General features: G+C 39.9%; 1 pseudogene; it reads right to left on the reverse strand.

Moving 5' to 3' along the window:
- Positions 1–8,463: 8,463 nt before the first annotated feature.
- Positions 8,464–45,172, reverse strand: LOC150015576 (ETS translocation variant 3 pseudogene; annotated as a pseudogene).
- Positions 45,173–72,089: the final 26,917 nt, after the last annotated feature.

Here is a 72,089-nt window from a genome sequence, read left to right on the forward strand (position 1 = left end):
CAATGAAGCTCAGTGTATAGCACATATAGTAGGCACTCAGTGAATGGAAGCCTGGGTTATTGTTGTGGGATTCCTGCTTTGGGCTATGCAGTATACTAAGTACAAGAGGAGCCCAGTGTACCTGAGACCGAGGGGCAGTGCTCCAGGCTCACAAGTGCTTTCAGAAAGTTGCCACAGGCTTCACCTTAATGGGAGGCCCCTCCTTGAAGGAAGCTGGACATTTTTTATATTACAGACTGAAGGTTTCTAAACACATTTTAAATAATATATGTTTATATAAGAGAAAGAATATAGTAGGATAAGGAATACTATGTTAGATAGGGGGAAAGATCTGGGCTGTCATTAGAACTTTTCCACTAATTTATTGAGGGGCCCTTGTTTTCTTACAGATAGAAAAAAGGTGTTAGACCAGATGATCTTTAAGGTCCCTTGTCAGTTTATGTATTCCACATAGTGAATTTATCATGTTCTCACCTACTCATGTTGGTGTTAAAATTAATAAACTTATGAATCTTTTCTGTTCATTAACAAGAATTAAACTCCTAAGTTATTGTTATTTGATTTTTCCCATAACCATTGTTTCTTTAAAATGTAAAATTAATACACGTTCATTACCTAAGGATTGGAATTATAGAAAACTAAATAAAAAATAATATAACATTGATGTGAGTGGTTGAAGAGTAATGTCCCATTTGATATATGATAAATGTTGCCATCACAGTAGCTTTTAGCATAACTTGAAGCATTCTCAAGGGCACCACAACCACAAATTATACACACGCACACACACAAGAGAAAGGAAAGCATGGACCCAGGGCATCAGAGAAGAATCCGTGTGACAGACATTGTTGGCTACTGCAACACTTCATTTTATTTAATAATTAAATACTGTTATGACCTGAATTGTGTCCCCATAAAATTTATGCTGAAATCATGACCTTCAGTATCTCAGAATGTAACCATGTTTTGAGATAAACTCTTTGAAGTGGTGATTGAATTAAAAGGGTACACAAGAGTGGATTCTAATCCAATGTGCTTGGTGTTCTTACAAAGAGACAATTAGACAGAGAGACACTAGGGATGCTGGGCACAGAGAAAGGATCATGTGAAGAGGAAGTAAGAGAATGGCCATCTGCAGGCCAAGGAGAGAGGACCCAGAAGAAGTCAACCCTGTTGATATCTTGAACTTGGACTTCCAGCTTCTGGAACTGGGAGAAAATAAATTTCTGTTGTTTAATGCACCCAGTCAGTGGTGCTTTGCTACAGCCCTAGCAAACTGATACAAACACTCAATTGCTTAAGTTATGGTCTTTTGTTACTTTCGGCTAAAAGCATTCCTGATAACTTTCAGTTTTTTTAAAACATGTAGTGAGACTTTAAGGACTCAGGTCAGGTATTTTAAAATCTCTTATGTTTAAAGAAAGTATGACTAAATTTTTTCTCATTATTTAATAACAGTACCCCCCCCAGCAAATATCTTCAAAATTTCTTTTGCAGCAGTTTTCTCAATAATCTTTATAACACTCCTTCAAATTATTTTTGCAAAGGAAAATTATCCTAATTAAAGAAAAAGGAAATGACATTACAATCAAATAAGTTAAATTGTAGATTTAATTAAGAATGTAGCAGGAGTCTTTCACAATATGAAAATTAAGAAACTTGACAGTTGTTACCATGAATGTTCATATAATTACTTAACTGGCTTTCAGCGTCCTCAAATAGCCAACCTTTCATGTACCAATATGATGAAAGGACAAGAAGCTAATGACATTTAATTTTGTCAGCCTTGAGTAAAGGGCACTGAGAACAAAAGTTCACGTGCAACTGCCAGATGTTTAATAAGAGCATCATCAAGGGATCACTGAGTTTACAAATTAATAGTTGCCAACCTTTAAAAACACTGTTACATGTTTAAAATATGTATAATTGTAAATTCTAAAAAAAGGATTAATTTCAAAAGTAACGTTTAAATTGTTTATGATATTATAGTTGTGCCCAATTTTTCCCCTTTTGTCCACTTCTACCAAGTCCCCTCTCACTTCCCTCAAGCAAATCCCATACCATTGTCCAGTCCATGGGTCCTTCATATATGGTCTTTGGTTAATGCCTCCACTTTCTTTCATCCAGCCCCCCCCCCCCAGCTGTCAGTCTGTGCTTGTTTCTATTTTGTTCATAGTTTATTTTGTTCATTATATTCCACATATGAGATCATATGGTATTTGTCTTTCCTGATTGGCTTATTTCACTTAGCATAATGCTCTCCAGGTCCATCCGTGATAGCACAAAAGATGAGTTCCTTCTTTTTTACTGCTGCATAGCATTCCATTGTGTAAATGTGCCACAGCATATTATTTACTTATCTACTGATGGGCACTTAGGCTGTTTCCAGATCTTGGCTATTGTAAACAATGCTGCTCTGAATATAGGGGTGAATACACACACACACACACACACACACACACACACACACAAATTTGTACTGATGTTTTGGAATTCTTAGTATATATTTCCAAAAGTGTAATCACTGTGTTAAAAGGCAGTTCCATTTTAAAAAATTTGAGGTATCTCCAAATTGCTTTCTATAGTGGTTGCAACAATCTGCATTCAAACCAACAGTGCCAAAGGATTCCCTTTTCTTTATATCCTTGCCAGCACTTGTTGATTTATTGATGGTAGCCATTCTGACAGGTATGAGGTCATATCACATTGTGGTTTTCATGTGCATCTCTTTGATTATTAGTGATGTTGAGCTTATGTTTATGGACCATCTACATGTCCTCTTTGGAGAAGTGTCTGGTCTGGTCCTTTGCCCATTTTTTTAAATTGGATTATTTGTCATCCTGGTATTGATCTGTATTTTCTTTGTATATTTTAAAATTAAAACCTTACCAAATGTATCTTTGGCAAATATTTTCAACCATACAGTGGGTTCTCAGAGAAGGAAAACTCTGATTCCAAAAAACCTCCGCTGCCTTGCGGCATACCTCTTCAGGGGAAAGGCTAAGGGAGTAAACCCCGACAGAAAATCCGGAGCCGGAGTCCCTAAGGCGGTTTGACGTTGTAGTCAACACCGGCAACTCCTGCGGCGCACCTGAAGCCAAGCTGTATTGACTCCGTCTTTCCCTTGGATCCTTCAGCTGCGAAGAGAGGGGGGGTCTGCTGCATGGGCAACAGCAGATCCTCCATATCACCCTGCCCAGGCTCTGTAGCTTCAGCTTCACTGGAGAGGACACTCCAGCGTCATCGCAAGATGTCGATTCAACACGGGAGGAGACATATACCGTGTTACTCCCGAGTTGGACTGCACAGCCATTCTCGGCGGTGCAGATAGACTCTTAAGAAGCTACACCATCGTCTCTCGAGACGGACGGCTGCCGACGACAGTGGGTTCTCTTCTCATCTTGCTGATATTTTTTTTCAGCTGTGCAGAACTTTTGAAATTGAATTAATCTTATTTGTTTATTGTTTACCTCTGTTTCTTTTGCCCCAGCAGATACATTGGCAAAAATATTGCTATGTGACATATCTGAGATTTTACTGCCTATGTTTTTCTTCTAAGATTTTTATGGTTTTGCAGCTTACATTTAAGTTTTTTATTCATTTTGAGTTTATTCTGGTGCATGGTGTAAGGTGGTGGTATAGTTTAATTTTCCTTGTGTGTACCAGTACAGTATTCCAAGAACAATTTATTGAAGAGACTGTCTTTGCTCTGCTTTATGCTCTTGCCTCCTTTGTCAAATATTAATTGACCATAAAGGTGTGGTTTATTTCTGGGCTCTCTCTTCTGTTCCATTGATCTATATGTCTGTTTTTATGCCAGTACCAGGATGTTTTGATTACACTGGATAGTATAGTTTAATATCAGGTATTGTGATCCCTCCTACTTAGTTCTTCTTTCTCAAGATAGCAGAGGCTATGCAGGGTCTTTTTGATTCCAAATAAATTTTTGGAATACTTGTTCTAAATATGTAAAATATGCTACTGGTATTTTAATAGGAATTGTATAGAGTCTATAGACTACTCTGGGTAGTATGGACTGATTTTTCTTTTATTGTTTTTCAATTACAGTTGTCTCATTTTCCCCCCATTACTTCCTCCCACCCAGCCCACCTCTTCTCCCACAGTTATTCCCCACCCTGTTGTCCATGTCCATGTGTCATTTATACATGTATTTTGACTAGACCTTTCCTCTACTTATCCTTTTCTCTCCCTTCCCCTTCTCCCCTGATAACTGTTATTCTTTTCCTTGTTCAATTTTGTTCATTTGTTTGTTTTGTTCATTAGTCTCCTATATTAGGTGATATCATATGTTATTTTTCTTTCATTGCCTGGCTTATTTCACTAAGCATAATTCTCTCTAGTTCCATCCATGTTGTCGCAAATGGCAGGAATTCCTTCTTTCTTTGTGCTGCATAGTATTCCATTGTGTAAATGTACCAGTTTTTTGATCCACTCATCTACAGATGGGCATTTAGGCTGTTTCCAGTACTTGGCTATTGTCAACAGTGCTGCTAGGAACATCGGGGTGCATAAGTTATTTTGAATTGGGGTTTCAGTATTCTTCGGGTATAATCCTAGCACTGGAAACATTGGTTCAAAAGACAGTTCCATTTTTAGTTTTTTGAGGTAATTCCATACTGTTTTCCATAGTGGTTGCACCAGTCTGTATTCCCACCAACAGTGCAGTAGGGTTCCCATTTCTCCACATGGTCGCCAGCACTTGTTTGTTTATTTGTTGGTGATGACCATTCTGACAGGTGTAAAGGTGTATCGCATTGTGGTTTTTATTTGCATCTCTCTGATGGCTAGTGATGTTGAGCATTTTTTCATGTGTCTATGGACCTTCTGTGTATCCTCCTTGGAGAAGTGTTTTTTCAGGTCCTTTGCCTATTTTTTAATTGGGATGTCTGTCTTCTTGGTGTTGAGATGTGTAAATTCTTTATGTGTTTTGGATATCAATTTCTTGTCTGAGATATCATTGGCTAACATGTTTTCCCATAAGGTTGGTTTCCTTATCATCTTGCTGATGTTTTCTTTTGCTGAGCAGAAACTCTTTAGTTTGATGTAGTCACATTTATTATTCTTTCACTTCCCTTGCTTTAGAAGATGTATTTGTGAAAATATTGCTACGTGGGATATCTGAACTTTTCCTGCCTATGTTTTCTTCTAGGACTTTTACGGTGTCATGGCTTACATTTAAGTCTTTGATCCATCTTGAGTTTATTCTGGTGTGTGGTGTAAGTTGGTAGTTTAATTTCACTTTTTTGCACGTCCCTGTCCAGTTCTCCCAGCACAATTTGTTGAAAAGGTTCTTCTCACTCCATTTTATGTTCCCTCCTCCTTTGTCAAATATTAGTTGACCATATAGACCTGGGTTTATTTCTTGGCTCTCTATTTTGTTCCATTGATTGATATGTCTGTTCTTATGCCAGTACCAGGCTGTCTTGATCACAGTGGCTCTGTAGTATAGTTTGATGTCTGGTATTGTGATTTCCCCTGCTGTGTCCTTCTGTCTCAAGATTGCTTTATCTATTCAGGGTCTTTTTTGTTCCATATAAATTTTTGAAGTATTTGTTCAACATCTGTGAAATATGCCATGGGTATGTTAGTAGGGATTGCATTGAATCTGTAAATTGCTGTGGGAAGTATGGACATTTTAATGATGTTGATTCTTCCCATCCATGAACATGGTATTGGCTTCCAATTATTTTTATCTTCTTTAATTTCTTCCCTCAGTGTTATGTAGTATTCCTAGTACAGGTCTTTTATCTCTTTGGCTAAGTTTATTCCTAGGTACATTTTTTTTTCTTGTTGCTATAGCAAATGGATTTTTTAAAAAATTTCTATCTCTGATATTTTATTGTTGGTGTACAGTAATGCTTTCGATTTCTGTATATTGATTTTATACCCTGCTCTTTTGCCCAATTCATTTATTAGATAAAGTAGTTTTTGTGGAGTCTATAGGGTTTTATATGAACACTATAATGTCATCTGCAAACAACGAAAGTTTTACATCCTCCTTTCCAATTTGAATGCCTTTTATTTCTTTTTCTTGTCTGATTGCTGTGGCTAGTACTTCCAACATTATGTTGAACAAAGTGGAGAGAGTGGACATCCTTGTCTTATTCCTCATCTTAGGGGAAAGTTTTAGTTTTTCTCCATTGAGTATAATGTTAGTGTTAGGTTTCTTATATATGACCTTTATTATATTGAGGTATACTCTCTTTATTCCCAGTTTGCTGAGCATTTTTATCATAAATGAGTGCTGAAATTTATCATATGCTTTTTCAGCATCTATTGATATTATCATGTGATTTTTGTCTTTCATTTTGTTTAGGTGATGTATTATATTTATTGATTTGCGAATATTAAACCATCCTTGCATCCCTGGAATGAAGCCCACTTGATCATGGTGTATGATCTTTTTGATGTATTGCTGGATCCTGTTTGCCAATATTTTGTTGAGGATTTTAGCATCTATGTTCATCAGTGATATTGGCCTGTGGTTTCCTTTGCTGTGTCTTGACCTGGTTTTGGGATTAGGGTAATAGTGGCTTCATAGAAAGAGTTTGGGATTTTTCCCTCTTCTTGGATTTTTTGGAATAGTTTGAGGAGGGTAGGAGTTAGTTCTTCCCTAAATGTTTTGTAAAATTCGCCTGTGAAGCCATCCAGTCCAGGACTTTGTGAGCCGAGAGTTTTTTGATTACTGTTTCAATTTCATTCTTTGTTATCACTCTGTTCAGGCTTTCTACTTCTTCTTTATTCAGTTTTGGAAGATTATATGTTTCTAGAAATTTGTGCATTTCATCCTGGTTGTCAAGTTTCTTGCCATCTAGTTGTTTGTAGTAATTTCTTAAAATCCTTTGTATTTTTGTGATATCAGTTGTGATTTCTCCTCTTTCATATCTGACTTTGTTTAATTGGGTTCTCTCCCTTTTTTTTCTTGCTGATCCTGCCTATAGGTTTGTCAATTTTGTTTATCTTTACAAAGAACTGGCTCCGAGTTTTATTGATCTTTTCAATTGTTTGTTTAGTCTCTATGCCATTTAATTCTGCTCTGATCTTGGTGATTTTCTTCCTACTACTCACCCTGGGCTTTGTTTTTGTTGTTGTTCTAGTTCTTGTAGCTGTAGGGTTAGATTTTTTATTTGAGATTCTTCTATACCTTTCTGGTAGACCTGTATTGCTATGAACCTTCTTCTCAGGACTGCTTTTGCTGTAACCATATGTTTTGGCCTGTTGTGTGTTCATTATCATTAGTTTCCAGGTATTTCTTGATTTTTTCCTTGATATCATTGTTTACTCATTTATTATTTACTAGCATGTTATTCATTTGCATGAGTTTGAGTGTCTTGAAGTTTTGTCCTTGAGGTTGATTTCTAGTTTCAAGGCATTGTGATCTAAGAAGATGCTTGATATAATTTCAATTTTCTTGAATTTGTTGAGGTTTATTTTGTTTCCTACCATGTAGTATATCTTTGAAAATGTCCCATGTGCTTTTGAAAAGAATGTATATTTTGCTTCTTTGGGGTGAAAAGTTTTATATATATCAGTTAAGTCCATTTGTTCTAGTGTGTTGCTCAATGCCTCAATATCCTTGGTGTTTCTTTGCGTCTAAGATCTGTCCATTGTTGATAATGGGTGGTAAAGTCCCCTACTATGAGTGTGTTGCTGTTGATATCCTTCTTGTAGACTTATAGTATTTTCCTGATATATTTGGGTCCTCCTATGTTGAGTGCATATATGTTAACCAGGGTATATCTTCTTGCTGGATTATTCCCTTCAGTATTATGAAATGCCCTTTGTCTCTTTTTATGGCATTCATTATGAAATCCGTTTTGTCTGATATAAGTATTGCTATCTCAGCTTTTTTTCATGTCCATTTTTTTGAAATACTTTTTTACATCCCTTACTTTTAGTCTGTGTAAATCTTTTGTTTTGAGGTGTGTCTTTTGTAGACAGCATATATGTGGGGTGTGTTTTCATATACATTCTGCTACCCTATGTCCATTGATTGGAATATTTTATCCATTTACATTTTTTTTCAGGCAAATACTGAGTATTAATGGTTCCTCACTGCTCAACCTCCCAACCATGTCCTTTCCCCTTTTATATGTAACTGTCAGAGCAAAATAGTCAATGACTTTCCATATATAAATATAGTAGAAACGAAAGAAGTCTGGAACCTGAACAATCATGGGGCCAAACTGTGTCTTGGCCCTTTGGAAGTTTGTCAGAAAGTATTAGCCTCAAGAGGAAATAAGAGGTTCTTTTTCCTTTCAGTTTAATATCCTTCCTGTATTCTACTTGCCAGGAAAAAAGTGTTCATATCCCGCCTAATTTACAACAGAAGATGTCCCATTCCATCCCCAAAAGGTAAAATACAAGTCTATGACCCTAGAATGATCAAACCAGTCTACTCCTTCCCTCCCTCCTTCCCCCACCCTGAAATCTCGTTACATAAATATTTATACATGTATGTGATTATAGTATAAACAGTTCTCAATCTACTTCCAGTCCTAAGCATCAGCAGCTGCTGTCGCCCAGCCCTGTGGTCCTGACCCGTTCCAGAGGAATGTGCCATCCTTACTCAGCTGTCAGGTTTCAGGGTCGTCATTCCAGCGCCGCTTCAATCGAAGCTTGGGGGGGCATCAGGGCATCTTCTTTCTTCTAAGGGGCACTGGGGTCTTTGCCAAGCCTGTCTTCAATCACCTCTAGGGGTTCTTCACTTGGGGTACTAGTGGGTACAGAAGGCCAAGTAGGTGGTGCTACTGGATGGGCAAAGATGGTGCCTTTTTCTTATTCTATGGTCCTGCTTGGCACAGTGCCTTCTTCTTGAGAGTGCTCCTCCTTCTCTTGGGCAGAGGGCCTGAGATTCTCAGGAACTTTTTCAGAAACTAGCTCTACCTTAATTCTTGGAGGGACAAGGGCTGACTCCTCGTGGATCTCTACCCTCTCACAGTTCTTCTGCCCAACTGGTGGGGGCTGCAGTTTGATAGAAACCTGGGATGACTCCTCAGGATGTATTTGGCACTGCAGTGGTGGAACCATGAGCCCCGGATAACGGGGAAATGTCTAGGGACTCAGATGGTAGTTGAACACAGAACAGGCTTGAGAATGAAGGTAGTGTTTCATTTCCTCAGGGTTGAAGGAAAAGCAACTGCTGCTTGTGAAAGGGCTCAGGCCTGGTAATGGGTCATAGGAGAATATAGTGGGAGTTAGGGAGAGGGCTGGTGAGATGGGGACATTAAGAACACCTCCTCGGCCAGGGACTGGAGAGACAGCGAAGGGACTGTGGGGGGGTCAGGGTAGATCCCTGGCCTAGTGAACAGAAGAAGCATGATGTCAGGCTTGCGTTTCTGATGGCCAATCCCTCCTCCACTGACTGCATTCCGGGAAGGTATGAGATCCATACCCCGATGCCACTCAGTGGCTGAGCCATCTTCCAGCTCTGAAAGCTCCACCTTTCTATCAGAGCCATTTTTCAACTCCTGGCCAGAAGCAGTTAGGGAGCTAACAGAGAACCGCCCTGGCTGCACATCACTAGTTGGAGAATGAGTGTCCAGAGGTGGGAAATGGAGCTGGGAAGAGGCTGTTGGCACTGGTGGTGCACTATGGGGAACCACACCACTTGACCGAATGTTGATGAATGGGTAGTTCGGCGTCACCAGCTTGTTGAAGTTAAATTTACAATTAAACCTTTTTCCTTTTGTTTTATGAAGGATCCTCTTGTTGTAATAGTATCTCCACCTCCTTCTTGCTTTTCCACGATGCTACAGCCTGCTTTCATTTTCACCCTCCTGCTCTCCCCAGCATGGTCTGTCTTTGCTTCGGTCTCCTTCATGGCGTCTCCCTCCATTTACATTTAAGGTTATTCTTGACAGGTATTTATTAATTTCCCTTTGTAGCTGTGTTCCTCTCCCTCTCTTTTATTCTTTTTTTTTCTTAAAGCATTACCTTTAGCATCTCTTACAATGCTGGTTTGGTGGAGATGTATTCTTTTAGTCTTCCCTTGTTTGGGAAACTCCTTATTTCCCTTCCATTTTGAAAGTAGCCTTGCTGGGTACAGTATTCTTGGTTGTAGGTCTTTGTTTTTTATTATTTGGAATATTTTTTGCCATTCTCTCTGGCTTGTAGTGTTTCTGTTGAGAAATGGGTTGATAGCCTTATTGGAGCTCTGTTGTATATCATTTGCTGTTTTTCTCTTGCTTCTTTTAGGGTTCTCTCTCTGTCTTTGAAAGTTGCCATTTTAACTATGATGTGCCTTGGAGTGGGCCTTTTTGGGTTCACCTTCATTGGGATCCTCTGTGCTTACTGGACTTGCATGACTTTTTCTCTCATCAAGTTGGAAATTTTTTCTGTCATTACTTTTCCCATCAGGTTTTTTATCCCATGCTCCTCTTCTTATCCTCTTGTATCCCTATGAATCGAATTTTTTTTTTCATTTCATGTTGTCCAGCAGCTCTCTTAAACCCTCTTCATTCTTTTTTAGTCTTTTTTCATTTTGTGGCATTGTCTGGGAATTTTTTTCTACATTGTCCTCTAACTCACTGATCTGATCCTCTGCTTCATTTAGTCTGCTTTTGATTGATTCTACTGTGTTCTTCAGTTCAGAAATGTATTCTTCATTTCTTCCTGGTTCTTATTGATAGTTTCTATGTCCTTTTTTATGCTGGTGTAGTTCTCTGTGAATTTTTTGTAGCTTTTCTGGAGTTCTTTGTAGTTTACCTGGAGTTATTTGTGTTTCCCCTGAAGTTCTTTGTAGTTTTCTTTGAGTTTGTCCAGTTCATTGAACTTCCTTATAACCATTCTTTTGAATTCCATGTCTGATAGTTGGCTTATGTCTGTTCCATCTATCTCTCTTTCTGAGGATTTCTCTTTTCCTTTCATTGGGAGGTTCTTTCTGTGTCTCCCCATGTTAGATGCTTCTTGTTTGTTTTTGTTTCTTAGATTTGTCTGCTTTGATTTCCCACCTTCATGGTATGAGATTCTGTATAGGAGACCTGGGGGATTCAGTGGTGCAGTATCTCTGATCTCCTGAGCCTTATGCTCTTGGGATGCCCTTTATGCCATTTGTTTAAGCTGTCTGGTTGTATTTAAGTTACTCTTGGTGGATCCTTACTTCTGGCTAGTTGATCGAGAGTCACTCTGCCCACCTTGTCTTGAGTTCTTTTGTGGAGATGCTGTTAAAACATAAACACATAACCCCAGCAAGAAACCCACACCCTCCAAAATATCCCACACCCACAATCAGTAGCAAATGAGCCAGTATTAATATAAATGTAAAGAGGTTAAGACTAGTATGCTATAGGAGAAACTGATAAGAGTTGTTTTAAAAGAAAGATGATTTTTGAAAGGGAAGATTATAGAATAATAATAATAGCAAGTAGGGTAAAATCTATGCTAGACAGTAAGTAATGTTTACACTGTATGTTGAAAAAGGGAGGGAAGAATGCAGAAAGAAGTGTATGAGGTTTATATAGCAGTTGTATGCTATATGTTTAGTGTGAGATGGAGGATAAACAAAACAGACAGACAAACAAACAAACGAAAATTTAAGAAGAAAAAATGGGAGTGATAGAAGGTAGGAAGCAGTTTAAAGAAAGGGTTTTTACCCAGCACAACCTTTGGGTGCTGTCTTCTTTTTCTGGATCCGCTGTTGGTCAAAAGTCCATGGGTTTCAAACCTTTTCTGGCTGTCTGGCTGTGAGGAGATCTAGCTTGATTCTGGAGTTGCTATTCTCTCACTCATGGGCCTGCTGCTGCTCTGCCGTGAGTCACACTTAGTTGAGTCCCTCCCCTCCCCCTGAGTCCCTCCCTTACCCTCCCACCTCCTCCCCTCCAGTCCTGCAGCACCCTCAGCCCTCTTCAGGCTTGTCTAGCAATGTTGTTCTGCTGGTGGGTCAGCGTGTGCATGCCAATAGTCTCTGCCCAGCCTCAAATCCTACCTCCTCTCCTCCAAAAAATTCTGTGTTTCCTCCAAGCTGCAATACTGGTCTGCATCCCTGCCTGTACACCTTTGTGTGCCACTTGTCTGCTTGGGGTCCCTACTGAGTCTGCAGTTCCACCACAGCTTTTCTGTATGGGCCCCTCTCCCCACCTCAGTTCTGCCTTTTTTGTTTGGTGGAGCCTTGGTGCAAGCGCCTAGGATACAGAGTTGTCAGTTCTGGGTTGCCAGCCAAGGGAGTCCCCACCTAAACTCAGTTCATACAGTTTCTCACAGTCCAGGCTGTTCTCTGTCTTCCCACACCTCTGGCTGTTTCAACCAAACCTTCTCACTGACTCCCTCCGGGACTTTACTGGTCAGTGCACCTATGGCAAGGGGAAGATTCCAAGTAGATCCCCACTAATGAGCCAGTCAGCAGCTGTCCCTTTTGGGTGTGGTATGGCAGAGGTACCAGGCGGGGAGGCCAGCGACCTTACTCGGAGAGCGTGGGTCAAGCTTTCTGCCCTCTTTCATGCCACTCCCACACCCCCTTCCTTGTTCATGCTATCTGAAATCCACACTCACTTACTCCTCTCCGTGTTTGTATTCCAAGTCCTTCAGTGATGAGAGCAAGTAGACAACACTACTACCTACTCTGCCACCATCTTTTCTTCTCTCTTTGGACATTTTAATGATGTCAGTTCATTCAGTTCATGAACAAAGTATATGCTCCCACTTACATTTGTATCTTCCTCAATTTCCTTTTTAGTGTTCTATAGATTTCCAAATACAAGACTTTTACCTCCTTGGTTAAATTTATTCTTAGGAACCTTATATTTTTCTGTTGCAATAGTAAATGGGATTGTTTTCTTAGTTTCTTTTTCTGATAGTTCATCACTTGTATATAAAAGTGCTATTGATATCTGAGTATTGATTTTGTATCCTGCTACTTTGCCAAATGCATTTATTAGGTCTAATAATTTTTTTAATGGAGTCTTTAGGATTTTCTATATACAATATCATGCCACCTGGAAATAATGACAGTTTTACTTCCTACTTTCCAATATAGATGCTTTTATTTCTTTTTCTTGTCTGATCACTGTGACTAGGATTTCTAGTACTATGTTGAATGAAAGTGATAAAAGTGGACATTTCTGTTTTGTTCCTGGTGTTAATGCAAATGGTCTTAGTTTTTGCTCATTAAATATGATATTGGCAGTAGGTTTTTCATATATGGCCTTTATTATGTTGAGGTATGTTCCTCTATTCTCAAATTGCTAAGAGTTTTTTTAATCAAAAATGGTTGCTAGATTTTATTGAATGCTTTTTTTGCATTTATTTATATGATCATGTAATTTTTATCTTTCATTTTTATGTGATGTATCACATTTATTGATATGCAAATATCGTATTAACCTTGCATCCCTGGAATAAACCCCACTATATTGTGATGTATGATCTTTTTAACGTATTGCTATATATGGTTTGCTAATATTTTTTTGAAGATTTTAGCATCTATGTTCATAGAGATTTTGGACTATAATTTTCTTTTATGTGTTGTCTTTATCTGGTTTTGGAATTAGGATAACAGTGGCCTTGTAAAAAGATCTTGGAAATCTCCCCTTTCCTGAATTTTTTTTTTTTAATAGTTTGAGATGGATAAGTGTTAGTTCTTCTTTGAATGATTGATAAAATTTGCCTGTAAAATCATCATCTGGAACAAGACTTTTTTTTGCTGAATTTTTTCATTACTGCTTCAACTCGATCACTTGTAATTGATCAATTTAGATTTTCTTATTTTTTTCAAATTCAGTTTTAGAAGATTGCATGTTTCTTGAAATTAATCCATTTTGCCCAGTTGTCCAAATTGTTGGCATGTAGTTTTCTGTAGTATTTTCTTGCTATCCTTTGCGTTTCTGTGACATCATTTCTTACTTTTACTTTTTCATTCTGACTTTATTTATGTGGGTGCTTTCTTTTTTTCTCTATTAGTCATTAAAGTTTTTTCGGTGATTTTAATCTTTTCAAAGAATCAGTTCTTTGTCTCATTGTTCTTTTGTTTTCTGTTTTTTGTCTCTATGTCATTTATTCGTGCTCTAATTTTTATTATTTTCTTCCTTCTGCTTACTCTGGGCTTTGTTTGTTGTTGTTTTTCTAATTCTTTTAGATGCAGGGTTAGATTGTTTATTTGAGTTTTTGCTTGCTTTTTGCAGTTGGCCTGTATTGCTATGAACTTCCCTCTTAAGAGTGTTTTTGCTGTGTCCCACAGATTTTGGGTTGTTGTGTGTTCATTTTCATTTATTTCCATGTAACTTTTTATTTCTTTCTTGATATTACTGGTAACCTATTCATTATTTAATAACATGCTATTTAGCATCCATATATATGAATGTTTTCAGTCTTTTTGTTGAGGCCGATTTCTAATTTCATTACACTGTGAGCTGAGAAAATACTTGATATGATTTTAATCTTCTTGAATTTATTAAGACTTATTTTATGTTCTAACAAGTCATCCTTCTTTAAGAACGATCCATGGGCACTTGAAAAAAATGTAAATTTTGCTGCTTTGGGATGAAAAGTTCTATAAATAGCAATGAAGTCCATTTGATCTAGTGTGTCATTTAATGTCATTATTTCCTTGTTGATTTTTGGTCTGGAATATCTATACATTGGTGACAATGGGGTGCTAAAATCCCTTTTTGTGACTCTATTGCTATTGACTTTTTTCTTAAAGTCAACCAAATTTTTTTAATATATTCAGGTGCTCCTATATTGGGTGCATATATGCTTACAAGGGTTATATCTTTTTGTTGGATTGATCCCTTCAGTATCATCTAGTGACTTTCTTTGTTTCTTGTTTGGCCTTGGTTTTGAAGTCTATTTTGTCATATATAAGTATTGCTATCCCAGCTTTTTTGGTTTTTTTTTTTTTTTTTTTTTTGCATGTAATATTTTCCTCCATCCTTTACTTTAGACTATGTAAACCTTTTGTTCTGAGGTGGGTCTCTTGTAGACAGCATATATATGGGTCTTGTTTTCTTAACCATTTGGCTACCCTGTGTCTTTTGATTTAAGCATTTAATGCACTTACATTTAAGGTTATAGATGGAAACTTATTTATTGCCATTAAAAAATTGTAACTATGTTCCTCTCTTTCTCTGCCTCTGTCTCTCTCTATATTTTTCTTCTTCTTAAAGCAGGTCCTTCAAAATTTCTTGCAATGATGGTTTGGTGGTAATGAGCTCCTATAGACTTTTTTTTTTTTTTTTTTTTGATGGGTGTGAAGCTCTTTATTTGGCCTTCAATTGTAAGAAAGTGATAAGTTGCTGGGTAGAGTATTCTTGGTTGCATGTTCTTACTTTTCATCACTTTGAATACTTCATGCCAAGCTCTTCTGGCCTGAAGTGTTTAGAAATTAGCTGACAGGCTTATTGACATCCATTATAGGTAACTGTCACTTGCTGCCTTTAAGACTCTCTCTTTGTTTTTAAACTTTGCCATTTTAATTATTATATGTCATGGTGGGAACCTCTTTGGGTTCAGCTTGATTGAGAGTCTCTATACTTTCTGAACTTGTGTGACTCTTTACTTCATCAGGTTAGGGAAGTTTTCTGCCATTATTTCTTTAAAGAGCTTCTCTGTCCCCTTCTCACTCTCTTTCCCTTCTGGTACTTCTATGATGCAGATGTTGTTATCCTTGATGTTGTCCCAGAGGCCCCTTAGACTTTCCTCATTTCTCTTGTTTCTTTTATTTTTTAATTTTCTCTTTGGGTGGATACTGTTTTCTTGTGCTCTTATTCACTGATTTGATCTTTTGCTTAATCTAACCCACTGTTCATTCCTTTTAGTGAATTCTTCATTTTAGATATTGTAATCTTCATTTCTGATTGGTTCTTGTTTGTGGTTTCTATATCATTTTAATTATTACTATCTCTTTAAGTTCTCACTGAGATCATCCATTTTTCCAAAAAGGTCCCTGAGCATTCTTATACCATTATTTTAAACTCTGCATGTGGTATTTGGATTCCTTCCATTTTATCTATTTTTTTTCTTCTTTTTTTTTTCTAGGGATTTCTGTTGTTTCTTTTGGGGAAGGGCACTTTTCTTTTTCTCCCCATGTGTTTTCTGTGTGTTCAGTAGATCTTCTATGCCTCCAAAATTTGCTTGGATAGTTTTATGATGAAGGGCTCAGTGGCACGATCTTCCAGATTACCTGGGCTCTGTGGTCCTGGGGTGTTTCTTGTGGGTTTTGTGCCCCACTATTGTAGTTAAGTCTTGAATGCTGTTGGCTCGTTTGTGGGTAGTTAACCCTTCAGGTTGAGAGAATGTAAGGGTAAACCTTGATCATCATGTGTGACATTCTGTACAGGGATGTCCCTTGAGGAGGCATTATTCTCAGTAGGTTCTAGTGCCTGCAGGGATCTCCTTTTGGGTGACTGGTTGTGTGGCTAGTTGGGTTGAGCTCTGGTGTGGTCTGAAGCCCACCCCTGGTTTTGTTGGTTCTAGGCCCACTTGGATGAGATACATAGAGATACAGGTCACTGTCAGACATTGTGTGTAATTGACCTTGAGCTATGTGTCTGTAGCTACCATGATGTTTGTGTATGTCTCTTCTGGACCTGTGTGTGGATGTGAGTGGCCAATCTATATAAAATAGCTTCTTTCTACATAGAGCTGGGGGAAGATATGTAAAGGACCAAGGCTCCCTGGGGTCTGCATCCGCCTTTCAGCTATTCTGACTCCTGCTCCCTGAGGTAGCCTGATCTTCCTCTGGAGCCTTCTGATAAGAGACTGTAGGATGAATCTAGGTCAGCTGAGATAGGGCTGGTGGGTCCCCTGCTTGTGTGTCACACAGTCATGGGGGCTAGCTGCTGATTCATGTTGGGTACAGTCAGCCATCTGTTTAATAGGAATAAGCTCAGCAGCTCTGGACTCCATGGGAGAGATCAAAAGAGTCTCCCTTTGGGGCTGATGTTGACCCAGCCCACAAGAGGAACCTAAATTCTCTATCCTATTACCAGACAATAGCTTCCATGTGTCTCGCACTTTGAATGTCCCAATTATGAGCTGCTCCCCCAACCCACCCCACTGAAATGCATACAGCGGGGGAATCCAGGACTTGGCAGGGCAGATATAAACAATTTCCGGTTGATGTTGGTGCCTGTAAACTTGCAGGAGGTGGGCGGGCACTTCTTCACCTTCCCAGGGTAACATGAGCTAAGACTGAGTTTGCCTCCCTGCAAAGTATCCAAGCTGTTGAGCACTCATCTGTCTGGTTCCCAGAGAGAATTCTCCCCAGGAGATACAGTTCAAAACTCTCAGCTCCATGCAGTACCTGGCTTACTGCCAAACCAAGCAAGGTGGGGCCCAATGTCCCTGCCTTGTGCTACACCCCAATATCTCCACGTAGCTGGTCTCAGCAGGGGAGGACCCAAAGTCCCAGTTTGTCATGAAATGACTCCAAAAACTGCAGGAAGGGCCCAAAATTCCCAGCTCTGTGCAGCCTCTCTGCACCTCCGCACTCAACAGCCACAGGCGTGGCCCAAAGGTGGGGTGGCGAGGCACCACTTGTGCAGTTGAGATGAGGGAGACTGTTTCTCTTTCCCAAGCCACTCAATTAATTCTCTGTCTGGGTCTCTGCCCAAAAACTTCCCAGAAAATAAAAGTTTCCTTAAAGTCACTGCTGACTGTAGCCTGCAGGCCCCTACACAGACCCTATTGGGGCCACTTAGTTTTTCCAGCTGTCTGAGCCTGAACTCTCCAGGCTGGTGCTGAAACAGGAGTGTTCTATGCTAGAATGGTACCCTTTGGGCCTCATAGCCATGGTAGATCCCCACTGATTTCCACTGTCATATGCCACTCTGTCTCCTCTTCGTGTCTCTGTGTGTCTGTTGGTATGGGTTGGGGATCCCTGCATGGGGTTAAGACCATTATTCCTAGGGAGAGGGAGCTCTGCAGCCACAATATTTATTTGGTCTCTCAGCTGCTGCCACAGCTGCATGTGGAGGCTTCGCACCCCGACCAACTGTGTTTCAATCCCTCTTACTGGTCTCTATGTAGCATCATCTGTTATTTGGTTATGATATTTTATAAGAGCTGGGTTTCAGTTGATTGTTCAGGTTGATAGTTCAGCAGTTCAGCTATAAACTTGGTTTGGAAGCAGGAGAAAGTGGATGCAGCTTCCATCTGCTCTGCTGCCGTCTTTGGAGTCTCCTCAAAAATAATCTTGGTAGAGAAAGATCATAAATAATAAGAAAAATTTAAATAATTTTGCAAAATGTTTTTTTAACTTTTACATAAAAACACACAAAGTCAAAATATAAACAGGATACTGGGGAAAATTAGCAACACAATGTAGACCATGGACTTTTTCTGTACTGTACAAAGAGTTCTGTCAGATTAATAAGAAAAAGGCAACTATGTCTATTGCAAAATAGACTATCAAGAACCAGTTAGGGACAATAAAACTTCTATATTTATAAATAAGTAACTAGTTAAATTAAGGAATGTACATACTACAAAATATTTTGCAGCTACTAAGTAGAATTAAATAGATTTAAATATGCTAATATGAAAAGTTCTGCCAGTCTTATCATTAAGTGAAACAGCAAGATTCTGAACTACATACATGCGTAGGACATATATATGTTTATAGGTGTGTTATATATTTTTACATACAGTAAGACCTTTCTTAACATTGTTGATAGGTTCTGTGATTTTAAGCAAAACATATAATGAAACCAATTTTACCACAGGCTAATTGATAAAAACAAGAGTTGAGTTCCTACAGCATCTCATCAACATTATAATGAAATGATGTTATATGAGCACATGATATATGCATATTTATTTATAATGGTTTCATTTGGGTATAAATTTCAAGGATTTATATCATTGCTGTATATTGGAAATAGGTTTAAGGGGGCAAGGTGTGAAGTCAATGGAGTTTCTTTGTGATTCAAGGTGCCCTTTATTCTGAGTCAGCACTGAACATAAGGACCATCTTGTTAGCTCATGGGTTAAGGTACTGCTGATTGGGGAGTGGGTCTGCTGAGCAGTGAGACGTCCACTGGTTTTAATTGACATGAATTTGAAGCACACATTATACAGTATTCCCTCACTTATCGTGGGTATTACATTCTAGACCCCCCTGCAAAGTAGGAAACTTATTTATTCTACACTCTTAAATGTACGTAACTTTAACAACATACATATACATGTATTACACTACACCTTACATTAAATTATAAGTGTCAGCCTTTTTCAATTTGACATTGTGGAGCATCTATACTTGAAGAATGACCAAACCACACATACCCAGGTGAGTTTCATTGTCAAAACCTGTGAAAATTAGTTGGATTCACCTGGCAGAATGGAGGTGAGAATAGTCTATACATCACCATCCACTGCCTGGCTGAGCCCCTTTCTACTTTTAGACATTTCTGAGGCACAGCTTCTGATGTGCATTTCCTGTTTTGCCCTTCTTCCAACACAGGCAACACGGAAAGAAGACTCGTCAATCTAGGCTTTTTAGAAGGTAGTTGCGGAAGTCTAAACACTTCCTAAAAATCTAAAGAGTACTTCAACAAGAACATCAGCATTGAGGGTTAAGAAAAAATTACTTTGTTGAAAAATTAAGTTTGCAAAAATCCATTCAATTTTGTTCTGTTTCACTATCAGTCTTCAAAGAAAGTGTTTGTCTTTACTTTAGAGAGGTGAGGAGGATTTTTCCTGAGAGCAAACCAGGAATAAGCTGCAAAGTGTGTGGAGCAAGTCACTTATGGATGGAAAATGGATTATCTTTGTTTTATACTGATCCACAAAATGAAATAAAGCAAGATTATTTTTTACATAAAAGTTTGCTTGTTTCAAAAATTTTGAAAACTAACCATAGTAAGACCTAATTATATGGTTTAGTTGTAACTACATTTAATTTTATATGCTAGAACCTTGCATTTTTTGGTTCAAATTTTTGTTTTGTTTCCTTCCTTCCACCTTAACACAATTACCTATTTGTTTGCTTCCTTTTCTCTTCATTGATTCTCTCCTTCCTTTTTTCATACCTTTGACTTCCTTTTCCTTGTTTGAAGACACATTATACATATATTCCATATCAAAAACTCCCACCATTTCCAAGATCTTCCTTCCTAAGAGAACTCCAATTATGTTTAGGGAGCAATATGTCAGTTGTAGGGGATGTCTCATAATTGCAGCAATTCATTCTCTTTGCCAGGAGTTTGTCTAGGAGATAACTTGTGTTGGCCAATGAGATGTAAGAGGAAGTCTACTAAGGGCTACTCAAACATATTTTTCTTCCGAAAGGGGAGAGAAGTGCAAGAGTAGAAAGTCCTGTAGTTTCTTCCTTCCCTTCCTGTTGTGAAGGCACAACTGTGGCAGCTGCTGTTTTTTGCATTAAATGATGAATACTTGGTAGATAAACCAAGTTCAAGGATGCCAGAGTAGAAGGACAGAAAGAACTTGGTCCTTGATGACATCGCTTAGTGGCTACAACACTTAGGGCCTGGGCCCAGCTATTTTATGACTTCTTAAGTAAACTAAAAATATTATGCTTTAAACCAGGTTTTTGCAGTGACCTGGAGCCAGAAGTACAGTTTTAATGTATACATGGTCTTGAAAATCAAGGAGGGAAATCTATGAAATAGAAAGTAATAATATTAATAATGACCACAGAAACATGATCAAAGAGCTTTGGCTATAGAGAAGACTGAACAGTCAACTCTCCTCAGTGAAGCTGGGGAGAAGTTCTCTGAGGAGAGGTTCTCTGAGGAGGGCCATGAGTGTTGGTCATAAAGGAGTCTTGTGTCAGGCAATGAGGGCAAAATGTGTATCTGGGAAATCACACAAAAGTATGATTTTCAGGGAAAATGTGGCAGAAGGGAGAGCTGGAAAGGTGGGATGAGGCCAGATAATGAAGAACTTTGCGTGGTATGACAAGGACATACCCATTTCACGACACGAGATGCATGCATGTGTGTGTGCAGCAACACTGAGTCACATTGTTACACAAACTTCTGCAAAATAAAGAATCTGACAAGCTTTTTTCGAAGTTTATGGAAGGAAAGGAGCCTCTAAATTTTTGGAATTTTTCCATTGATTAGAATGTTTTTGTTTTTCATGATGAGCCTTGATAATTTATGCTGATGAAGTGATTTCTGGTGGATCTAGGTACTTCAGGATAGAGCTTGCCACACTGAAAACAGCAACAATGTCATTAGAGGATTAGTTCTTTGAGCCATGTGAGATCTGCCCAACTCCTCAGGAAGGGTAGGGGCTGGAGATTGAGTCAACATCCTGGCCAATGATATAATCAATTTTGCCCTTGGAATAAACCCCCAATAAAATCCTGGACTCTAAAGCTCAGTGGGGCTTCCTGGTTGGTGAATACATCAATGACCCAGGAAGGTAATACATCCTGAGGACTTGAAGGGAAGGCACAGAACTCTGTATCCAGCACCTCACCCAAGTCCTTTGTCTGCTCCTGATTTATATATCCTCTTTGATAAAACTTTAATTATGTGTATAGTATTTTTCTGAGTCATCCTAGTGAATTATCAAACCTGAGGTGGTCATGGAAACCTCTGAATTTATAGCTAGTTGGTAACAAGTGCCACATGGCCTGTGAATCCCAGAGCTTGTGACTGATGGTAGAAATGAGGGCAGTCTTGTGGGGCTGTGCCCTTCACTTGTGAAGTTTGGACAAGTTTGGGTATTTGGTGTCAGAACTTACTGTTTCTCTTTTGTATATGTGAAAGGTGATACAAAGGTGCTGCGGAGGTCTGGGTGGTAGGGACTCCAATCCAAAGTATGGAAAGGGCTTCTCTGCATCCTAAGCCCACAGACTGACTGTCTCTCAGAAAAATGGTTTCCTTTGGTCAGAGGGAGGTGGGGGTCTAGAGTGAGGATATGTGAGAAGAAGAGGAAGAATCAAAGTAATCTCTACTCTGGCCCCTGAATGTCTGTATCATAGGACACAGTATCATTGACAGCATGTGAATGTTCTGCTACACAAATCTCATTTTTCAAAAAAAATCATAACACAGGTAACTATAAAAATTGCCATATATTGAACTACTGTACTGGGAGAGATGGAAAATAAGTTCGTTTGTTTTTCTAATTGGTCCTTAGTGTTCCTGCTGGGAGGCGTAATTCCCACTGGACAAGCAATGTGGCAGCTGGGTAAATGGCATAGGTCTCCTTGAACACATGGAGCTCAGCTATAAGTCCAGTTCCCTGTAACATCAGGGCCTGTGCTCTCAGCACTGTGACATATTGCCCCTTACCCAAAGTCAGTGGAGATGTGGGGTCAGAGTAAGTGCCCTGCAGAGCAGAGTAATTCTCATTTCTCATTTCTGGGGCTTTGCAAGGCAAGTCACAGGGAGGGTGGGGAACATCTGTGCTCTTGCCTCCCACCTCCTTCTCATCCTTCCTGAAGTACATGGGTCAGTGGGCTATAAAATCATGGGACTTGGTGTAGGAGGGCCAAGAGGAGACTGTGAAGCAAAGAAGGGAAGAACTTTTTAACTTGCAAGTGTATCATACTTTGGAACCCAGGAATGTAGGTGCAGAGTTGTCATTCTAGCCTCACCAGGAATGATGTGGTTACTCTTTCAAGAGAGGCAGGAATGATCCCCGATGCAGCATAAATACTCAGATAATTGGGATGAAAATATAAAGCTGGAACTAAGGGGTTTGATTTTCTGCCCAAGCCAGAGAAGTGAAGCAGGTATGCAACAGATGGAGGTGAGAAGCTGTAACCGACGAACCAGTGGGGTCTCACTGCCTGTTGCCCATAAGGAATAACTCTAGAGGTGGAAAGGAAAATGGAATTTATATATATACAGTAGATTACCTGATGCCCAACCCTGCCCCCACCATTGGAGGAGTGAGCAGGCTGCTGGTGGGTGGCCACAGCAGCAGTTTCCTAAGGCTTCCAGAAGGGGGAAAGTGGTACAAAGCTTGTTGCCTGGCAGCCTCCCAGGATCTGCCAGCTCTATTCTCTTCTCCCCACCCTGTCACCCACTTCTTTTAGCCTTGCTCCCAGCACTGGATTTGCTTCTAGTCAGGCCCTAAGTGCTCAATGAGGGGCGCAGGTCTGACCCTCCCCAGCTGCTCTGGGGCTGTAGCTGACTGGCCCACACTGGCATGGGCCACAAGCAGGTAACAGTCACCCTGGCTTCCTGCCTGGGAAGGGGCGTGGGTTTTGCCACCAGAGCAGGAGGCCCACATCTCCCTGAGCCCACTGTCCTAGCCTCCTCCCCTCCCCTCTTACTGGAGCTCTCTGTGCTCCAGGCCCACCCTGGAGCACTCAGGGTTGGGGCCGGGAAACACTCCCAGGCCACCTAGTCTCCAATGTCTGGGGTCCAGGAACTCCAACACTCCCTAGATTCAGAAGGAGGGAAGAATCTTAGAGAGCATTCCCACACACTCTCCTTTTAAAGGCTTCCCCAGGAATCCTCCACGTGGTGGAAGCAGATGGGAGGGCATGTCCCTTCCCTTCAACCATCTTCCTGGTTTTTGGCACTAGCATTGTGCACCCCTTTTGTGTGCGTGTTATGTGCATGTTGTCCTGGTTGCTGTGGCAACACATGCATGCATGCACCTTCCCATTTCCAGTGGGGAGTTTCCCCAACTCCAATTCCCCACTTTAGCACTCTGGACACTTGTAATCTTACAAGGATAGTTGGACAAAGGTCTTGTTATTCTGTAACTACTTTCTGCTGACCAAGGGATGTAGTCCTACCTTTCCCTTGGTAAGGTGCCTAACAAATGGGGTCTGGAGTGGAAGGGAACCTCCACATGAAGGAAAAGAATTTTTCAAAGTCCAGGTGAGTTGGTTGTCCCTGAAATGCAGCATGTGTGATGGCCAAAGGATGGCATTACTGGACGAATTGGCATCCTTGTTATGTTCTGGAGGTGACAAATTTGGCAGAAGGGTTAGAAGGCATAATTAAAACTATAACAACTAAATAACAAAAGGTAGGAACTAATTCTGCAGTGTCCCTGATTAAGAAATAAAATGGCTTCCTCAGAGGAAGGTGTGCAAGGCATGTCACACCAGTCTGAAGACTTACTGCCAACCATACTCAACTTAAATTAGGTTTAGGAGACTATCCTGAGATTCCCCTCTTTAACACTTTCTGTTAAAACTATTAAGGCAAAAAAGAAAGCAGTTTTAGAGTGAAGCCAATGGGCCACCCCATACTTCACCAACTCAATGATTTAGTTCAGCCAAACTGTTGAGTTCCAGGATGTAGCAATGCAGGTGGGCTTCTTAAGTGAAGCCTACACTGTTTCTGAGTCTACAAGACTGTCTTTTGAGAAGACAATCAGTTGCAAGGCCTTTGCTGGAATGATACTAAGCAGTAACAATTTGATATAATCAAGTTAAGCCAGTTTAACTCTTAAGTGAAAACAAACTTTGAAGACAGCTGCACTAGAGTCTGATGATCATGACTGAGTTGGGGAGGGGCACAGGGCTTGTCCCAGGGCCACCTTCCAGGACCTTCCTTCTAGGATCTGTCTGTCCTAATCTCCTCTCCCCATCCTGCTGCCCCCTTCTTCCTGGCCTTTCTCCCAGCACCAGCGTTGCTTCTAATCAGGCCAGAAGTGCTTAAGAAGGGGCACCCTCCCAGCTGCACTGGGGCTGTAGCTAACTGGCCAGCACAGACATGGGATATGGCAGGCAGCAGCCACCACAGCTTCCCACCTGGGAAGGGGCATGGGGCTTGCTGGGCTTATGCCAGAGGCACCTATGGGTAGGTGGCTGCCACCTCAGCTTTCTGCCTAGGGAAAGGGATGGCTCGTTGGCTCCCTGAGCCCACCATCCTAACCTCCTCCCCTCCCCACTTATCAGAGCTCTCTGTGCTCCAAGCCCACCCTGGAGTGCTCAGGGAGGGGCCCTGGGAAATGCTCCCAGGCCACCCAGTCCCCAAGGTTGGGGCCCAGGAAATCCAGCCCCCATTGGTCTGGAAGGAGGGGAGAATCCAAGAGAGGGACTGTCGTGTACTTTCCTTTTAAAGGCTCCGCAAGGAATTCCCCACGTAGTGGAAGCAGATGTTGCTCCTATCCAATCATCGTCTTGGTTTTTGGCCAGCCTTGCATGCCTTTTTTCTTGTGTGTTATGGCCCTTGTCCCGATTGCCATGGTGATGCACACATGTGCTATCTCCATGTTTCTCTACACCTCCCAATTTTTGTGGGGAGTTCTCCTTATTACAAAGGCTCAGACAAGTGGGCAGGATATGGTGTACATGTGTCTAGATAGTATTGGATTTGAAGCTTGCTTCTGCCACTTTCTATCTTTCTATTTCTACTAATCCTTCTGCTTAGTTTTTAAATCTCTAAAATGAATATAGTTATGCCTAATTTATGAAGTTGGTATGAAAGTTAGCAATAGACAGGTTAAAAACCACATATAAGTACAAAACAGACATTCATAAAGGAATATTTATTTTTTATTTTTAATACTGTACAGTGCATAATTGGAAAATGTGAGCAAGTAGTTCTGGAGGAATGGTTCGTATGCCAAACTCTCAAGTCTTTGGATGCTTCCAAAGGGCTTCACAGTTCGATGCTTCTGAGCAGCATGCTATCAATCCAGGCCTTCTGCAGTTCTTTTTCTCTTCTTCTACAATATTCATTTATTCACTTATTTATTTATTTATATTGTTTATTCTATTACAGTTGTCCCAACTTTCATTTTTGTCCCTTTTGACCCCCCCTTCACTCAGCCCACCCCTCTTGCACACAGTCAATCCTCTCTCCATTGTCCATGTCCATGAGTCATTCAGACATGTTCTCTGACTAGTCCCTTCCCCTTTCTTCCACCATTACCCTCCTTCCACCTCCCCTCCTACAGCTATAAGTCTGTTCCATGTTTTCATGTCTCTGATTCTATTTTTTTTCATTAGTTCATTTTGTTCACTAGATTCCAGTTATAAGTGTGGTCATATGGCACTTGTCTTTCTGATTTAGGACCCCAGCTTTCCTATCCCTCAGGCCCTTGAAATAAACAGCATTTAGTAGCCCATTTAAATTCCATATGGTAAGATATTAGAATCAGCACGAGGGAAATTTTCATGTCTCTTTCCTTAGAGAGCAAATTCTTTTTCACCCCTCTGACACCACTTCTAAGCGAGAGGGCAGCTGGTGGTAGCCCAGTCAGCAGAGGCCACTCTGCCTCCTCCTGGGCATGTGGACCAGGCATCAAGCCAGTGATATGAGGCTGCCCTGTCTCCTGGGCCTTGTTTTGTGAAAGGCCCTGTCAGGATGTTCAGATTCAAAATGAAGGATGTGAGTGATTTCTGGACAGAACTCTGTTTTGCACTGCTGTCCCTCCAGAGGGTCAATGGTTTTTAAAAAGACTGAGTCACAGACACTAAAGTGATCAGCCAATGTATTTCCTCATGTCAGGTGCTAATGAGCTACCTCCCCGCAGAGAATCCCTTTCCCCCAGTGAAAAGGTGATGGTGTCCCTTCCTCCCTGGCTGAGCTGCTATGTAATGGTCAATCTAAAGGCTTTTATCTACTCGGATGGATTCCAGGTTTGTCTGTTCCAGACATGACCCCAGTTGGTTGCATCCCTTTTCTCAACCAGCCTCAAGGGGGACTCAACTCCTCCCTTCCCTCACCCTGAGCCTGCCATATTGTTACTTTTGTATTTTAGTGAATCTCTACCACAACCCCAATATGTTGTGGGTACATAGCTTGTGTATTTAGTGTGGGACTGTGGAGGGATGAACAGAACACAACTAACATTTGCTGAGCACCAATGACAGGCCAGGCCTTTGATTAATTGCTTTCTTATGGCAAATGTGGAGATTTTCTGACCCCTGTTTTACATATGAGAAATGTCAGGCTCAAAGGTTAAGGAGCATTATTGAAATAGCTCAGATACACGCTTGCAAAGCAGAGATGAAATCTTTTGTTTGCCTGATGCTCAAGGCAGGCAGTGTCTTTTTAACCGCATGCTGTAAGGGCTCTGATGGCACCAGAACAGACCACCCGCCAAGCTGAACTGGAGTGTTCCAACACCGCCTCATAGGGCTAATGTAAAGATTCAACAAGCACATGTACCTACAGTGTCTGTCTAATTCTGGGTTTGATGCATGGTTGGCTCCTGTCCTGTGCACTCAACATTGGTTCCTTAAAGAGGTGTAACCTTCAGAGCCTCGCTTCCAGCTCACTTTTCCTCTGCCAAGCTTTCCTTTCTCTAGACTTAGGAGGGCTTCACAACGCTTTAGAACCTAGATTATGGTTGAGCCATCATGCTCCCATGTTGCAGGTATGGGGAGTGAGGGTTTGACAGGAAGTCACACAACAAGTGCATGCCTGAACTGAAAATCTGGCTCCCAGGCTTTCTCCTAGGGGCAGAGAGAATATTTCCAAAAATTAGTTACAGTGATTTTTCTTTCAAAATAACCTCAAACCATACCTCAACAGGCTTAAGTAAATATGGCAATCTCTAACTCACAGTTAGTTAAACTCCAAACACCATACATCAGAGTCTAGTTGCACATGCTGTGTGTCTTGGACTCTGGTGTCTTCTATTTAGGAGTTGGGCCAGGTGTCACGTTCAGGCAAGGCAGAGGAAACACTGGTTCCTCTTGAGGAGTGATAGATCCTTTCCTAGAAGCTTGCACTAACCTCTCCTCACATCTCAATGGCTAAGACAGATTCATGTGCCAATCACTAGAAAGAGGGTTGTGGTAACCATGACTGATTTAACCCAGTAATTCTTACCCTTGGTTATACTTTAGAATTACTTATGAAACTTTTAAAAAGGAAAGAGGCCTGGACTCTGTCACCAAAGTTTAGGTTAAATTGGTCTACAATAATGCCTGAGTCAGAACTTTATACACCCCACAGGTGCAGTCAATGGCCAGAAAGAAAGTTATGGTGAAATGGGTGTTGCTGAGGCACAGCCATGATTAGGACTTATGCCCCGAGGAGAAAGCAGATCATGTCTTAATTAGCAAGGTGCCTTGCTGAGCTGCTGTGCAAAATATTAGCTTTGCTCTCAATACAGAGAAGATGAGTAGATTCCATGACAAAACACTGTGAACTCCACAACTGGCCACCAGCTCCTCTGGTGCCCAGCTTCCTCCCACCCTTTCTAGAATGAACCTTTCCTTTTCTTTTCTTTATGCCAGTGCAGGCATTAGAGCAAAAACACTTCTAGGCAATTCCAAGGATGCAGGGTGGGGACCCCTGGGCCAGCAAAAGAAAGAGCTGTGCCTCAGGCTCCCTGTGCCTGGCTGACCATAGACTCTGGTTTCCAGGTTAGCTGGAAGGGAGCAGTCATGGTCTGAGTCTGAGTTAAGGTAGAATGGACACCTGCCTGACCTCTGAGTAGCACTAATTGTTTCAGACTCAGCTCTGAAAGGTCTACTCTGTTCTTTGATATTTGTAAACAGGATTGTAGAAAACTTGTGCTTCTCAGAAATATGTGCTAATTCCAGAAAATTTTGAAAGGAGGAGGGGCTTTAAAGTGGCTGAGAGCTTTTCTTTCCTATTAGTGATTTCCTACTTGGCATGCCTAAGTGTTCCACAGAATATACCATGTAGCAGTGATGGACAGTGGCTGTAATTGTCATGAGAATAAATATTACATGAAATCCATGCCCACTACATATAGGTGGCCATGCTGGGATGGGTATTAAGGAAGCTCTGGTCCTGCCTCCCCCTAAACCCTCCCTTGAAACTTAAACAGTAGTTGTGGAGTTAGGACACAGTGACAAAATAATGTAAGATAGCACAAGTTAAGTACCAAATAGGCCTAAAAGGGCCCCTGGGCTGAAAGATTCTCTTCAAAATTACTTCCAAGAGAATCATCAGTTGCCAAAATAAAAGTAATGAGAGTCTATGTTTGAAGTGGGAATATAAGTTTGTTATAGTGACTGGATGTTGTGTTCCTGCTGCACAGAAACCACACAAAGCAAAGGACTGAAGGACTGGCTAAAGCCAAATCCCTCTTCCCAGAATTTGTCAGAAATTTGACAGAGAAGTGGGAAAGGCTTTTGCTTGTCATTGTTGTAAAACCCAATTGTCTCAATCCTGAAAACTATAAATTAGGAATTAAGATATGAGCATGAATAGCAGAAGCAGCACTATTTTAATTTGCTTTCTATTAAATCACTTTTGCTCAGTCTTTCACCAAAAATAAATTATACCCTCAGATTTATAATAAAATGCAAGAGATAAAAAGTGTCTCTTTTTAGAACCAAGTTTGTCAAGCTTCAGGTATCTAATTAAGTTGCCTTTAGGTATGAGAGGAGGAAGTCAAGGGGCTCCCCAAATAAGACCTCTTAGAATTTCCAATCCCTAGACCACACAGAGGCATGGAAAGTCAAATGTATGATCTCAAATATGACAAAGAAAAGAGGTAGCAAATTGTTTAGCTGGATCTTTCATTATGACATTTTCCAATGTCAGATAAAGAAAAAGAACAATGATCCTTCATACACAAAGAGCATCTCAGGAACATATGGTCACCTCCTGTTCTCAATATCCTTTTAATTATTGAAATAAATACAACTTTCTCCACCTTTGACAGATCCATTAGGCTTAAAAGTTATTAAAAGTTTGTTTACCTACTTAAAAAGTGGATCTTCAGTATTGGCATTGATTCAAAGTTTTCAGCTTGCATGCATCATTTGATGTTTTCATTCTGGTCATTACAAAATACTCTTTACAATAGATTCTAGCTTAACAGATGTCAATTATTTATCTTTATAACCTACTTGCCTTTTTTTTCTTTTGAGGGAAGTATTGAGACAAATAAAAGTAATTATTAAGAAAAGAGCAAAAACAGAAGTTTTATGTTTGCCAGTGTACATGTGAAATTCATTCATTTGTTTCTTGTTATTGTTAGTCATTTTACAATTACAGAACCACAGAGTCTTCTCTTGCTTCAGTAATACGGCACTTTCAGCTCTGGGAATTACAAACTCTACTATTTTTACCAGTTTTGAAAAAAATTAGGTTTCCTTTCTTATCAGAAAGCGTATTCTCTTCACAGATGTCACTTTTTCCATTTAAATAACTGAAATTGAGGACTTTAATGCAGCAGGTGGCAAATTCATCTGCTGACTGATAAGTCTATTCTCACATGTTTCTTAATCTCTTGACAGAGCATCTTATCCTTTAAAAGGTAGTATATTACTTATTTCATATTAACTAGAGCTACCTTTTTAAGGAAGCTCAAAAAATAGAAGTGTTCTAACACAATGCCACCTTGGAAGACAGAGCAAATAAATGCATCTTAATATGGAAGATACATATTGTTCTCAGAGAAGTACAGACAGAAGTTTTTAGAGATGAAGAGATCTGACTTGTGTAACTAATTTTCAAGTGGTTTTAAGAGAGAGAGATAGCATGCAAATATGACAAAATGTTAATTGATCAATCTAGAATAAAGGGTAAATAAGGTGATTCTTTTAACTTTTCTGTGCATTTGAATTTTTTTTAATTGGGGGAAAATACTTAGGGATAAATGTAAAAATATTGGACATGAATTAAAATGTATGAAAATATTTAAGAATATAAAGCAAAATCTGAATATGTAAAAATTTTATATATCATTACAGAAATGATGCTTTTTCTTGCATTTATATACTAAAAACTACTCATTTTTATAAATTTGGGGGGATATTAACTTAAAATGCAAAAAAAATAAGTGACTTATTCATTCATCCTTTTATTTTAAATTTGTTTAATTAACATTAACTTACTATACTGGACCCCTGGCACAGTGGTCCATGTCCCCAGTTCCCACTCTCCGTCCCCTGCAAGTTGTGGTTCTTGGCAGGAGAAAAATGAGAGGTGAGAGGATATTGGAAAAACATTTAAAAATGAAAGTATGGTTCTTCTCCTCAAGAGAAGAACATGTGAGTTTCCCAACATCAGCCTAGGAAAGGATGGACTGAGAATTCAGGAGGAGAGTCAGGAGTATTGTGGCTCTAGATAAAACAATATTTGCAGGGCCATTTTGGGATCCATGCATAAGTCTCCTCACTTACCCCCAATGCTAGAAAGTGTTAATTCTGGAGTGTGATGTGGTGGAAAGAGTGCTGAATTGCTGCTAAGGGAATTTGGTTCCTGCCATTACATGGCTGTGTGACCTTAGATGTATATATTCACTTCTAAGCTCCTCAGTTTCTACATTTTCAAGGTTACTTTCAGTTCTGATATTCTAGTATGAGCTGCTCATTTAAGCACCGGAGACCTCTAGTTTTTTCCAGCTTGGCCCTTTTTTTCTGGCTAAACCTGTCAGGAAGTAATTGGGTTTCAAGGTGAGGATTTTAGTCACCTGAAATGCTGAAAGTCAGTGTCACATGTAAACTCTCTCTCTCAGGTCAACAGATTAGTGTGAAATCATGGGTCTACACCCTCACCCAGGGGAATCCATGCTCTTTCTCTTGGACTTTTCCAGCTCTTCAGAGCAACAAGGTACTGCAAACTCCCTTTGTATACATACTGGTGCAAAAAAGGGCATTTCCCTTTTAACAAATCAGATTTATTTATGCTAAGTAAAATATGTCAGACAAAGAAAGACAAACCCATATAATCTCTCTTATATGTGGAATCTAAAAAACAAAGCAAAACCAAGCTCATAGACACAGAGGACATATTGGTGGTTGCAGGATGTAAGAAGGGAATGGATGGCTCTTTTTAAATTTTGTTTTTATTTTTGAGTTTAAAATAAGTGGAATAAAAATAAAAAATAAATCAGATCCCCATGCCATAAAGCATAATATACACTAACTGTGTATAATGTGCTTTAGAAATCTCACTACAGCTTCTTGGCTCAAATTGTTTGGCTTTCTATAACTTTAATTCAGCTCTTAATTGAGCAGTATCCTTTTCTACACATTTCTCATTTTCCTCCAAATTATAGATTCCTGGAAACAGGCTTGGGGAGAGATTTTTGTCATATCTTTGCTCTGTTCCTCTGCTGAGAAGGATAAATAAAAGAGCAGGCAGGGGTGAGTGTTTCTTTAGCTAATAGGAGTTGGTAGGATGTGGCCTATCAATAAAGTGGGAATATTTTTGGTTTCCATTTTTGGTCACTAAGGGAATACAATTTTTTTTTCCTTCTGATTATAGCAATCAATTAGTTCACTTATTCTTTGGAAGCTAGGATTATACTGAGGGCATCCCAAGAATTGGGACCATGTCTTCTTCATCTTTGAAACATGGTCTCAAGAAGACAGCCTGGGTTTGGAGTCAGATAAGCCTGGACTTGAAGCTTTCTTCAGTGTTAACGTTGCAACAACTTGGCAATAACCACTGTTGGACTCTCATCTCCCTCTTTGGGCTCTAAGTATTGTGCATGGTAGCTCATGTCCCCTGTATCCCCCTAACCCCAATCACAGAGAACAGATTTATGTCTCTTGCCTTAAGAGAATGTGAATGTAGATGGTTATGACTCGTGATTTAGACTGTCACCTCCAGTAGTTTGCATCTGTGCTAATAGCCCATGGGAGGGCAGGGACTGTGAGGGGGGTTTCCTATAACCAGAGAGATGGTGTAAGTGGTAGGGTTCTATGAGCTTAGAGATTAGGCTAATTCTGCCTGTTGGTCATTTTCCCTCAATCTCTCAGTCATCTTTATGCAAGGAACTTCACATTGACATGATCTTCTCAAAAACTCTCTAGAGTTAGTGATATTATTCTTATTGGCCCTGTGGATGAGTGAATTGAGATTCAGGAGGCTACTTAAGGTCAAACACAAATTGGAATTTAAGCTTAGGTGACTGGAAGTTCTGTTCCTTCATGCACATCACACTACACTTCAGAACACAGCCTCTTACCATGCCTAGGTGGGCAAACTGTGATGGTAACCCTTGACCCTCAGTTGCTCTGTGTCTGTCAGCTGTACACTGTTCTCTGGCTGCCCCCCACCTGTTCTGGAGCTCCCCTCTGCAGTACTTTAAAGGACAACCCCTCTTGTGCTCCACACCTGCCTGAGGCTCTGTTTCTTCCTCAAATTTAGCTAATCCAACATTTCCTAAGTGTGTTGGGCACTGTGCTAGCTTCTACAATATATACAAAGGTAAGTAAGAAAGAGTCTCTGGGCCAAGAAATTTGAAGTTTAGTCAAGAGAAAAAGGCCATCTTGAAATAAGTAGAAAACATGGCAAAGAAAGATAAACTCTTTAAGGGAGGTACAAATGACTGTGGGAGACAAACACAGTGAATGTGTTTGATGTTTTGTAGGATGGGGAGTGAACTAAATACATAATCAATACCATTGTTGACAGTCATGTACTAAGCACTTTATATTTGTTAGTTCTACTCCTCACAAAGGTTTGACAAAAGAAACACTGTTGTTACTATTTCTGCAGATGAGACAATCAAATTGCAGTCAAGAGACTCTGACTATGGCCACATAGCTAACAATGGGCAGAGACATTCAGACACAGGGTGTTCTGGCTCCAAGTCTGCCTGATTCTCATTATTCCACATCACTACCTACCACTTCATTTTAATTCGTTGTGTAGAAATTGTCTCTTTGTTAACACCCAGCTGCTCAATGGAGGGCTTGGATTCAGGTTCAGAAGCCCATCCCCATGCTCCTTTCTGTCCTGGCACAGAGTTGCTCAAGAATGACCAGCAAAACACTTGTGAAAGTGTGCCTTTGAGAAGATCTCAACAAAAATCAAGGCGTGTTTGTATGGAGAGAATGGAAAAAACACCCCAAAGGAGAGAAACGCCTGAGCTGTGGTGGGGGCAGGAAGAGTCAGGACTTCCCTGGGAGTTGGAGAAGATGATATAGGGGGAACTTAGAGCCATGCTGTGCACGGCCTTCAGTGACAGAACATTTTTGTGGAGTGGGCAGCCTTTACACATGCAGAGCAATGCTGTGATCAGAGCTGTAATGTTATGGAGAGGGGCAAAGATGGGGAGAGACTGGAAGACCAGATAGAAGCCTGTCATCACTGCCGTCCTGGTGGTGGGGTAGCAGGCGGGGTGGGGAACAAAGGTGTTGAAGTGAGCTCTTGAACAAGGACAAAACCCCAGGTGTGGAAAACAGAAGGATGTTTCAAGGAGCATTTCAAAGGTAGAATCTATTGGACTTAATTGGTTCTGTCAAGTTGAAGGGAGCACTCAGGGTGACCGAGTTTTCCAGCCTGGGTGACAGGAAGAGAGTGCCTACATTGACTACAATGAACTCAGAGGTAATCTGGTTTGAATTTAAAAGAAAGATTTTAGGTTGAGTCTGGCCGGTTAGGGATATTGTAAGATTGCCGGAAGAGTGAGTGTTAAGTTCTAGAATGAGAACTGAAAGAGTTTGTATCACTTACATGAGGCAATGTTTGAAGCAGTCTGGAGATGTCCCCTAGGGCAGAGGTTTTCAAACTTTGATGTGCTCAAGAGTCACCCAGGAGCCTTAACACAGTTACCTGACACATAGTGCATATTTAATAGATATCATTTCCTTACTGAGCAGATAACATTTGCATAGGGTCTTCAGATGTTCATCTAAAGAAATGAGCAATATAAGAATTTCAGGAAATATAGATGATAGTTTCTGTTTGCTTACTTTAAATAAAGAGCCATTTCTACTGTTTTTATCAACCACATAGGCACTTACTTAATCTGTTAATTATAACAGTGATCTTGACCCTGAGTTATATTTGTGGAGATCTTCTGTCTCTATGATTCAAGAATTAAGAATGTGGACTTGGAACCTGGATTTGTATTTTGCTACTCACAAAATGTGGTCTTGGGCAATTTGCCCAAATGTCACTGCTTGGTCTCCTCTTCTGCAAAAAGGGATAATAGGTAGATGCACCTCATAGGAGTGCTGTCATAATATAATAACACAGCAATTCACACCTAGTACATGTTTAATAACTGTTGATTGTAAGTTTTATCATTGTCTAGCCTTTGGGGGAGGTGACTTGTATTAAGAAGCTTCAGGAAAATGTACTGGTGAGTCATAAGGTCATGAGTGGTTTTATGAGTCAGGACAAGAGCAACATGCCAGCCTGTGCCACAGCAGAAGCTCAGAGTGATACACTGTGAAACCCAACCAGGCTGCTATGGGTTGACAAGCAGAGGCCCCCTTTCAACCTTCTGGCTACTTGTTCAAGTTTCCAATTTGGGGAATTACAATGACCTGTGAAAGAATTCCCCTACCATTCTAATAGAATAATTATTGTCATCACTTCTTATTCTTACCATTACCCAAGTGTGGTCTTTGTAAAGGGTACACACTGTACTTCTCTTCATGGTTAGAAGAATCTTCTAAGAAACCATATGGTCTGCAAAACAAGCCATCAAAGGCTGACACCTCAAAAGTCAAACTTACAACTAGGTTTCTTTCTGACCTACTATAATTCAGACAACTGTTTGAGCTGGTGTGTTTTTCTTGTTTGAGTAATCAGTTAGTTAATTGATTTGATCAATTTTTCTTCATCTTCTTGGCCCAGCCCATCTTGATAATCATCCACATCATAATAAAAGCTGACATTTTTCAGACTTTCCCATATGTCAACACTGTGCTTAGCTCTTTGAAATATAATCTTATTTTATCCTCACAGCATCACTTTTGAGGACGGTATTATTTTCATTTCTATTTTGTAGGCAAGGAAATTGACACTTAGACCAGTGGGGTCATTTACCCTAGGCCACATCATTGCTGGTATATGTATTTGTAGGTGACCTCAAGGCTTAAAATTCTTCTAGCCTTAAGCAGTCCTTTTGAAATCAAAAGAGAAGACAAAGATGTGTAAAATAATTAAGCATAGAGTAAAAAGAAAATAAACAGGATGACCAGCATGGGAGGCCAGGTGATTGTCATTGGGGGGAGACATAATCTGGGAAAAGAATGGTAATTTTAAATTAAATTTATTAATATGGCATCAGTTAATAAAATTACATATGTTTCAAGCTTAAAATTCTATAATCCATTGTCTGTGTATTGCATAGTGTGCTTATCACCCAAAGTCAAATCTTACATCACTATATATTTAACACCATTTACTACCTTCCACTCCCCACTTCCCTCTGGTAACCACCATACTGTTGTCGGTGTCTAAGAGACTTTTTTTTTGTTTGTCTTTTTTTTTGTTTATTTTGTTGCTTTCAGTTTTATATTCCATATATGAGTGAAATCATGTGGTCCTTGACATTTTCTGTCTAATTTTTCTTAGCATGATATTCTCAAGATCCATCCATGTTGTCACAAATGTCAGTATTTCAACTTTCCTTAGGGCTATGTAGTATTCCATTGTGTATATGTACCACATCTTCTTTATCTAATCCTCTATCAAAGAACACTTTTGTTGTTTTCTTGTCTTTACCAACATTAATAATGCTGTAATAAACATAGGGTATCTTTGCAAATAAATGTTTTCATATTTTTCAGGTAAATACCCAAAAGAAAGATTGTTAACTCTATTCTTAATTTTTTTAGGGACCTCCATACAGTTTTCCATAGTGGCTGTACCATTTTACCTTTTTACCAACAGTGAATGAGTTTTTTTCTCTCTCTATAACCTCTCCAACACTTATGATTACCCGTCTTGTGTATAATGGCCATTCTAACAAGTGGGAGGTGGTGTCTCATTTGTACAATAGTTTTGATTTGCATTTCCCTAATAGGTAGTGAAGTTGAGCACTTTTTTTTTCATGTATCTGTTGGCTCTTTGCCTGTCTTCTTGGGGAAATTGTCTGTTCAGGTCATCTGCCTGTTTTTTATTGGATTGTTTTTATTATTGTTGAGTTGTATGAGTTCTCTATATATTTTGGACATTAACCTCTTACTAGAGCTGTTGTTTGCATATATCTTTTTTCACTTAGTTGGTTGCCTTTTTGTTTGATTGGTGGTTTCTTTTGTTGTGCAGAAGCTTTTTAGTTTGGTATTTATTTTTGCTTTTACTTCCATTACTTTTGAGGCCAAATTTATAAAATCCTCTCTCAGACATAAGGTCCACAAGCAGACACAGAGACCAATGGGAAAAAATTGAGATCCTAGAAATAAACCCATAGTATATTGGCAAGTAATTTTCAACAAAGTAGCCAAAAAACATACAATGGAGAAAATAAACCCTTTTCAATAAAAGGTGCTGAAAAAATTGAAAAGCCACATGCAAAAGAATGAAACTAGACTGCAATTTGTCACCATGTATAAAAGCTACCTCAAAATGGATCAGAGACCTAAACATAAGACCTAAAACAATGATATAGTAGTGACCTCAGGTACTGAGCTTATGGACCTTTGTCACAGGCACGGTTGTATTCTGATAGATGAAGAAGAGGGAAGAAAAAAAAACTGCCTAAGGTGGAATGTGAAGGAAGGGTCTGAAGTTGAGGAACAGAATGAGGAAAGGTCTTCACAGCATATTAAGATGACTATGAAACAAAAAGTGTTATTTTAAGAACAAATAATATGTTGCTGATTATTAAATAGTATTCATTTTATCCTACTGAAGAAACAGAACAATTTTGGATTATTCAAACTAATGCTTGTTCTCTATGTTCTGTATTCTAGGAAGAAGGGGAATAATTGATATCATTGATGGAAAAATATGCTTTTTGCTTGCACTTACAGAGATTGGTGGAGGAAAGAGCCATTTATTTTAGCAGGGATATTACTGAGTCTGCAATAAGCAAAGGGAAGGTTTGATCTTAGTAGGGAGTGGGAGGCTGAGGGAGGAGCCAAATGGCCAGCCAAGTGAGGAGGTGAGTGAATGGATCTGAGAGTGGTAATGTAGGGATGAGAAATTATGTCTGTGAAGGAGGACAGCTTTCAGACAAGGGGCCCTGGAAATAAGCAGGAGGAGGAGATGAAGGGAGCTTGCAGGTGGTGTCAGCACATCTACTCTCAGTTCCTGTCACACTGAACCTGTGATATTTTGCAACACACCTAATATCTTGGGCAGTGGTTTGGGGGTGTGGAATTCACACAGAAGAGATGAATTCCACATTTGGGTCTGTATAGAGGAGAAGAGTGAGGACAACTGTGGGAACTGAGACCCAAGGGAGATTGTCAGCTTAAGGAGTGCTGGTGTGGGTGCCAACAGTGGCCAGGAGTGATCAAAGACTTCTGAGGGACCACTAACCTCCCATAGAATGCAGAATAAAGAGACGCGACCATTAAACAAATCTCAAGGTAGGGAGACCTCGGTTGACACTTGGCCTTTCATGTATGTCAGTAAAAGATATCCTGAATGTTTGATTATTGTTCACACAAAGTAACATGTTCTGGTCTTGCTGTTTTTGTGTATACCTGCCAGTTCTAACAAAAAGTCAGTTAGAAACAGATACTCTCAAAGACTAACTGGTACTTTCATTATTTATGGTTTAGTTTCAGGTTATATGTGGTCTCCTTCTCTTTCTCTTTTATTGATCTCACCAGTATTTGAAAATTGGAATATAACTGTTTACACAATGGTAAGTTTTGTGATTTCCCCTTCCACAGAGACTTATGGACCAAAAAGAAATCCATCCCTTTCTTTTCCTGGGCTTCTAAAGTTTTTCCCTCATGGTTACTTCTCATCACCTTTCTTGCAATCAGACTCATGGGCATAACCACCCCCTCCTCCAGCCCAGCCTTTTCAGGACAGCTCTGTAGTTGAGCTTCTCATACCTGTGCTGACAATTAATATGACAGCTCCAAACTTTCCACAAAGTTCTAAACCATTGACCAGTCCCTGCCACTTCACCCCTACCACATATACCCAGACCTGAATTATTCTAAGAACTGTTGATTCAGTTGTTAAATAAGGACACATGAGTAGGCAGGAATATAGCTAAAGACAGTCAAGGCTTAGTTCCCAAAGAGAAAACACCACTGAGGTAGATAATTATTATTCCCATTTTACAGATTAGAAAACCAAGGCTGTTTCTGCCTAGTAAGAGAGACAGGAGGACTAACAATTGGCAGAAAAGAGAGAAATATGTGTGCATCCTACTTATCAAAGCTCCCCAGATGGGGATAGTGGGGTGAGCCTTCCACCCCCAAGGTGGCAGTCGTGAGATGGTCTCTTAAGCAAAGTCCTCAACTTATGAAGATCACTTAGGTTATCTTTAGAACCAGCTTCTAAAGAAGTTCTTCCACAAAAACCCTTTCTTTATTCATCAACTCCCAGCAACATTCACACATACAGGTTACTTTGAAAAAGGCTCAGGGTATAGGTTAGGTGAACTAAAATGAGCCAGGTGACAACTTTGCCTGCAGGTGAATATGGGGGACTGGGAGAAACAGGAACAACAGGACCTGCTGCACAGGAGGAGCTCAGCAATCCTTGTGGACACATTACTGGAATCTTGCTATTCATGTAGAAGCAATGAAACCAGCCAAAGGGAGATTGGTCAGTGGATGATCTGGTTTCAAGTTGGCCTTATGGTTTCCATTAGATACCTTGCTTAATTTTATTGCTACCTGATAACAAAAACAAAACAAAACAAAAAAACCCACAAAGCCACTTTATGACCCTTCTAGCATGACTGTACTTTTAAATAACTTATAGGGATTTGGAGTCCCAGAGAGAAAATGAATTTAGTATGGGAAAGAAACACACAATTTGCTATTAGGGAGCATTGCTTGAGTCCCCTGTTGCGTGGCCTGAGAAAGTTACCCTTTCATTTTAATTATATTTTTAGATCTTTTTAAAAAAAGACCAAGTTTTTTATTTCACAGAGTACCTGAAAGAATTCATGAGGTCACGAAAGACTTTAAAATATGCATTAAATAATTTAATCTGTCAGGTTTAAGCAACAGAAATCAGACCTCAGAGACTGAAGTACAAGTGGGAACCTTGTCTTTAGCTTCCAGTTTCTAAAAATGTGCTCCCACTCAAAGTATTTCTTCTGCCCACTTCAGGCATCAAGTGTCTGGATATCTTATCTACAGCACTGGCTATCAAGAAAATGTCAGTAGAAATTATTTCCGTGTTCTGTACGAAGGTTCTTGCTCCTCAAAGTGAAGTATCTTTCTGAGCAGGTGTGTAGTCACTGGATAATCAAGTTATGTTTTCGCAGAACATAATTTTACTCCATAATAAATAATGTTGAACATTGCTTTTATATTTGAAAACACTTGGTTATATCAGAAAGTAAAATGTAGAGTTTATTATAACTTTAATTAATTAATTAATTTTCTTCTAGAAAAACTTAGTTTTTTTCTAATAAATCAGCATGTAAAATCACATAGTAATTCAGTTACTTATTTATTAATTATTATTATTTATTGAGTTTATTGGGGTGACATTGGTTAACAAAACCATACAAGTTTAAAGTGTACAACTCAACAAAACATCATTTGCATTTTGCATACTGCATCATGCTTCCATAGCCTGAAATAAACCTTATCTGTCTTGCCCATTTATCCCCCCTTTGCCTTCTTCTGCCTCCCTCCCCTCTTTCCCTCTGCCTATCATCATACTCTTGTCTCTGTCTATGTATTTTACACATATAAATTGCTTAATCTCTCTCTCTCTCCCTCTCTCTCTCTCTCTCTCTCTCTCTATATATATATATATATACATATGTATGTATATATATACACATATGTATATTGCTTAATCCCTTCACTGTTTATTCACCCAACCACCCAACCCTCCTACCCTCTGACAGCTCTCAGTCTGTTCTATGTATCTATACTTCTGTTTCTATTATGTTTGTTAAATTATTTTCTCCATTAGGTTACACATATAAGTGAGACTATATAGTATTTGTCTTCCTCTGACTGGCTTATTTCACTTAATATAACATCCCCCAGGCTCATCCATGCTGGGGAAAAAGTGAGATTTCTTTTTTTTTCTTTTTGCAACTGAGTGGAATTTCATTGTGTAAATGTAGCTCTTTTATTTACTCATCTACTAAGGGCACTTGGACTATTTTCAAGTCTTGACTATTGTAAATAATGCTGCAATGAATGTAGTGTGTATATATTATTTTGAATTAGTGTTTTCAGTTTCTTCAGATATGTTCCCAAAAATTGGAATCACTGGGTCAAAAGGCATTTCCACTTTTATTTTGAGAAAATTCCTTATACTTTTTCCACAGTGGTTGGCCCAGTCTGCATTTTCACCAAATATCCATAAAGAGTTTCTTCCCATCCTCACCAGCACTTGTTGTTTGCTAATTTATTGATAGTAACTGTTCTAATAGGTGTGAGATGATATCTTACTGTTTAATTTTTATTTTTCTGATGATTAATAACGTTGAGCATTTTCATATGTCTATTAGTCATCTGGATGTCTTTGGATAAGTGTCTAGTAAGATCTTTTTAATTAAATTGTTCATTTTCTTGGTGTTCAATTGTGTACATTCTTTATATATTTTGGATATTAATCCCTAATCAGACGTATCATGGGTTATTTATATTAGTTCCTTTGCTAAACCCTTCCCCCACTTAGCCCTTTCCCTCCCTCAGCCCTCCCCACTGCTGTTACTCTGTTTCTTGTTCAATTTTGTTCATTTATTTGTGTTGTTCATTAGTTTCCTGTATTGGGTGATAGCATATGGTATTTTCCTTTCATTGCCTGGCTTATTTCGCTAAATGACAGGAGTTCCTTCTTTCTTTCTGCTGCATAGTATTCCATTTTGTAAATGTACCACAGTTTTTTAATCTACTCATCTACAGATGGGCACTTGGGGTGTTTCCAGAACTTGACTATTGTAAACAGTGCTGCTATGAACATAGGGATGCATAAGTTCTTTTGAATTAGGGTTTCAGTATTCTTTGGGTATAATCCTAGTAGTGGAATCACTGGTTCAAAAGACAGTTCCATTTTTAGTTTTTTGATGAAATTCCATACTGTTTTCCATAGTGGCTGCACCAGTCTTCATTCCCACCAACAGTGCACTAGGGTTCCCATCCCCGCCAGCACTTGTTGTTTGTTGATTTGTTGATGATGACCATTCTGACTGGTGTGAAGTGGTATCTCATTGTGGTTTTTTTTTTTGCAACTCTGATGGCTAGTGATGTTGAGCAATTTTTCAAGTATCTATGGATCCTCTTTATGTCCTCTTCAGAGAAGTGTTTGTTCAGGTCCTTTGCCCATTTTTTGTTTGGGTTGTCTGTTTTCTTGATGTTGAGTCATATAAGCTCTTTATATATTTTGGAGGTCAGTCCATTGTCTGAGGTATCATTGGCAAATATGTTTTCCCATATGGTTGGTTTCCTTTTCATATTCCTGATGTTTTCTTTGTTAAACAGAAACTCTTTAGTTTGATGTAGTCCCATTTGTTTACCTTTTCTTTATTTCCCTTGTTTTAGGAGATATATCAGTGAAAATATTGTTATCTGGAATATCTGAAATTTTCCTGCCTATGTTTTCCTCTAGAACTTTTATGGTGTCACGTCTTACATTTAAGTCTTTGATCCATCTTTAGTTTATTCTGGTGTGTGGCATAAGTTTGTGATCTAGTTTCATTTTTTTGCATGTCCCTGTCCAGTCCTCCCAACACCCTTTGTTGAAGAGGCTCTTCTCATTCCATTTTATGTTGCTTCCTCCTTTGTCAAATATTAGTTGACCATAGAGGTCCGGGTTTATTTCTTGGCTCTCTATTCTGTTCCATTGATTTATATGTCTGTTCTTCTGCCAGTACCAGGCTGTTTTGATTGCAGTGGACATGTACTATAGCTTGATATCAGGTATTGTGAGTCCTATTGCGTTCTTCTGTCTCAAGATTGCTGTGGCTATTCGGGCTCTTTTCTGGTTTCATATAAATTTTTAAGTACTTTTTCTAGGTCTGTGAAATACATTGCTGGTATTTTAATAAGGATTGCATTGAATCTATAAATTGCTTTTGGTAGTATGGGCATTTTAATGATGTTGATTCTTCCCATCCATGAATATGGTATATGCTTCTATTTATTTGTATCTTCCTTAATTTCTTTCTTCAGGGTTATGTAGTTTTCTGAGTACAGGTCTTTTACCTCTTTGGTTAAATTTATTCCTAAGTACTTAATTTTTCTTATTGCAATAGTAAATGGGATGTTTTTTTCTAGTTTCTGTCTCTGATATTTTAATGTTGGTGTACAGAAATGCCTTAGATTTCTGTATATTTATTTTGTACCCTGCTATTTTGCCAAATATGTTTATTATAGAGTAGTTTTTTAGTGGAGTCTGTAGGGTTTTCTATATATACTATCATGTCATCTGCAAAAAGTGACAGTTTTATTTCTTTTCCAATTTGGATGCCTTTTATTTCTTTTTCTTGTCCGATTGCTGTGTCAAGGACTTCCAACATCATGTTGAATAGGAGTGGAGAGAGTGGATAGCCTTGTCTAGTTCCTGATTTCAGGGGGAATGTTGGCTCAAGGCTTCTCATATATAGCCTTAATTATGTTAAGGTATACTCCCTCTATTCCCATTTTGCTGAGTGTTTTCATCATAAATGGGTGTTGTACCATATCAAATGTCTTTTCAGCATTTATTGATATGATCATGTGGTTTTTGTCTTTCATTTGGTTTATGTGGTGTATTACATATATTGATTTGTGAATATTAAATCATCCTTGCATCCCTGAGATGAATCCCACTAGATCACAATATATGATCTTTTTAATGTGTTGCTGGATCTGATTTGCCGATATTCTGTTGAGGATTTTAGCATCTATGTTCATCAGTGATATTGGCCTGTAATGTTCTTTCTTTGATGTTTCTTGACCTGGTTTTAGAATTAGGGTAATACTGCTTTCATAGAAAGAGTTTGAGAGTTTTCCCTCTTCTTGGATTTTTTGGAATAGTTTGAGAAGAATAGGTGTTAGTTCTTCCTTAAATGTTTTGTAAAATTCGCCTGTGAAGCCATCCGGTCCAGGGCTTTTCTGGACCAGGAGTTTTTTTATTACTGTTTCAATTTCACTATTTGTTATCAGTCTGTTCAGGCTTTCTGCTTCTTTTTGATTTAGTTTTGGAAGATTATATGTTTCTAGAAATTTGTCCATTTCATCTAGGTTGTCAAGTTTCTTGCCATCTAGTTGTTTGTAGTAATTTCTTACAATCCTTTGTGTTTCTGTGATATCGATTTTGATATCTCCTTTTTCATTTCTGATTTTGTTTTTTTGGGTTCTCTCTCTTTTCTTCTTGGTGAGCCTCACTAAAGGCATGTCAATTTTGTTTATCTTTTCAAAGAACCAGCTCCTACTTTTGTTGATCTTTTGAATTGTTTGTTTAGTCTCTATGTCATTTAATTTGGCTCCAATTTTGATTATTTTCTCCCTTCTACTCGTTCTGGGGTGTGTTTATTGTTGTTGTTCTAGTTCTTATAGCTGCAGGGTTAGATTTTTTATTTGGGATTGTTCTATCCTTTTTAGGTAGGCCAGTATGCTATGAACCTTCCTCTCAGGACTGCTTTTGCTGTATCCCATAGATTTGGGGCTGCTGTGTGTTCATTATCGTTTGTTTCCAGGAACTTTTTGATCTCTTCTTTGATGTCATTGTTAACCCATTCTTCTCTTGTGAAGCCCAGGGGCGGATTGACCCATTGTGCACTGGGGCTGGTGGGTCCAAGGCAGACTGGTTGCTCTCCTGTTCCAGTGGAGGGGGAGGCTTCTACTCGCCAGTGGGCGAGATTGTTGTGGGCCTATTGGGGTGGGTGGCGCATTGGTTTCAAACCCACTGGGGAGTGCCCTGATGGCACCTGGGTGCAGTGGCTGACGCTTTGTTTTGGCGCCTATTGAGGCAGGACAGAAGTTCCCGAGCGTGGGGGCAGTGGTGTGCGCCTGTGTGCGGCATTGGGCATGCTAGCCTCGCACCTGCTGAGTCGCATGCCCGGGTGACACCCTAGCGTGGTGGATGGTGCATTTGTTTGGCACCTGTTGGAGCCAGCAGGGATGTTTGTGCGCGTGAGCACACACCTGCATGTGTGGTGTCCTGCCCTCTAGTCTCACGCCTGCTGAGCCGTGCCCAGGTAGTTGTTTTTCTGCCTCTTGGTGCAGGGCCCTGGACACTTGTGCACAGTGGAGGTGGGCATCTGTGAGCTGTGGCCGCCTGGTTGGGCGTGTGTGAGTAGCGCTTGGGGAAGTGGCTGGCGTGTTGGTTTGGCACCTATTGAGGTGATTCAGAGGTTCCTGAGCACTGCGGTAGAGGTGTGTTCCTGTGTGCGGTGTTGGGCACGCTAGCCTCGCATCCACTGGGTTGCGCGCTTGGGTGACAACCGAGTACAGTGACTGGCGCGTTTGTTTGGCGCCTGTTGGAGCTGGCTGGTCGAGCTTGTGGCTGTGCGCACGCAAGTGCGTACACGGTGGCCTGTGCCCTAGTCTCATGCCTGCTGTGCTGTTCCTGGGTAGTTGGTTTTTCGCCCTTTTGGGCGGGGCCCCTGCCACTTGTGCACAGTGAAGGTGGGTGTCTGTGAGCTGCTGCCGCCCACTTGGGTATGTGCAAGTAGTGCTTGGGCAAGTGGCCGGTGCATTGGTTTGGCGCCTATTGGAGCAGGACAGGGGTGCCTGTACATGGTCACCTGAATGCCCAGCGGGTTGATTTTGGACCCATTGTGGCGGGGCTGTAGGCTCCTGAGCATGGCGGAGGTGGGTATCTGTGCCTTCCGCTAGTGATTTGATTTTATGCTTGTTGGGGCTGGCCCGTGGGGCACCTAGACATGGTGGCCAGTGACTTGATTGCGCGCCTCAGCCAGCGGATGGAGACAGCTCCCTGTGCACACTCGCGACTCAGGGGGAAGTTTGGGGAGTGGGCGAGTGCACATCTGCGCCTGTGCTCCTCAAGAATCTCATCCCACCCATAACCTCTCCTTCCCTTTCCACAGAATACAAGAGAAAAATAAAAAGGAAAAACACTTTCTTACATACACAACAGTACTCTGTTTCTTTCTTCTCAGCGCTAGATGCCACCGGGCAGAGCCCCGCTTTCCTCCCTATTCCTCTCTGGGGAAGCCTGTGGTCACTAAAAAGTCTTTGTGTACCTCCAGCCACAGCTCAGGAAGCCAACCCAGTCAGAAATCCCATCTCATCCCTTTCTCCCCTGCTATCCTCACCAAACAGGTTGTTCCCATATGGTCTTCTCTGATCCAGCAGTGTCAAGGCTCAGCTCCTGCCAGTTTCCAGATGTTAACTGAGATGTTCTGACTGCAATTAGTCCAAACTACAGATGGGTCTTGGAAGCTAAAAAGCTCAGCCTCCCCTCACTCCTCCGCCATCTTCCCTGAACATTTTCATTTTGTTGATGGTTTCTTTTGCTATGTAAAAGCTTTTCAGTTTAATGTAGTCTCATTTGTTTGTTTTTTTCCTGTTTCCCTTGCCCAAGGAGATCAGTAAAAATATTGCCACTAGAAATGTTTGAGATTCTACTGCCTATGGTTTTCTTTTGGGATTTTTAAGGTTTTGTGACTTATGTTTAACTTTTTAATCCACTATGAGTTTATTCTTGTGTATGGTGTATATTGGTGGTCTAGTTTCATTTTTTGAAAAATATTTGTCCAATTTCCCAACACGATTTATTGAAAAGTTTTCCTTTACCCCCACTGTATGTTTTTGCCTCCTGTAGTGGTAGTTTGTGGAATGAAGATGCAGAGGCAATACCAGCAGGCAGAATGAGTGATCAGCAACGAACGGAGGGCTGTAGCTTGCTCAGGCTATCAGCGAAGACTAGCAGTCCAACCGTTCCTTTTATTGGGTTACAAAAGTTACTAAAAATAGAATCAATAGGATGTATGTGTATAGAATACATTCCTTACGTGATTATGGAGCAACATAGCTTCTGCGGATAGATTAAACAAACTATTATGCCTACAATGCTAAACTACATTTTATCTAAAAACTACAAAGCAAGGTAATAAATGACAAGAGTCTATTCCACCTCAGATGTTATCACTATGGGAAAGGGTACAATGTCCCTTAGGACCCCTTTGTTTTCAGGAGCCTGTGACCTGGCCACCAGGAACCCCATGCAGCTGCTGACATCAGCAAGACTCTTTTGCAAGTTCTTGCAGGCTGAGTCACAGACCACCTGAACGGTAGGGCTTGTATGCAAGCTCCCCTGTGGATGCCATCTGGCTTTCCTCTTCATCGACCCCCTTTTGTTTTACAGACATCTTTGTGGAACATGACCGAAAAAATAGCAGAAGTAGTAGAATTAACCTTTTCTCTTTTCCTAATGCATACACAAATTAAGATAAACAGAATAAGGAAGAGAATTAGCAAAATTAACAATCTAATATGTGATCCTATAAATCTTTTAATATAATTAATAGGATTAATACGCTCAATACCTTCCATTACATTTTCAAAAACACCTTGGCCAGATAATTGTTCTAAATGCTTTTCAAAGGTACTGTTATTTTAGTCTGCAGAGTAATAATATGTTGGGTTAAATTATCATTATTTAACAAATGCTTTTTAACCTTATTCCAAGGAAATTCAGTTTCATTGTAAGGAATAGGAGTAATACAATAAGTGGATTGATTCTAATCACATTTTAACAGTAATCATTTTCTTACACTTTGTAATTGATCACCTAACAGTATAACAGCTTGATTTAAGTCAACTAACTCAGATTGCATTTCAGCATCAATTTGACGCTGAGCAGTCCATAGTTGTTAGAAATTCTGGTGCCAGGTTTTGACAAAATCGGCCATCTGTACAGACTGGTGGAGAGCAACTCCGGCAGTAGCTGCCATGGCTGTTATAGCTATTAGTCCCATTATGATGGCAATAAGGAGTCCATGAAAACACTTGCTCTGCCTAGGAGCTGCTCAGTCATTTTCCAAAAAAGTCCAGAAGCAGGGCTGTCCTGCCAGAGTCGATTTAGTTGGACAGGAATCCAAACTCCGGTCCTGGCTCTGAGTATATAAATACTTTCCTTAGGGGTTAAAGTCATAGTATAGTTAATACAGGTATGTAAAGTACAATTATAGCATGATATTTCTCCACTATCAGGTTTCCAGGTTATCTGTCCCTTCAACAACAAGTAAGAAATACGCACACAAGCTTGAACATAGTGGGTAAGATTTTTGGTCAATGTCAAATTATGAACATTATTGTGCTACTGCAGTTGACCAGTCCACAGATTGACAGGATCAAAAGCAGCACTCAATTTCCATAAATGATGTTGAGGATAAGATCCTTTAAGTAGGGCTCAGGTAGTGCAAACCTACTCCCATGTCACATGATGGTTTCATTGGCCAGAGTAGATATTACATTGCTATGTCTGGTCCACCTTAAATTTCTTTTTGTCTTTGCCGTACGAGCGGAGCTATAAAAACTCCAGTTAATGACACTACCATAGGAACTAGTACCATTACTCGTACTTCTTCTCTCCTGTATTGAGTCCAATGGACCCAATCAGTTATTGAGAGAAAAGTTGGCATAGAACACTGTGGCACATTTGGAGGAGTGTAATATTTGCTATCATTTGGTATATAGCCCACAAAACTTGTTGCAGTTAATAAGATTAACGTTTTACTATAAAGACCTGTTTTATTTTGCTGCATAGTCAACCAAGATTGCGTATTATACGTTAATTAATGATACCCATTACCAATACAGATAGGAAGACCCGAGACACCTGTAATATAGTTTCACCACAGTTCCTTCTTCTTCAGGTTTGAGCAGGCCTCTTACATCAAAAGGACCTGGTAACCATCCTGTTTCATTATGATAAATTGCAACAGTGGGGTCCCACCAGGAGACTCCCCTCATTAAAGGTGGATTAGCAATATATGCCCAATAAGTATAATTCTCAACATTACAATGAGACGCTTGCACAGCTAAAATAGCAAGCATAGCAAGAAACATGGTATCATAGGTAAGAGGAACATTGTAGGTGTTAACTAATCTTTCTCCCTCTTGAGCTAATTTTTTCAACTGGTCCCAAGTGGGGGGTTTTGCACTTTGAGTACGGTGAAGCAAACGATGAGGCGGTTTTCCTTTCCTGTTATTCAGCTTCATTCTTCCCATTCGGCCGGGCAGTCGCTGCCAGCTCTCCTCATCCTCTCTGTCTCTCTTCTTGGGGGACATTTCGCAGCTTAATGTGTTTGTCAGGGATACAAAACTGCTGCGTGCCTGTGGAAGTATAAGCATAGCCTCGGCGCCATCAAACAACTGTTGCTGGAAGCCAATTAGAGGTTAAAACATTATAATAAAAAACAGGTTGGTTTAAAGGTGTGACTGTTTTCATAGACCAATTTCTTTGAGTGGGTGATAGGGAATCGTCCCCTAATGTCAAAAAATTCAGAGTAAATAATGCATTCAAAATTCGATTTTGGGGGGAATCCATACTATAGCCCCCCTTTTGTTTTTCAAGAAGCTCTTTCAATGTATGATTGTGACGTTCAATAAGAACTTGGCCTGTACTATTACATGGAATGCCAGTAATATATTTAATATTATGATGAAAGAAAAATTCCTGACATTTCTTGGAAATATAAGCTGGAGCATTATCTGTTTTAATAGTTTCTGGCTTTCCAAGAACAGCAAAAGCTTCTAGAAGATGTGTGATAACAAATTTTGTACGTTCAGAGGACATTGCTGTAGCCCAGGAGAATTTAGAACAAGTATCAATAGAATGGTGAACAAACTTAAGTGTTCCAAAACTGGGTACAATAGTAACATCCATTTGCCAAATTTGATTAGGTAGTAAACCTTTAGGATTAACACCAATTGGTAAGGAAGGCTGATTAATTATTTGACATATAAGACAGTCCCGAACGATTTGACGTGTTTGACGCCAGGTAAGGTTATGTCTGTGTCTAAGCGACCAAGCATTAGTATGGTGAAGTTGATGCTCAGTTTGAGCATTAATAACAGAGCCAACAAGCGTATCTATATACTCGTTGCCTGCAACTAAAGGTCCTGGTAAACCTGTATGGGATTGAATATGTGTTATGTAAATTGAATGATGACAAGCTCGGAGGAGAAACTGCAGCTGTAAATAAAGAGTATTAAGTTCAGAACCATTCTGAGGTATGGTTACAGTTTCTAAGGCTTGAACAGTATGGGCGGCATAATGTGAGTCTGTAACGATATTTAAAGGAACTGAAAATACATCAGTTAAGAGCATAACAATAGCAAATAACTCGGCCTTTTGTACAGAAGTATAAGGGCTTTGAATAGTTTTACCGTTTTTCAAATTACTATAGCCGGCAACACCAAGTTTATAAGCATCAGTAAAATATGTCTCTGCTTCGGATAGGGGTTGTGAGACAACGCATTTTGGAAGTATCCATTGAGTCCGCTTTAGAAACTGAAACCTTTTGGAAGAAGGAAATGAATTATGAATTTTGCCTAAATAATCAGAAAAAGCATTTTGCCATTCCTCAGATAATATCCAATGATTAGCAATTTCCTTGTTAGTAAAGGGAACAATAATTTCTTTAGGATCTTGACCACAAAGTTGTCTAAAACATAATCTACCATGAATTATAATTTGAACAATTTTATTAGGATAGGTTTCCAACCTTTTGGTTGATTTGTGCGGTAAGAATAACCATTTAATAATATTTTCTTCTTGACACAGTACTCCAGTAGGGGAATGAGCACTATGAATAACAATAAGTTTTAAGTTAGTTAATTGCTGAATCCGATCTAATTGACTGTCTTGGAAATATTGTTCAATTAATTCAAGCTCCTTTTCAGCCTCTTTAGTTAATGATCTGGGGCTGTCTAGGTCATAATCACCTTCGAGGGTATGAAAAAGATTTTCAAGAGCATACGTAGGAATTCCTAAAAAAGGTCGGAGCCAATTAATATCGCCTAGTAATTTTTGAAAATCATTTAATGTTTGAAGAGAGTCCTTACGAATTTTAACCTTTTGAGGTATCATATGACTTTTAGTTATTTGATGTCCTAAACAGTTCCATGGCTCCCCCTTTTGTATTTTTTCTGGAACAATTTGAAGGCCGTTACTTAGCACACAAATCAGAAGTCAAGTTAAACATTTGTATTAATTGTGCTTCAGAAGGGTGCACCAGTAAAATATCATCCATATAATATATACACATACCTTTTGAAAATTGACCTTGGAGTTCTTCTAAAGGTTGATTAACAAAATATTGGCACATTGTAGAGTTATTTAACATTCCTTGAGGAAGTCCTTTCCACTGATATTTTTGACTAGACTGTTGACTCTTCAAAGAAGGTACAGTAAAAGCAAACTTCTCACAATCCTTCGGTTGTAAAGAAATAGTAAAGAAACAATTCTTGAAGTCAATTATAATAATATGCCAATGTTTTAGAATCAAGGCAGGATTAGGTAATCTTGGCTGTAAGGGTCCCATAGGCTGAATTACTTCATTAATTTTTCGTAAATCAGTTAACATTCTCCACTTTCCAGATTTTTTCTTTAATACTAAGACAGGAGAGTTCCATGGACTAGTGCTTTGTTTAATATGCCCTTGTTCTAACTGTTCTTGTATTAATTAATGAAGTGCTTCTAATTTAACACTTGTAAGAGGCCACTGTTCAACCCAAATCGGCTTTTTTGTTAACCATTTTAAATGAAGGGTGAAGCGCTTAACAGTGGCCCCTAAAATAAATTTGTATTAGAGGAAGGATATTCTAAGCCTTGACAATCCTGCCTTGTTCTGGTGTCAAATTCTGGTAACTTCGATTGAGGAAGAACTGGATTATAGCCCATATGGAGCATAATATTTTTAGTCATGGGAGAGATTGTGGGTATTGATAACATAGAAACCCCATTGCTGTAATAAATCTTTTCCCCATAAGGTAACAGATATTGGGGCCATATAAGGCTGTAAAGCTGCTGTTTGACCCTCAGGCCCATAGCAAGAATGAGGCTTGGTGCTTTGATGTATTTTGTTAAGAGTGCCCAAACCTACAAAGGTAGCCTTTATAATATTAGTGTCCCAATGCTTAGGCCAATGTTCTAAAGATATGATGGACACTCAGCTCCAGTATCTGCTAGACCAGTAACAGAAGTTTCATCTTCAAACCGCACAGTTAGTCGAGGCCTCTGATCATTAATCAGAGTGTGCCAAAAGACTTGTTTGTCAGTGCTTCCAAATCCCCCAGTGCATTTGGCAGGCATTGATTTTCCAGGGATAAAAGGAAGGATTAGTAACTGAGCAATGCACTGGCCTTGCTCAAAGGAAATAGGCTTGTCTGTTGTCATTATAACCTCAATTTCTCCCATAAAGTCAGCATTAATTAACCCTAGATGAACTATAACTCCTCTACTAGTAAGACTGCTTTTTCTTACTAATAAACCAACACTGCCAGCCAGCAGAGGGCCATAAATACCGGTGGGAATTCTCTGAACTCCTTTGTCAGCAGACAAGGAAAATACGGCTGGAGCTGGTATATCTAAAGCAGTGCTGGACCTAGTAGCATGATATAACTCAGAAACTAATAACTTGGATTTGACTTTGAATTCAACTGCTGATTGGTTTGTCCCGAGCTGACAGGGAACTGAGTAATTAGGCTCATATTGTTTGGTGTCGGGCCCCGAGCTGGACCCGACTGCCAGTTTCCTGATCCTGTAGTGGGTAGGGGAGGCAGGGGGTTGCCCTGTTTGTCTTTCTTGGAGCGACATTCATTAGTCCAGTGTCGCACTTTATAACATCTTTGACAAAGTCCTGGGGGTAAAGAAGGCTGCTTTTCCTTTTTATTCTTACCCTTCCTGCAGTCTTTTTTAACATATCCTATTTTGCCATGATTATAACACTTGAGTTTGGAGTTTTGAAATCCACCTTTTAGAGCCGCGGCAAGAAAGTTAATATTGTAGGATTGCAAGCCAACCTCTCGGTAAGCTTGAATATAATCCTCAACAGTTCCAGCCTTTTGTTTTATGGGGGCCAATGCCCATTTGCAATCCTCATTAGCATTTTCATACCCTAAGGTTAAAAGTAAAAGGTTTTGAACATCCTCACCATTAGTAGCTTTATGGATGGCATCCTGAATCTTAGCGAGGAAGTCCGTATATGGCTCATTAGCTCTCTGAAATATTTTAACAAAAGATTTCGTGACCTCGCCAGGATTTTTAAGCTTTTGCCATGCAAAGAGACAGATTTCCTTCAATTGAATAATGATTTCATTGGTAAAATGACACTGGTTAGTTGGATGAATGAAAGCACCAGTGCCGGTTAATTGTTCAAACGTGGCACCGGGAGGGTGGCGAGTCACATTAACGCGGCTGACTCGCTCCACTTCTTCTCACCACCATGATTTAAGTTGTAAGTACTGGGATAGTTCAAGAGACGATTTAGATAAAACTTCCCAGTCTAGTGGAACTAGTAAATTCTCATGAGCAAAGGAAGAAATTAACCCATAAACATACGGAGAATTAGGGCCATAGCTACTAACAGAGGATTTCAATAATTTCAAAAAACGAAACTCAAGATCATGATATGAAACATTGGTAAGTCTGTAGGGATTTTCAGGATCAGGTGGGTGTTGAGTTCGAATTATTGGGAATAAGAAATTAGGAGAATTTTCAATATGAGCACCGTTAGGTAATATTTCATCTTCCGCCTCAAGCATTACCTTTGTTAAATTTGGCGGATTAGTGAAACACACAGAAAAAGGATTACCATAGTCAGCAGGGTTTTTATCATTAAAAGAGATCAAGGCAGGGGCCGTAGGTACAGTTGTACTTGCCGCTGACAGCGTAGCCTGAGCAACAAAGACAGCAGGATTTATTTTATTCTCTAGATGGTCTATACTAGTATTTAATTTTTCTAACATTGTAGTTAAGTTGGCAAAAGCTGATGTAAGTTGGGAGATTTCCTCTGATTTTTCCTCCGGAACCTTTAAGATTGGATACATATGCTGAACCTCGTTTTTGGTTTCAAAATCAAGAAGTGAGACAGAGCTATTGTCCTGGGCACCCTCTAAAGGGTCCGAGGAGGCTGCGGCCGCATCCTGTTCTTCTTTACTCTTTACTACAGGCTGATCATAAATTCCAGAGGAGGGCCGATCATCCTTGTATACCTCTGAGCCAGCCTCAGAGTCCGACTGGAAAGGTTGTAAGGCAAGAGCAACTAAATTAAATGCAGCCCGAGTATCAGCCGAAATAGGGTTTCCAGTCTGATGCGCTCACCAGAGCGCTTTCCCAACTTGCTTCCATACTTTTGAATTAAGCTGATTCTTTTTCTCGGGAGTAAACCAGTAACAATGTTTCCTGACCTGGTGAAGCAAATCTTTTAGCGTACCCTCCTTCACCTGTAAACCTGAACTTTTAAGCAGGACCTTAAAAGGGTTGCATATTGTTCGGTTACCGAGGAGTTTCCCATGATTCTATCACGTATTCCCGAAAGGTTAGCGTATACCGCACAACAAATCCCTTATTCGGTTCTACCCATTCCCAGTTCTTACCTTCAGGTCCCTGCTTTTGGGTGTCAGATGTTGTAGTAGTTTGTGGAACGAAGACGCAGAGGCAATACCAGCAGGCAGAATGAGTGATCAGCAACGAACGGAGGGCTGTAGCTTGCTCAGGCTATCAGCGAAGACTAGCAGTCCAACCGTTCCTTTTATTGGGTTACAAAAGTTACTAAAAATAGAATTAATAGGATGTATGTGTATAGAATATATTCCTTACGTGATTATGGAGCAACATAGCTTCTGTGGATAGATGAAACATTAAACTATTATGCCTACAATACTAAACTACATTTTATATAAAAACTACAAAGCAAGGTAATAAATGACAAGGGTCTGTTCCACCTCAGATGTTATCACTGTGGGAAAAGAGACACTGTCCCTTAGGACCTTTTCATTCTCAGGAGCCTGTGACCTGGCCACCAGGAACCACATGCAGCTGCTGGCATCGGCAGGACTTGTTTCCAAGTTTTTGCAGGCTGAATCACAGACCACCTGAACGGTAGGGCTTGTATGCAAGCTCCCCTTGGGGATGCCATCTGGCTTTCCTCTTCAACCTCCTTTATCAAATATAAATTAAGCATAAAGGTGTGGGTTTATTTCTGAGTTCTGTATTCTTTTTCATTGATATGTATGCCCGTTCTTATGCAAGTACCAGCCTCTTTTGATTACAATGGCTTTGTAGTATAGTTTGATATTAGGTAGTGTGACATCTCCAACTTTGTTCTTTCTCAAGATTGCTGAGACTATTTGGGGTCTTTTGTGGTTCCGTACAAATTTTTGAAATATTTGTTTTAGCTCTGTGAAATACATCATTGTGATTTTAATAGAAATTGCATTGAATCTGTAGAGTACTTTAGGTAGTATGGACATATTTAGTGTATTAATTCTTTCTGTTCATGAACATAGTGTATACTTCCACTTATTTGTATATTCCTCAATTTCTTTCTTTAGTATCCTATAATTTTCCAAGTACAGGTCTTTTACCTCCTTGGTTAAATTTATTCCTAGGTACATTATTTTGTTGTTGTTGTTGCATAAGTAAATGGGATTATTTTCTTAATTTCTCTTTCTGATAGTTTATTATTGATGTATAAAAGTGCAACTAATTTCTGAATATTAATTTTGTATCCTGGTCCTTTACCAAATTTATTTTTTAGTTCTAGTAGGTTTGTAGTGGAGTCTTCAGGGTTTAAAAAAAAAAAATATATATATATATATATATATATATATAAACAGTATCATGTCATCTGTGAATAATGACAGGTTTACTTCCTCCTTTGCAATGTGGATACCTTTTATGTCTTCTTATCTGATTCCTGTGGCTATACTTACTATATTGAATAAGAGTGGTGAGAGTGAACATTTCTGTCTTGTTCCTGTTCTTAAGGGAAATACTTTTAGGTTTTGCCCATTGAGTATGATGGTGGCTGTGGGTTTGTCATATATGACCTTTATTATGTTGAGATATAATCTCTCTGTTCCCAATCTGCTGAGAGTATTTATCATAAATGGGTGCTGAGTTTTATCAAATGCTTTTTCTGCAACTAATGATATGATCACATGGCTTTTAATCCTCCATTTTATGTGATGTGTCATGTTTATTGACTTGCAAATATTGTACCAACCCTGCATCCCTGGAATAAGTACCAATTAATCTTTTAATGTATTACTGGATCCAGTTTGCTAATATTTTGTTGAGAATTTTAGCATCTCTTTCATTAGGAATATTGGCCTATAATTTTCTTTCTTTGTAATGTCTTTATCTGGTTTTGAAATTAGGATAATGCTGACCTCATAAAAAGAGCTTGGAAGTCTTCCCTCTTTTTGAATTTTTGAAACAGTCTTTGAATGTTTGATAACATTCACCTGTGAAGCCATCCAGTCCAGGACTTCTGTTTGATGGAATTTTTTTTTTATTACTGCTTCAATTTCATTAATTGTAATTGTTCTATTAGCCCTGGCTCGTTTGGCTCAGTGGATTGAGTGTCGGCCTGCGAGCTAAGTGTCGCTGGTTCGATCTTCCAGTCAGGGCACATCAGAGAAGGAAAACTCTGACTCCAAAAAACCTCCGCTGCCTTGCGGCATACCTCTTCAGGGGAAAGGCTAAGGGAGTAAACCCCGACAGAAAATCCGGAGCCGGAGTCCCTAAGGCGGTTTGACGTTGTAGTCAACACCGGCAACTCCTGCGGCGCACCTGAAGCCAAGCTGTATTGACTCCGTCTTTCCCTTGGACCCTTCAGCTGTGAAGAGAGGGGGGGGGTCTGCTGCATGGGCAACAGCAGACCCTCCATATCACCCTGCCCAGGCTCTGTAGCTTCAGCTTCACTGGAGAGGACACTCCAGCGTCATCGCAAGATGTCGATTCAACACGGGAGGAGACAGATACCGTGTCACTCCCGAGTCGGACTGCACAGCCATTCTCGGCGGTGCAGATAGACTCTTAAGAAGCTACACCATCGTCTCTCGAGACGGACGGCTGCTGACGACGACGAATTGGTCTATTCAGATTTTCTGATTATTTCTGATTCAGTTTTAGAATACTCATGTTTCTAGAAATTTATCCATTTCACCCAGGTCGTCCAATTTTTTGGCATATAGTTTGTAGTGCAGGAGCTCAGCTCCAGGCAGATTAACTTTGGATTCGCCAAGACTGAAAAATGACAGTGGAGCATTGGAGGGTGAATTCATACCAGTTTAATCTTGCTCCTCTGGGTGAGGATGGGAACAACAGGATCTGTCTTACAATTCTCTTGGTGGCAAGCAAGAACAGAAGAGTCACAGGAGACAAAAGATCATCTGTCTTCACTCTCTTTCTGTGGTGGTGGGCAAGGACATAGCCATGGGAGCCAAAATCATCTGCACCCTTTGTACAGCAGGGGCCCATATATATATATATAAAATTAACAAAGGTGGCACCTGGCCAGTCTGAGCTGTGTAATGCTTATGCAGAAATAATTCTCTTAGATAAGGGTGACCTAGGCAAGTGAAAATACATGTATGTGGAGGCGAGGATCCTGGCTACCATCACCCTGACATGACCTAGTTGTTCATAATGTTTTCTTACCATTCTTTGTATTTCTGTGTGTTGTTGCTTCTCCTTTTAATTTATGATTTTATTTATTTGGGTCCTATCAGTTTTTTTCTCTATGAGTCTGGTTGAAGGTTTTAAATGTTTATCTTTTTAAACAATCAGCTCTTCATTTTATTGATATTTTATTGTTTTTTTTTTAAGTCTCTGTATCATTTTATTTCCACTCTAATCTTCATTATTTCCTTCTATCTACTTTGGGATTTATTTCTTGTTGTTGTTCTTCTAGTATTTTTCGGTGTAGTGTTAAATTGCTTATTTGAGATTTTTCTTGTCTCTGAGGTGGCCATATAATGCTATGAACTTCCTTTTAGGATTGCTTTTGATACAGAGAGATCTGATCAAATTACTGGGGAGAAGTAGGGAGGGACCATTGGTAGAGGCAATTAAACAGTAGAACAGGATTGACTGAGAAGCTGAATGCTCCCAGAGTACATGGAATTATGGGCCAGAAGATTTGATATAAAAGAGGGCTATCTCACTGGCTCAGAGGCTCTCAGGCTGGCTTGAGCTCTCAGGCTCATTCACTGGTTCTCTTCTTCCTCGAGGATCCCTGGATGATGATGCTGCAGCTGCCTGCATTTCCCAATGGATGGTATTTTGGAAAGCTGTAATCCCAAAATTGTGAAACTTTTGAATAAAGATTCCTTTCCTTTCACAGTAAACTTTTGCCGCTGGTATTTTGCCCAGAGGGTGGTGGCAGGCAGCAGGAACCCACTTGCTGTTCGGTAACACTTTCACTGTGTCCCATGGATTCTTGGTTCTTGTGTGTTCATTTTGACTTGTCTCAAGGCAACTTTTGATTTTTTAAAAAATCTCACTGTTAACTCATTTATTGTTTAATAACATGCTATTTAGCCTCCATGTGCTTGAGTGTTTTTTATTTATTTATGTAGTAATTGATTTCTATTTTATACTATTGTGGTAAGGGAAGATGCTTGATATGATTTCCATCTTGAATTTATTAATCTTACCATGTATCCTATCATGCTCCATGTGCAGTTGGAAAAAAAGAATGCATATTCTGCTGCTTTTGGATTATATGTTCTGTATATACCAATTACCCTGGCTGGTTTGGCTCAGTGGATTGAGCGTCGGCCTGCGAGCTAAGTGTCGCTGGTTCGATCTTCCAGTCAGGGCACATCAGAGAAGGAAAACTCTGACTCCAAAAAACCTCCGCTGCCTTGCGGCATACCTCTTCAGGGGAAAGGCTAAGGGAGTAAACCCCGACAGAAAATCCGGAGCCGGAGTCCCTAAGGCGGTTTGACGTTGTAGTCAACACCGGCAACTCCTGCGGCGCACCTGAAGCCAAGCTGTATTGATTCCGTCTTTCCCTTGGACCCTTCAGCTGCGAAGAGAGGGGGGGTCTGCTGCATGGGCAACAGCAGACCCTCCATATCACCCTGTCCAGGCTCTGTAGCTTCAGCTTCACTGGAGAGGACACTCCAGCGTCATCACAAGATGTCGATTCAACACGGGAGGAGACAGATACCGTGTCACTCCCGAGTCGGACTGCACAGCCATTCTCGGCGGTGCAGATAGACTCTTGAGAAGCTACACCATCGTCTCTCGAGACAGACGGCTGCCGACGATATACCAATTAAATCTATTCAATTCAGTGTGTCATTTAAGGCCACTGTTGTCTTGCTGATTTTTTTATCTGGATGATGTATACATTGATGTCAATGGGATGTTAAATTTTTCAGCTATGACTCTATTACTGTCAATCTTTCCCTTAATGTCCACCAAGATTTTATTTATATTTAGGTGTTTCTATGTTGGGTGCATATATATTTACAAGGGCTATATTCTCTCCCCCCTGGATGGTTTGGCTCAGTGGATTGAGCGTCGGCCTGCGAGCTAAGTGTCGCTGGTTCGATCTTCCAGTCAGGGCACATCAGAGAAGGAAAACTCTGACTCCAAAAAACCTCCGCTGCCTTGCGGCATACCTCTTCAGGGGAAAGGCTAAGGGAGTAAACCCCGACAGAAAATCCGGAGCCGGAGTCCCTAAGGCGGTTTGACGTTGTAGTCAACACTGGCAACTCCTGCGGCGCACCTGAAGCCAAGCTGTATTGACTCCGTCTTTCCCTTGGACCCTTCAGCTGCAAAGAGAAGGGGGTCTGCTGCATGGGCAACAGCAGACCCTCCATATCACCCTGCCCAGGCTCTGTAGCTTCAGCTTCACTGGAGAGGACACTCCAGCGTCATCGCAAGATGTCGATTCAACACGGGAGGAGACAGATACCGTGTCACTCCCGAGTCGGACTGCACAGCCATTCTTGGCGGTGCAGATAGACTCTTAAGAAGCTACACCATCGTCTCTCAAGACGGACGGCTGCTGACGACGAATATATTCTCTCACTGGATTGATCTTTTCAGTATTATGTAATGTTCTTTTTTGTCTATTGTTATGGCCTTGTTTTGAAGTCTTTTTAATCTGATATAAGTATTGCTTCCCCAGCTTTTGTTTGTTTGTTTGTTTCCACTTGCATGAAATATTTAGTCTGTGTGTATCTTTTGTTCTGAAGTGAGTCTCTTGTAGACAGTATATGCATGAATTTTGTTATCCATTTGGCCACCCTGTGTCTCTTGATTAGAGTATTTAATCCATCTACATTTAAGATTATTATTGATAGGTACACATATATTGCAATTATTCTTTATATCTAGATTCCTGCTTTTCCATTTTTTTCTTCTTTCTTCTTCTTAAAGGATTTTTAACATTTCTTGAAATACTAGTTTGGTGGTAATAAACTCCTTTAGTTTGGGGGGTTTTTTTTTTGGTCTGGGAAGCTCTTTATTTTACATTCTATTTTAAATAATAGCCTTGCTGGACAGAGTAGTTTTTCTAGTATGTCTTTGCTTTTCATCATTTTGAATATTTCATGCCAATCTGTCCTATTCTGAAATGTTTCTGTTGAGAAATCAGCTGACAGTCTTATGGGAGCAATCTTTTAGATAGCTAACTGTCTTGTTGCTTTTAGAATTCTCTCTTGTCTTTATCCTTTGCCATTTTAATTAGGATGTGTCTTGATGTGGGCCTTTTTGGGTTCATTTTGATAAAGAATCTCTGTGCTTCCTGAAGTTTGTGTGACTTTCATTTTCAATAGGTTAGGGAAATTTTCAGCCATTATTTCTTCAAAGTTTGTTTTATTCCTTGTTCACTCTCTTCTTTTGGATACTCCCCTATAATGAAGATGTTGTTACAGAGGTCCTTCAGACTTCCCTCAGTTTTTAAAATTTTCTTTCCTTTTTGTTGTTCTGCATGGGTGCTAACTATTTCTTGTCCTCTAAATTGCTGATTCAATCCTCTGTTTTATTTAACCTGCTTTTGATTCCTTCTAGTGTAGTCTTTATTTCAGATATTGTATTTTTTATTTATGTCTGTTTTTTTTTTTATGGTTTCTATGTCCTTTTTTTAATGCCTACTATCCCTTGGTTTAAGTTCTCACTGAGATTATTTGCTCTTCCTCTAAGATCTTTGAGCATCCTTATAACCATAGTTTTAAACTTTGCATCTGGTATCTTGATTGCTTCCATTTCATTTATATCTTTTTTTGGGGGGGGGTGATCTCTCTTGTTCTTTAATTTGGGACATATTTCTTTGTCTCCGCATTTTGTCTGCCTTTTTGTGTTTGACTCTGTGGTTAGGTAGATCTGCTATGACTCTCAAGCATGTTATGAGGGCTTTCTGATATAAGTGCCTTGTGGGTCTCAGTGGCCCAATCTTCTTGATCACTTTAGCTAAGTGCTAGTGACTCTTGAATGCTGTGTGGCAGATTGTGTGTGAAATTTACCTTCAGACTGATTCACTATAAAGATAGACCTCATTCACTATGTATAATTTGGTGTTCAGAGGCTGCCCTTTGAGGTGGAATTTTCCCCAGCAGGTTCTTATGCCTTACAGAGTTCTTCTTTGGCTTTGACATTTGTGCAGCAAGTTGGGCCAAGCTCTGGTGAGGGTGAGACCCACCATTGCTTTTGTTGTTTCTGGGACCACTTGGGTGGGGTTCTGGTGCAAGTCTGTGTCAGATGTTGTACATAAGTAATCAGCCTTTGGCTACCTGTCTGGAGTTAGCTACCACACAATAATTGTTCCTGTGTCTACTGGGTGTGAATGGGAGGGGTCAATTTATGTACAAGGGTCAAATTTCTGCAGTTATGAAGTGGGGGCAAATAAATAAATGGTCTAAAGATCTCTGAGATTTGTATTCCACCTCGTTGACAACTCAGCCACCCTGTAAGGTTGCCTGGACTTCCTCCAGAGCCTTTTGAAGAAAGACTATAGAGCTGGCCATGCTCTACTGCCCCTTCCACATGGTATAAGATCAGTAGGGTGGGGCAACTGGGGTCTGGAGGACAGAGCTAGTGGGTCCCTCAACTGGAGATAACATGGTCAGGTTCTCAATGGGGAAAATGTGGTCCCTACTCCAGAGTTATACCATTCAGTCTCTGCTAGATTCTCCAAGTCTACCTCCTTCAGTAGGAGAGCCCCACTCATTCAGGTTGGGTGCAACCAGCTGAGCCTAATGCAGGAGCAAGCTCAGTGGGGTAGGGCCACCAATATTTGTGAAAAAGCCAGATCAAGATAGTTTTCTGTTAGGAGTTTAGCCAGCTGAGCCACTGGGAGGGGAGAGAACTCCATGCCTCCCCTTAGCTGCATAGCCATGCCTGCTCACTCAAGTCCTGGACCAGACCTTCTGAGAGAGATACACTCTGAAGGTACCAGCTTTGAGTGCTATTCCCCCCCCCCCCATGAATATAAGCTCAGCAAGATGGGGCCACTGGGATTTGGAAAGAAAGAACAAAAGCATCTCCCATTGAGAGTAGTGCTGGTTGAGCCTGCAGCAGGCGGGGGGAACTGGCACCTATTCCAAAGTGTCACAGTTCAATGTCTAAATTTCTGCTTATAGTTTCTTCAGAGAAAAAGTTCACTGAGGTCCCTATTGGGTGCAGTCAATAGTCCTTTCTGCCAGACTCAAGCTTGGCAAGGTAGTGTAGCCAGTATTTGGAGGACTGGACTAGTACACTTCCCCTACCTGGTGCTGTAAGAACAGAAGCTCTCAGCACTGGGAGATGGCCCCTGAAGGAAGCGTGAGATGCTGACTCAGGACTGGTACCCTAGTAGCTAACTCTCCAGATCTCTCTCTGGAGCCGTGCCACCCAGATCTTCTGTTTAGGACTCCCGTACTCCCCGGCCTGCCTTCACTTTCCCAGAGCCATGGATGAGTGCCTACGAGCAAGTTCCTATATGCTGGCCCTTCAGGAGAGTACCTGGGCTCCTCGCAGACTCCCTCCTCTTCCAAGAGGACAGACAGAATCCCTGCTGATTTTCACTGAGAGATGCTATGCAGACTTTAATCCCTGGCCCGGGTGTCCTGGTTTGGGGCTCCTAGTATAGTGTTGAGACTCAACACTCCCAGGGAGAAATTTTGCATCTGAGATATCTCTCCAACTTCTCAGCTGCTGCGCGTTTGTGCAAGAGCCAGTCCTCTCTGTGTCTCTGCCCTTTTTACCAGTCTCTATGTAGCTTCTATAGATCCTTGCACATAGTACTCCTAATAACTTATCTCTCAGTTGGTCATTCAGGTTGATTGCTCTATAATTTAGCTGTAAATCTAGTCTGGTGCCAGGAGAAGGTGAGTGTAGCTTCTGCCCACTCCCCACTGATCTTGAACCTTGGGTATAATTTAAAAAAATAAAAATTAAAAGGAATCTTGAAGAGATGTTTTCACTTAAGGTAGACCAGTGTCAACCCAAAAAATAAAAAATAAATGTTTAGGCTACAGTAAGATTAAAAGAATTTATTTGAGCAGACGATTGCAATTCTGGAGACAGATTCATGTAGCAACCTAAAACATACTTTGAAAAGAACAGGATTTATAAAGATAAAAACTACAAGTATTGTTTCCATTTAGGTTGTCCATGTAAATAAAGGATGTTAGGTTAACAGAGATTGGTTAGGTCCATTGCATAAATTAAGGAATGTTGGTTGGTGAATTAGCTAATCTCCTTTCAAAGGAAAGAGTGTAGATTGTCTGGTTGCTGTGGTAAGGAAAATGTATAATTCAGGATAAGGTTACACATTTTGCTTGAAAGTTCAAAAGTTCATGAATGGAATTTGCATAAGGCAGACTTCTTCTTAGCCTCTCAACTCCATTTTAGTTCCCTTTTCATAAGTGATTCTATATTGGCAATTTACATTTCCCCATTTTGATAGTGATCTTGGGAAGCATTGATGATCAGTCTTTGAACTTCTAGGTATTTTGGTTCTTGTCACCAGGAAGGCTCATTCTTGGGATGTTATGTCCCATGTTGGAGTAAAAGAGGTGTTGTTTGAACCAAAGTCATAGTTATAAGAACAATGGTTACATTTGAGTAACAAGGAGGTTAGGAGAAGGATGTCTTAGATATAGTCTTCATCCAGAATTGCCTATGATTAGGATCTCAGTGATGGTGAAATGGCCCCAAGAAGGAAAGGATTGACTGACCATTTCTAATATTTGTGTAATCATTATCTAAGTTTGGAAACATATTTAAGACATTTAGTTATGTAAAGTATTAACAACTTAGTACACAGAGAGGAGATAAAAATAAGCATGACAATTTGTGACCCAGTATTAAGAGAACTTCTATTCCAGTGGGGAGCTAACTAAAAATGTCTAAAAATTTAAATTCTAGCTAACTGGTGTAAAACTGGAATGGCATACAAGGTATTTACCTAATTTAAAAATCTTACTAGTTTCCAATTCAACCCGGGAAGACATATTTATTTTGGTGAAACAAGAAGTATTATAGTTACGGCACAAACTCCCTCTTAGGCTGTTCATAAATAATCGAAGGCAATTCTGTTGTTAAGGACTACCCAAGCTAGGGAATCTAGAGATCTTGGTTGGAATCTGATGGCTCTTGCAGCTTAGTGAGCTGTTCTGTTAATGATCTTCATAAGAATTTTCATCATAACTTCTAAGTCTTCTATGGATATGCTACTAAAAAAAAGAAAGATTGTTCAGGAATATTCTAAGGAATTAATTTCTCAGTCACCAGAACGTCCTGCAGGAAGGTTATAAACCTGACTTGTGACCATAACTGTCATCATTACATTAAGAAGGGTCCTCACTAGGGTAAACATCTGTTGATAATGATTTTTTCCCCTCGAATGAGAATTAAGAGTAGTGACTATAACTATTTTGAAAATAAGGATAAGAAATATTAAATAACCCAAAAGGCATTGTCCACTTAGTCTCCACTTATCTAGGCAATTGAATACCCAATGCTGATTTCTATATGTGCAGACAAAAAAATAACCTGTGGAACACAGAAGGTGTCTGAAAGGATCTAGTAATTCATGGGCTCATTAGTAGAAAGAGAAGTGAGAATGCTTTCTAACCAGGGCTCAGTGTGTTTTGAAGTACCCTTCTAGGAGTCCTTTTTGGTACATTTAATAGGTTCTTTTGAAGGATACAAAATTGGGTCCATGACAGTTTGGCCTGAATCCTGTAATAAGAGCTTTATTAAAGGGGGATTTTACAGCAGTAAGTGTTAACATAACAGCAGTCAGGCTTGGTGGTAGAATATTTACTATACAGAAATGGGGGTAGAAACCAATCTAGGTTTAGAAGATAGTGCGGTCCTGCCAGGGAAGAGTATATAAATATGTGTGCTGACCTCTATGTAGAGTGGATTTAAGGGAAAGAGAATTTCCTTTTGTAATTTAGCCTAATAATTCAGAGTATAAGGGGAATTTTTAAGATCAACAGTAAAATTGGAGGTGGTTGAGAAATTGCTAACAGGTATAACTATGGGATTATTAGTTTTACCAAATATAGAGGTTGGCATCGGGTGACAAATATAGCAGTCTAATAAGTTTCCTGAGAAAGATAAAGTTCAGGAGTATTGTACCATGCCATTTTTCTGCTAAGATCTTCCATTTGCAATGATCAGTACAGTGAGAATGAGGGAGTACTGCATAGTCAGAAGCTAAAGGTATGGAATAATTAAGATATAGTCTAAACAGAGGGAAGGTGACTGGCTTGTCATATGAGTATTAAGGTTATGAATATACTCAGAGGTATAGTTATTATAACTATGAAATAAACATAAAGATCATACATAGCAGAAATCAACTTTACTGGCCTGATACCAGATCTTGGGAAAGGCCATCTGCTTCAGATGTCTTCTTTTCTCTGACGTATTGATACTGGGTTGATCTGAATATATTTAATTTGAGATCTTCTAGGAATCCTGATGTTCAGTTGGATGAACCAGGTGCAGGCGAAGATGATTTTTTTAAGAAAAGAAACATGAATCCATGAGTTAATACCTTTCAACTTTGGGGGTGCAGGCATTGTCAGTAATACCTGGTATGGTCCCTTCCAGAGAAGCTGAAAGGAGTCTTCATGGAGGCATATTTTCCAATAGTGGGCTATGATATTCAATGTTCTTGTCTCATGTGAGTGTGCTATAGAAAGACTGTTCAATAAGCTTAAGAATTTTTTTGAGGGCCCTTACAAGTTCCTTGCTTTAAGTCATAATTTTTCCTTTCAAAATACAGGTTTATATATTCCTTGGTTTAGTCTCATAGGCCTCCCAGTGATGACTTCAAATGAAAATAATTGATATCTCCCAAAAGAAGTAGATCTCAAGTTGAGCAACACCAAAGGAAGGATGTTAAGCCATGACAGGTTAAAAGATTCAATTAGTTTGGCCATTTAGGTTTTACTTACTTCATTCATTTGTTTTGCAAGACCAGAAGATTGGAGATAATAAGTGCAACTCAAAATACTGTAATATGGTCCAACTTTCACATACCTGGTATAGAATTAGTTCCCTAAGATGGGTTCCCCAGTTGCTGTGGAGCTCTGTGAGGATTCCCGAAGTACAAAAAAAGAAAAAAATCCTTTCACTAAAATCCTTTCAAGAAGTATTTTAGCAACTGCTGCAGCTGAAGCCCATTAACATGGGAATGTTTTTAACCAATGAGAATACTTACAGACCATGACCAAAATACATTAATATCTTGAGATGGTAGAAGCTGGATGAAATCCAGTTGCCTTACTTCTAAGAGTCCAGTGGATAGAGGAAAATGTTCCATTGTACAGGTTATGTTTGGGACTGAGAGAACATTTAAGGAGATAGTATTGAAAAGCATTGTTTTTCCCAAATAACCATTTTATGCATGTTCCATTGAGTTAATTCATGAATATGGTTAGGAAATTGTTCCTGGAGGCAGAGAGGGAGGACTGGCCTGCCCATAGCCCCATACCAGATATTCCTTCTATACAGCCTTGTTCAGACCATTTCTTTTTATTTTGCCTGGAAGTTATTATTATTATTTTTGTATATCTCAGAGTGTTTTTTTTTTTTAATCTTTTGTAAAGGATATCACACAATTTTAAAATGTATTTATTTTTTTCTTTCGGAAGCACTGCTTGCTTAGCAGCAGCCTTGGCCAAGTGGTTTTTTTGGCTTCCTTCATGTATGCCATTGAGTTTAAAGGAACCTTTGTAATAGCCAAAGACTTAGGTTTTAAATAGCATCTATAAGCTCACAAACAAGAAATGTTTTTAATCTTTTATCCCAAAGAGGTCAAAAAAACACTTTGTTTCCAAAAAATACCAAAATTATGGGCTATACCAAAGGCATAGTGACTGTATAAATATTGGCAGTTTAATCTTGTGCTAAAAGAGAAGCCCTAGTTAAGGATATTAGTTTGGCTTGTTGGGCCAAAGTAACGACAGCTATGGGTCCAGCCTCAATAGTTTCTGTCAGAGAGAATAGTATATCAAGCCATATTTGTTCCTGTTTTATCTTTAAGATAAGAACCATTAGTAAACCAAATTAAATCTGAATTTTCAAGGGGTGTTTCCTATAACTTTTATCTGGGGACCAAAAGGTGGTCAGTCTGGCAAGAAAATACATCCATGGTGTATCTCATCAGAAAGCAAAGGCAATAGAATAGCAGCATTTAAAATATGACAATGATCAATGGTGACAATTGGAAGTAATAGTAAAATAATTTCGTAGGAAGCTACTCTACTTGAAAATAAATACTGAGTGTTGTGTGAGTTAAGAAGGACCTCTATTAAGTGGGAAACATAGTTAAGAGCGATCCCATGATAATTTCTGTGTTTTAAAGCAAGTTGCAGTTATGGCTTTTGTAAAGGTGATATCCCTTTGGCTACTGGGTCTAATTTTTGACTATTATAGCTTATAAGTTTTTACTGGTCCCCATGCCATTGGGCTAAGACTGCAAATGTGTTTCATTTTTTTTCTCATGTATAAAGAGAAAGAAATGCAATTTATATTTATGGTGTCTTAAGGTTGGGTGGTCCAGGAGGCTCTGTTTTATCATAGTGAGGGCCTCTTGGCATTTTTTTAGTACAAGTAATTGGTTCAGGTTGGTCAGCCTTAAGAAGGCAATATAGTGGCTGAGCTAGGATGGAAAAATTTGGTATCCAATTACTATGGTATCATCCAGGTCTTAGAACCCTCAAAGTTGACATTTAGTTTTTAGAGTTGGAAATGATAAGATTCATTGAATCCTATCTGGATCCAGGAATAATTCCTGTTCTGAAATAAGATGACCTAACTATTTAAACTTGAGGCAAACTAAATTGTAGTTTTTCTTTAGATAATTTGTTTTCTCTCTGGGTCATTTCCTTTAGAAGATGAAAGCTGTCTTTTGTAGAGGCCTCTCATGTAGGAGAACAAAGAAAGAGGTCATCTCAATGAGCCTTCAGAAAGTTTAATTTAAGAGATATTAGTCTTCAAAATTTGAGAAAAATATGTAGGATTCTCAATGTATCCTTGGGGCATAACAGCCCATGTATATTATTGTTTGTTCCAAATAAAGGCAAGTAGGTACTGACTTTCAGGGTCAATTGATATGTTAAAGAAAAAACACTTCAAAGGTCTATGAGAGTAAATGTACTTTCAGGAGAAATAACTACAAGTAAGGTGTGAGTATTAGATACTATAGGGTGCTGAACAATAAAAGTATCATTAATTGCCTGGTGGTCTTGAGCAAATCTCCATCCTCACCCATTTAGTTTATGAACAAGGAGAATTGGGATGTTACAAGGGCTGGTGCAAAGGATAATTATTCCTTTCTGTAAACAATCTTTAATTATTATTTTAATGCCTTGAATTGTCTCTGCATTAAGTGGATATTGCTTAATATTAGGTGCAGGTTGTCTTTCATCAATTTGGACTTTTATGGGTTGTACAAAATCAATTTTTCCAATATCTATGGCATGCCTTGAACCAGAATAGAGTCTAGAAATGGTTATGGATCTGTAGACTTTTAGGGGATGGATAGGAATATATATTAAGGGGTTGAGATTTTCCTGAAGGTCAGGATTTGGGGGCTTAATATTAAAAAATATTTCCCCCTTTTGAGAAAAAGAACTTTGTGTTTCGGGAGTTTCAAGAAAATATTAACCTAACAAATGAATTGGGGCAGAGGATAATATAAGAAAAGGTGGGTGCCTTTAATAGGACCTAGCTGAAATTAAATGGGGAGGGACTTGGAAGCATTCATAGGATAGTTAGAAGCCATGACCATGTGCGATTTGAGTACGCTGAGGCAAGGGACTAGAGAGACTGGAGGGATGAAAGACTGATAAAATAGCTCCTGCAATAGTAGAGTCTTGGTCACATCATTCCCTATACTTAAGTCAATTTTTCCCAAGATATTAGTTTGGAGAAAAGAAAAGATCCCAGTTCCCCTAAGTTCTCACAATAGCCCCATTGTTAGAGTTGACAAAAGGCAACCTTTCATTGAAATGTTTGAAGGTGAGATTGATTATTGCTGGTTTGGAATGATTTTTGTAATTTTAGATATTTCTTTTTGAATTCCCTGGGTTCTTACAATAGTAGCAGGTCTTTTGATGGGAAAGACTGAAGTTAGTGCCCTTATAAAAGGTTTCCAGAATTTGGGGTTGGAGGCATGCATTGGTGAGTAGTTAATGTTGGACTTGAAGGTTTATTATTTGGGTAGCTTATTTTGCTTATTCTCTGTATAGTTTGAGCTAATTGGTCAAATAAAATAGGTCAGAGTTTGCATTGTCTACACATTAAGCTGAACTCACTTAACAAGAACAAAGAGATCCTCATAAAACCCCTCAACAAAAATGAAGTTTTAAAGGCTTTGGGTATTAGTGTCTCACTCTGGATTATTGAAATTTTCTGTAAGTATCAGTTAAAGTCTAGCATATAGTCATGAATTGATTCATTAGGGTGTTGAGAAGTGAATTTAATTTTTTCCCCAACCAATAGGTCTGGAGAAAGCTCATGATATGGCTTTATATAAGGTATGAACAATGTTTCACGAGAGCTCCCTGGAGTTCTAGGAATGTCATCTAAGTGATGGTTCCAGCTAGTGGTTGTATATTGTTGGCTGGCTTGCCCTTCACTGACCAAAAGCCAAATTAGTTGATGAAGGTCATATAGCCAGGTTCATAAGTCTGTATGATTAAGTCAAATTCCTCAGCTAAATGAATAACATCATCCTTGGGGAAGTTCTTAGCAAAGGTTCTCAGTTCTTGGGGGGACAAACGTTTATAATTGACTAAATGATGAGTAACATCATTGCTCATAGCAGTGACAAAAGGAAGATTTTTAAGGGGAGGGTCAATGGGGGTATTTAGGTTTCATAGAGTTTTAAGGTGAGTCTGGATCACTAGGAAAAAAAGGTATTTCCTACAGAGAAGGGTATAAAAGAGGAGGAGGAGCCACGGAGGAAGAAGGGGGAGCTGAAGAGTCAGGAGGAGGAGAACATGAGGAGAAAACAGAAGGAAATGTCCAAATTTATCTCAGAAAGTTTAGTATTAACAGCTTGTGGGGAAGGCACCTTTTTGATATTACATTTATAAACATTTAACTACCAATTAAAATAAACTCCCCATTCACTTTAGTTTTTAGTATTGCTGTAACTGAGTATGTAAATAAGTCAATTTAGCAAGTTCAAATGACCCCCATTTTGGCTAGTGGAGGTGCAAGTCATTCTGAATAACAAGAGTCTGATGGGACAGAAAGTTGCAAGAAAGGCTATATTCCTTGAACATAAATACTGCAAAAGTCTTTGGAGGAGCTGGTCACTCAAAGATCTTTAAAAGAATCATCTCTCATGTTACTAATTCCTGAAACCTGAATCTCCTGTTTGGATGAGTGGAAAGGGTATCCTATAAACCAAATCTCTCACTCTAAAAAAATGGAGACAGAGGTTGGCAGACAAAAAATAAAAGAGAAAATGCTTAAATAAAGGCTGAAAATTCAAACAAGCAGGGAAGTTTGAGTCTAGGAGGACGTACTGCTGAAAGCTGGGATGGTAGAGAACAATGATCTCTTGTAAGTACCTTGTGCAAATCCATGGTGTCACCTAAATTGGAGAACTGTCACTCTGGATCCCCATACTGACACCATATAATGTCAACAACAGCAACAACAAACATTTAGGCTGTAATAAGAATAAAAAGCATTTATTTTTTGTACAGAAAATGCAGTCCTGAAGGCATAGATTTGGGTAGCACATAAAATGCACTCCAAAAAGAGAGGGGGAGAAGATGGCAGAGGAGTGAAGGGAGGCTGTGCTTGCTCACTCCCGAGACTGGTCTGTAGTTTCAGCTAAATGTGGGAAGAGCATTTCAGTTAACATCTGGATACTGGCAGGAGGTGAGCCTTGGCGCTGCTGGTGGCAGAAGAGGCCACCTTGGAGTGACTTCTCTGGTGAGGATTACAGAGGAGACATGGGAGAGACACGAGTTCTGGCTGGCTTGGCTCCCCGGGCAGTGTCTGGTGGTGCACAAACATTTTTCAATGCCCCTAGGTTTCCTCTGGGAGGAGTTGGGGGTGAAGATTGAGGCTGTGCCTGCTGGCGAGCCAGGAGTTGGACAGGTGGGGTCTGGATTCCGGAGGCCAGGAGCAGCATATTTTTTTTGCCTCTGTTTTTGTTGTTGTTGTTGTTGTTGTTATTTGTTTAGTTTTTTAGTTTTGATTTTTTTTTGCAGATCAGGGAGGAAAGTCAAGGGATGGGGTAAGATTCTTGAGGTGCATGAGCAGGAATGCACTCAGGGCCCTGCCCCAAGCAGTGTGTGCTCCCAGGAGCATCCCAGGCCTGCCCACCCTGGCATGCCACAGGGAGCCCCCTCCTCCTGCCAAGGGCCAGCTGCAGGCTGGCTAGAGAGAGGGGGCACCCCTGGCCCACCCACCCCAGGATGACATAGGGAGTGCCACTGCCCTGCCAGCTGGCCAGTGCTAGGGAGAGCCCCTGGCCTGCCCTCCCTGGTGTCCCCTCCACCCCCTGGCATGAGGGAGTGCCTCCAGCCAGCTTGACCTGGGCTGTGGCCAAGGAGGGGGAAGAGAACTAGAGGTGCTTTGGAAAAGTTTTTGGCGCTGGTTTTGGAGTAAGAGCAGACTGGATCCCAGTGGAGATGCAGCCCCAGTGCTACAGGAGAACTCTCATAAACAGACTAATCCCCTCCAAGTGGCATCAGCTGGAGACAGCTCAACAATTGTCTACAAGATGAGGTGGGCAGAGTAACTCTCAGTCAGATAATTGGAGGGAAGTTACCACCAAAGAGCAACACAACAACAACCAACACTAAAATACTACCAGAGAGTCCAAATAAAAGGGATAAAGGGTATCCCAAGAGCATCAAGTTCAGGAGATCAAGGAGCCTGCACCACTGAATCACACAAGATTCCTACCAAAGAAGATCACACCACGAAGGCAGGAAATAAAAGCAAATCAATCTAAGAAGCAGAAACAAACAAGAAGAGCCACCTTAAATGGGAAGATGAAAA

Source organism: Furipterus horrens, unplaced genomic scaffold, assembly GCF_987537825.1.
Source record: "Furipterus horrens unplaced genomic scaffold, mFurHor1.1.pri manual_scaffold_3, whole genome shotgun sequence".
NCBI classification, from domain to species: Eukaryota; Metazoa; Chordata; class Mammalia; order Chiroptera; family Furipteridae; genus Furipterus; species Furipterus horrens.